Source organism: Camelus bactrianus, chromosome 18 (genome assembly GCF_048773025.1).
Source record: "Camelus bactrianus isolate YW-2024 breed Bactrian camel chromosome 18, ASM4877302v1, whole genome shotgun sequence".
Classification (NCBI taxonomy): domain Eukaryota; kingdom Metazoa; phylum Chordata; class Mammalia; order Artiodactyla; family Camelidae; genus Camelus; species Camelus bactrianus.
Window position 1 is genome coordinate 37800062 of NC_133556.1, and position 72089 is coordinate 37872150.

General features: G+C 42.0%; 1 long non-coding RNA gene across 1 annotated transcript; it reads left to right on the forward strand.

Moving 5' to 3' along the window:
* The first annotated feature begins 27621 nt into the window (after positions 1–27621).
* LOC141573854 (uncharacterized) lies at positions 27622–57446 on the forward strand. Its single transcript, XR_012500182.1, has 4 exons — positions 27622–27767; positions 49229–49414; positions 51890–52114; positions 57314–57446. It is a non-coding gene; the product is annotated as an uncharacterized LOC141573854 (long non-coding RNA).
* The last annotated feature ends 14643 nt before the right edge of the window (positions 57447–72089 follow it).

Sequence of the window (72089 nt, forward strand, 5' to 3'; positions counted from 1 at the left end):
TTCCAGTAAGGGTGAGTAGCATAAGCAAACCCCCCCCCCGGTTCACAGTGGAAGGTGCCGTTTTGTGCAAAACTGACCAAAGGTTGGAAACCAGTCTTCAGCGGTGCTGGCAAATGAAGAGACTTCTGGATTGCGTGGGGCACTTGCTGTGACTTCCAGGTGACCTGCTGGCTGGGGACTGTTAGGCGGGCACTAGGTTTGCAGGGAGACCCGGGCATAATCCCTGCCTCTGAGGCTGCTATTCTGATTAGTCCCCTGGGCACCTGCAGTCCTAATGGGGCAGCCCGGGATGTGGCCTGGGACACCTGCCATGCTGAGGGCGAGAAGAGGACTTCCCTGAGGGGGTGTCCCTGCAGAGAGTGGAAACGTCCTCCTGCAGGTGAGGAAGAGCCTCTGAGCAGGGGGAAGGATGCACAGGCAAGACCAGCCTGAGCACGGAGGGTTTGTGAAGCCAGAAGTCATACAGTGGCCCGAGCAGCCTTGTTCCTGAGAGACTGGAGGTAAAAGATGCTGAAAAGGCAGGCTAGGTTCAGACCCTGTGGTGGGTTATGAGTGACAGGAAAGGACTGGTCAGGCAGGCATGAGAGAACCCTTGGGCGTCCCAGCTGGGGCGTCACGCCGGAGGGAGGAGCAGAGTTATAGACCTTGCCACTTATTAGCTGTGTGACTTTGAGCAAGATCACCCCAGTTCTCTCTATATATATCTTCATCTGTAAAGTGACACAGTGACAAGCTCGTGTCATCAGAAGGCTTAGTTTAGCTCTGATCCTCTGTGTCCAGTCCTGTCAGTGCTGCCCTTTGAGGTTCTGTAGCAGCTGCTCTTACCCTGAGATGGGAGGGCGTAGAGGGACATTGTAGCACCCAAGGGCAGGATGGGTTTGCTTTAAAAGCAGACATGTTGCCGCCTGCAGCTGCAGACCTGCAGGCAGCTTGGTTGATGGTCGTGGAGAGAACTTTGGAGGCCTTAGCGTCGTCTTAAGACTTGTTTTCACTTAGGGACCGGATTTGCCTTTGCAGATTAATGTTGAATATTTGGGCTTCTGGCAAAGCTGTTTTCAGAGATGGGTATATACATAACATATCATATAAAATAAAATGATTTTCTTAACGTGTGGGATTTTGCAGCTGTTGGGAACAGCTCTGTTGCCCTGGTCTCCACGGAGGACACTAAGGGTCAGCAGAGCGTGCGGGAGGGCAGGCAACCCACAGTGCTTTTGCCGGCTGTTCTCCCCAGTAGGGCAGTCTGCTGAGTTGACTCTTCTCTGAGTTTGGTTACCAGATGAGCAGACAGCAAAGTAATGAGTTCTGGTGGGACTGTATAATGACAGGAAGAAAGAGGAACCAGTAGTTTTTCAGGACTAGAACACGCTTTTGGTTCCTTATCCAGTGTATTCCATTACAGAAGTGATGAGTTGTGTCTATTCTGGGACTTGATTGAAATAAACGTTCAGCCTAAAATTAAGTGTTGTGTTTCATTTGGCGGGAGGACTCGAGCCGGGATGACAGCTTCTCAGATCACTCTGAGGAACTGCTGCCAAGAGGTATGGGAAGAGCTAGGATATACAGGAGCTTTACAACAAAGACCAGGTAGTTGGAACAATAAAAGATTGCTTGTTATCTAAAGAAAGCCAGGTATCTCAAGTTCAAGTATTTAGTGGTTTTCTATGTATGGGAGGAAGCAAACATTTGGACTCACTGAATTCATACTTTAACAAGCACCTAGATATCTAGGGCAAGTATCCTGTCCTTTCTTATTCTGAGTCTGCTCAGAGGGCACCAATATGAGTGGCTGAGACACTGGGTTTCAGGCATGTCCTCGCTGGGGTGTGGCAGCAGCTGCTGATGGCTTGGCTTCAGGATTCTTTGTTTACTGACGTGGTTGCAGTATTTTCTTTCACATTGTACTACTTTCATTCACAGTGCTCCCCCTTGGTCCTAAATTCGACCAATATTTTGAGAGAGGATTCATGACCAATTTTGTCCCACGGTGCTAGGACGGCTCATTCCTACTTCAGGTGAAGTATCTTCTGAGCTGCCATTCAAGGTGTTAGTTTTTTATCAGACCCTATTGATACTAAAAGTTCTCTGGATTGCCTGTCTTACTAGTCTATTATGATCCAGGAATTGTTTACCATTCGTTGCTCATTACCATAAATAGAATCACACTATTACAATTATTTTATACAGGGATATAAATTTTATCTATTCCTTCAAGATGTTTAGCCATCATCAAACTTGTAGGCCTAGATACACATTGGGAAATGTAACAGACAACAATTTTATTATATAGACAGGATATAAGTAATTCAGATAGTAATGTTTATAAAGTCATGAGTAAGAATTTAATAGTCGAGAAGTTATATTTTTGGGTTAAAATTTTGCTTGTGTTTCTGATTGAGTTTGAGTGATCTTATGAGAAATTTCATATTTATGGTCAGGGTCAGAGCAGGTATTAATTGGCCAGGTGAAGTCTCCCACCTTGTAAGATCAACAGTGGCCTAAACAGAACTATTATTTCTTTTTAGAATAACGTTTCTGAGGGCTATCTAGTTAGAGCCTTGGAGTAGGGAAACCCACCAAGGTAACACAGAAGTACTAGACATAGGTAATTTAGCATAAACTTCACAGTTGGAGTAGTTCATAATCAAAGGTAGGAGAAATTATCAAAGTAATTGGCATACAGGCCTGGTTCGGTGACTTGGGTCTGCAGTCTTCTTCAGATGTTGTCTTCTTCTCATCCTGACCTGGTAGATTTTTCTCCATTTGGGCATTGTTTTAAGGTGAGCAGTGCTGTATAGGCCAGTGCACTGCAGGGGCTGTTTCTGATAAGAAATGAATCTGAAAGTCCGTTTCCTTCAGCTTTGGTGTGTATGGTCTTGTTAAGAGTACCTGATAAAGGGTCCTTCCATTCAGGTTGGAGACAGTTGTTTAAGTCATGCCTGTTCCAGTATTTATAATACCCTGGCTGCTGGTCATGGGTCATTGGAACTTTACCAAGGATAGATTACTGAGCCTCAGAAACAAACCTAGAGTATTCTTTTCATAATTCAATTAAACTTTACAGCAATGTGACATAACAGCAAGGAATGATCTGGGAAATGTCTAAGTAAATATAGACCTCAATCAACAAAACTAGAAATTAATATCCACTAAAATACAATATTTTTTCTCTCTAAAGTTACCCTCAGTTTTCTCAAATATAGTCAAATCAAGATTAATTTATTTACAAGCTAAGTCTGATTATTTGATTATATAGGCTTTTTTTAAATTGGCTGTGTTGGAACTTTTAATTAGGAGTCTCAGGGTAGAATGTTAATAAGGTTTTCTTAGGCCCGGAATGCCTCGTCAAGGGCTTGTCATGGATTTCTGCGTTACAGATTTAGGTAAATTCTTTTCTCTTTAAAATCCTTAAAATACTTTGAGATTGCTATATCTGTTAGGAGATGATCTTCCTCATTTGTCTGATAGAGCCACTGGGGACCTTAGAGTTTTTAGTCTCTTAAGGGATCAGATAGAGAGAAAAGATAACTGTTCCAAGTCTGCTTACATAGGTATAATTTATCAAATTTCTGTGAATCATAACTAGCTTAAGGAGAAGAGTTTCTTTATGTCTGGGAAACAGGTTAAAAGCCAGTAGTATTTCAGACAAAATCAAAAATTATAACCATATTCACCAGTTTACTCAGTCCCATGTAGCTAATTCTTTTACTCAGAGTTTTCATTAGACCTTTAAAATTTCTTACTCAGTTTAGTTCAGTGCTATAATTTGAAATTTATTTGAAATCAATAAATCTCCTTGAAGAGAAAGCAATTTGCAAAATCATCAGAAGGAAACAATTAACTGTATATAAATGACAAGTGATTTAAAAGCATGGTTAAACAACGTTACACTATAATCGATAAAGAAAGCTGGTCACTATAACTAGAATTATGACTGGTAACATTTCAGATATACCAGAATTTTAGGGAATCCATATAATTTCTAGAATATCTATATTAATAATATTTTCTCATACAATATAACCTAGGGAGATCTATTATTCATTTGACAATACCATGTTATTTAACATGCCAAATGAAACTTACTACTTTAAAATCTCTCTTTGGGATGTTTCAGGGGCCCTCTGTAGCATCCCAAACTTAACTGGAGATTAAAAGAACTTTAATTAGAAATTGATATTTGGGGAGCTTGTTAAATGTTTTCAGAACACTTGGTCAGATAAACATATAGATCACTGTAAAGTAGTTCTTTTTCATTAACAAGAAAATACGTTAAAGGTAAAAGCAGAACAGTTCAGTTATGTGGTATAAGAAGCTTTACAATTTGTTACTGAATGTGGATTAACATTTTTAGAAAATTTTGTCATCTTAACAGAGAGAAAACCAAATCTAGTCTTGTACCAGATTACTTCTAAGATTCATTTACTTTGCCGAAGTTGATTCTAAACTTAGACAATTCTGACAACGTACAAAACACTTTCCTCAGGGTTCCTCTTTCACAAGCGTTCCACAGCTTTCTATACTCATATTAGTGTGTCCTTTATTTTCTCTTCCATTCAGAAGTAACCAGCTTCAGAAGAAAGTCACTATTTTTTATTAACAAAATATAATTACATTCATATATCTTCCTTTACACATTTATCTTACTTTCCTAGGATACTGAGATTATACCCTTAATAATAGAGATTATTTCAGGGTAGCACCAACCATTTATTAATATTTCTAAACACCTTTATTTTCTCTGTAAGGGTAAGTTAAATGTTAAATAATTCATATTTCAATCTTATTTTATCTGAAAGTGTCGTAGCTATTTAATAAAATCCTGTCATTTAACTTAATTTAGCACAACTCTAGAATTTAAAGATATCAAACATTTAGAGATTATCTTAACCATGCATTTTAAAAATATATTTTAAAAATTTATCCAATGCTCTCATCTCATTTGCATTTAATTTACTTAAAATTTTACTACACCACATTACTATTGTTTTTTCTTGACAATTCTGCAACAGATATAACAGGATCTTATTTGACTTTCATTAAAACTAGGTACAGTAAAGGTATTGTACTTAATATTGATGACTTTAAAGATGTCTATATTAATTAGAACATTCTTAAACTAAACAATATCAAATATTATCTTAATATTGAATATTTTCCAGTTCACGTGACGCTGAAAGTCAATTTGGTCAGTTTTTATTTTAAAAATACTTAATTTGTAAGCTCTTACTTTTTTTATGTCAATTAAGCAGAGATCTTTGACTTTGATTTTTTTTTTTCAGCTGTAGAAATATCTCACATCTATAATGTGTACGCAGGCTTCTAAACAGACAAAAGCTAGAGATCTCATAGGTTCACTTTAAAACTTACTTATAAGATAGGTATAATAATAGCTGGAGTAAGCTGAATTTGCTTGCTCAAATCACTAAGGCTTACTATTTATGAAACCGACATTTAAGATTTCTTGACAAATGCTGAAGGACGAGTCAGAGTTATGAGTTCTAAAATGCCAAAAATTTCTTGGCCTTAAGTATTATCTCGTTGAGCTAATTAGGCTCAGTCCTAGGTCACTGTTTGCTGTATTTATATTTCTGATCTGCAAGACAAAGACAGAGGCTTCCAGTTCCCCAGAGAACTGCTCTGTCACGCAGGTCCAATTGTATCTCCTTAATTGGCTTTTTTGTATCAGTGAGAAGAGCTGTAAACAAAGAATTCCATGTTTTAAAACTTTAAGATTTACTTTAGCATGTCTTCCAAAGCTTGCATAAGGTATTTAGTGAGGTCTCTTTTCCTTGAGTTATAAGTTAAACCCAGGGTAAACCTCTTACTTTATTGTCTATTAGCCACTGAATATTAGTTTTTAATTTTACGTTATATTGGAAGGCTCACAAAACTCTATTGGTTTCCTTTACTTTGTTCAATCAATATTTTCTAAGGGACAGATATGTGCCCAGCCTTATAATACCAAGAAGGGGAAGCGTTTTTCCATTGAAATATATCTATCCCACAATATAATTAAGCAAAAGTTTTATATAAAGCCCATTTAATATACCAATTTTACAAACTTTTATCTCAATTTTATTAAATCTTGTACCTTTAATTTTTATATTTATTAGGTTTAATCAGTAATTCCTATTTCTAGAAGGAGTGTCAGAAGCTTTTTTTTTTTTTTTTTTGTGCATTGTATCTAATTATATAGAAAAGTCTCTGGGATTCCCAAGTTTCAGCCAAAGAGCTTAGGCCCTTCTCAATTTTCAATTTGATTAATAGTTCTGTTGTCCCAATCATTGATCAAGTATTTCAGTCTATAAATATGTATTTTTTTAACTCTATAAATACATATATTTTAAACTGTGCTAAAGTTTGAACTTGTTTGAACTTTAATGTTGGGGGGCAGTAGGTGATCTCTTTGGCCCTTTTTTTTTAATTTACATAGTGTAGTATCAAAACCTTGTATCTAAATCCAAAAATGTCCATTTTATTTATCTCATTCAAAATAACCATATCAAAATATTTATCCATTTGGGATAAGCCCCTTATCTTTTTTTTTTTTTTTTGACATTTTTACAATCCTTTTTCCAGTTATTCAGCCTAATTAACATTAATTATTCTAAGTATTTATTAACATCTCTAAAACCATTGATTGGGAAGGAAAAACACAAATGTAGGTTTTCAAACCAGTTTTTGTTTTTTTAACAAATTTCTTAGGTTAAACATTAGATATATTTTTCTACCTTTAAACTTGATTTTAATAGGTACCAATAAAACGGGTGTTTATAATGAGAGCTCTTTCAACTTTCACCAATTTAAAAGTTTTCCCAAATTAAAGGATCCATCATATGGCCATCAATTTATATATATATTTTAAACCAATAAGATGAAGAGGCTTTTCCACATGAGAGTGGGGGTGTTGCTTAAATAAAATTCAAAAGTTTACTTTCCAAAAGCTAAAAGCCTTTGTGGTCCAGGCTGATGCAACAACGGTTAAGATGGCAAAATATCTGAAAATTGGTACAATCAAAGGATTTTTGAGAATCCCAATTTATTTGCGTGGCCACAATATGTACACAATACTTGTACCTTTTGTATGACAGAGTCCAAGGTGTCGTTTAAAAAAAAAGAAACACATATATACATACATACACACACATAAAACACCCAGAGAAAGATAAAACATTTACATTTCAAGGACACAGGAAGAGAAATCCAAGTTCCCCCTAAATGGGATTTTGTTCTTATAAGTTCAGAATTCCAAAAAATATTTTATCAGGCCTGGTTAGTTACTTTCAGGGTGAGTTTTTTTTTCTAATTCCTAATTAATGTTGTAAGTTTTGTATGTATATAAACCTGGCTAGTGTATTAGTTGGAGGCTGGCAATCTGTCATTTCTTTTTCTTTTCTGTTCTGTGTTTTTATTTTTTTTAAAATTTTTTTTTGAAAGTTCTATTTCCCATTGTAAGGTCGGGTTCTCAGAATAAAATTGCTGGTAAGATTTCCCAGAGGGACAACATTATGGCATGAAGTCTTTGCCTCTACCATTCCTGAAAGTTTCTCCATCACCCAAGAAAGCTGTTACCAGCCAGGAGAAGGGTCCCATTTTTGGAGTTGAAAGGTTCCTCATAAGAGTTTTACTTTTATTCCGAAAAATTCAATGGAGGTAACCAAATCGAGGACAACATTAGACCAGCATCTTACCTAACCACTTAGTCCTGAACCCAGTGTCTTTCAACTGGGACCCACTCAGGACGTTTTCACTGGGTATTTCCCTGGTATGTTTCCACCAGCCCCACTTCAGCCGTATCCTCAAGGTGTGTATTTCCTGTTATCTTTCAACCAGGCCCCACCCAGTATGTCTCCACTGGGTGAGTTATTCCCCCCCAGTATCTTTCAACTGGAGGGCCAGGTACCTGGATACACCGCCAAATAAAACTCAGGATCATCAACCAATATGGGAGATCCGAGAACCAGGAGAGACTCACCCAAATTCATCTGGAATCCCCAAGGAGGCAGATGGGCACAAAGTGCCAATGCTGGTACCAAGGCTCCGGTAACTTGGAGAGTTCAGCTGGAGAGAAATCTGCTCTGGGTCCCTTCCTGGTGTCCAAAACTTTTGACTGAAATACATGTGCAGCCTAAAAGTTAAGAGTTATGTTTATTTGGCGGGAGGACCCGAGCCGGGATGACAGCCTCTCAGATCGCTCGGAGGGACTGTTCCCAAGAGGTTGAGGAGGAGCTAGGATATATAGGAGCTTTACAACAAAGACAAGGTTGTTGGAACAATAAAAGATTGCTTGTAATCTAAAGAAAGTCAGGCATCTCAAGTTCAAGAATTTAGTGCTTTTCCATGTATGGGAGGAAGCAAACATTTTGACTCATTGAATTCATTCTTTAGACAAGCACCTAGCTATCAAGGGCAAGTATCCTGTCCTTTCTTATTCTGTGTCTGCTCAGAGGGCACCGTTGTGAGTGGCTGTAGAGGCTGGGCTGCAGGCCTGTCCTCGCTGGGGTGTGTTGGCAGCCACTGATGACTTGGTTTCAGCATTCTTTGTTTACTGACATGGTTGCAGTATTTTCATTCACACTGTAGTATTTTCGGTCACAGAATGATTATGGATAATCTGCAAACTTGGAAAGCAACCGAGATGGAATTACTTCAGGTACCTTCTAATTTAATAAGCCGTGTGCAAACATAAACATGGAGTAAGCATACAAAAGGATTTGGTGGTGTAGGGAAGGTGTTCTGCACATTACAGGAGAAGGCAGAATTCCTTTTCTTTGTGGGCAGGGACGTAAGCCCACCTTTCTTTTCTGTAGTGGTTTCTGAGAACAGTTTATGGTAATTAATGAACATTGAGAAACGGTGGCAAACATTGCATTCAAGAGCTGGCCGGCTGCAAACTTTTGTACTGGACAGGTGGATTTCATAGGCAAGTGGTCAAGTGGATGGGAGAGAGATGGAGCCCAGGCCTGGGCCCAGATTCAGGTTTAAATCGCCATTTCCTCACCATGGGGCCTTGGACTAGAATGTAACCTCACCTAACCTGTTGGTGAATCTGTGAAATGGGCATGATAATATTGGTTTCTACTTGGGATTGTTGTAAGTTGTAAAGAGTATTATAGCACACGTGAAGCACTTAACACACTGGCACTTAGCAGTGCTCACTGTGTGTGGACGTCCCGCTTCGCGTGTGTCAGAGCCGTAAAGGCAGCACTTGTCTGTTGAGGATGCACTGGTAGCCCCTTGAATAGGTTGTGAATTTGGTTATTTCCTTTTATCTTGGTAAATCTGTGCGCCATGGGCAGTTATTTTTATGGACAGATGAGGAATCTCAGGGTAAAGAAGAATGTGTAATTTGCCCAAAGTCAGACCATAATTTTGGGTGCAGGGGCCTCAGTTCAGCATGGGCCCCAGGGCCTTTTGCCCTCTCCTTTCAGCACCTGAGCCAGATGTGTGCTCGGCTGTCTCCCAGCCCAGAATATCCAGCAGGGAGCAAGACATACCTGGCCCTGTGCTGCTTGAGCAAAACTCCGGGGTGGAGGCAGTTACAAAAAGGATAAACATAAAAACAGATGACTGCAAACTGTGATCAGCTCTGAGAAGGAAAGGAACAGGCCTCGCCGTGCAGCGCTGGGAGCTTACCCGTCGGGGCTGCTCTGGGGGCGTTCATCTCAGCTAAACAAGCTCTGCTGCTGCACCAAGGCAGGAAGGCAGGGCACGTGTGACCAGGTTGACTGGGCCTCGTTAGTCATACTCATTCCCCATTAAGCGGCAGCTGTCATGGGCACTTACCTAGTAAACAGATGTTGGCCATAATCATCACGCACTTTGCTTGGTAGTTTTATTGGCCCCACCTTTGAGATGAGGTCATTGAAGCTGGGGAGTTTGCTGCATGCCCGTGATCACCTTGGAAATACCCCCACTGGTCTTTCAACCTAGACTGGCGTGGCTGTCATGCCCCAGCCCTGTGAATGGCATCGTGTAGCTTCTCCCAAGTGGCCCAAATGACTGATATTGATTTTCTTAATTCGTAGGAAATGGTATGTGACAGTAGTAGAAAAAGGTAGTAAGAAATTGTTTGGAAAACTAGAAAAAATTCAATTCTTCCCAAGCTGGGGGAGCGTAAGCTCTGTCACACACTCCACTCACTGCCTGTCACCTCCTCCCTGCCGACTCCGTGTTCAGAAGCCACTCTGAGCCTTTGAAGAACATTTTGCCTCATGACACTGTTGACTAGGACCTGCGACCTCTCTGTCCCTGGTTAACTCTCTCTTCAAAGCCATTTAAATTTTATGCAGGCTCCTCCGCTCAGATGTAAGAATAGCCTCTTTAAACTTCTTGATGCAGCGCCTTAATGTGGATCTTGTGAAGGAAACCTAGTCAAAACCTGGGATGTATGCACACAGTGACCGTAAACTCAGCACTTTGTGAAGTTCAGAATCAGAGGGGTGGGAGACTCAGGAAAGGCTTTTTAAGGTAGAAAGGGGAAAGTGAAAGGACGCAGGCTGTGTAAGACTGAAACATCTCGGTCCCAGCCAGCAAGGCACCTGCGTTCATTATGGTGGGTTGGGAGTGCAGAGTTGTCACTAATAAAGAAGTGTTGGGATGGGAGGGAGGACAGTTAAGTACTTTACTGGGGAGGGAAATAGTGGGCTGAACATTTCCTGGTTGAACAAGAGGACTGTGACATGATGTGCTTGTATTTTGGAGAGAAGGGTTTTGTGGGGACAGGCCTAGGAGAATGCTCTGTGGCTGGGGAGTCAGCACAACAAAGAAACACAGAGAAACGGGCAGACCCCAGGGCCCCTGCTGGGGGAGAGGCTGCCCGCCAATTCGAGTCCTTGGTGCTGCTTCTGTCCCTTAGCCGGGGCCTTAGAGCTCCCTTCACAACCCAGTCCTGTTGATACAAGAAAAAATAAGTGGCGCATGAGAAGGGCTGTGTGCCAGGCTTTGGTTGAGCCCCTTGGATGTGCCCTGCCAGATGTGGGTACTTGGCTTCATGCAGGAAAGTATTCAAGCGCAAGCCACTGTTGAGTAAGGTAGACTTATTCAGAGAGATTCATTGAAAGGCAAGAGAAATTCCACGATGTGTGGGGGTTTGATGCACAGATTAAAAGTAGGTACACACTCCACAGAGTGTGGGCCTACTCTGAAGCGGGAGAGAGAGGTGTGACCCCTAGGTGGTGCTGTGTTGCTTGTATTCATGGGCTTGGTGGTTTGATATGCTAATAAGTAGAAGGACCAGCCTAAGGGCAAGGGGCTGGAATTCACAGGGATTTGGCCATTTCCCACACTTTGACCTTTTTTGGCTAGCCTTGGGACTGCCATGGTGCCTGGAGGCGTGTTATTCACCATGTTACTATTACAATGGGTGTATAATGAAGCTCAAGATCTGCTAGAACTTAAATCTCTTCATCCTGAGCCTCAAGGCCTATTGGGGGTTGAATCCTTCACCATTTTGATGTTAATTGCTGTGGCCTTCCTTGAATGGCTGTGCTCTGCCCCCTTCCATCCTGTCTCACGGTGATGACACAGAGAGAACAAAGGCCCGGCCCTGGCTGTGCTCCTGCATTTAACAGGGGGAGGGGTCGGGTGGGCTGAGGATGACTCTGGGTGGTGTGAAGGATGTTTCAGATTTTCCCACGTGGGACATGAGGACCTGCCAGCTGCCACCTCAGAATTATCTCGTGGGCATTATTGCTTGTGTCACTCATTTGTTTCTATTTTTCTTTCTTTTTTTAACTATTTAATCTAAATTTAATATCAGGTTTTTTTAGGAAACAAATTTCTCTTTTTCTTTTCTTTGGGGCTCTTTTTTTGGGGGGGTGTAGGTAATTAGGTGTATTTATCTGTTAGTGGAGTCCCTGGGGCTTGAACCCAGACCCCGTGTATGCTATACACACGCTCTAACACTGAGCTCTACCACCCGCCCCTTCATCTTTTTCTTTTTGCTTTAGCTGCCAAAAATCTTACAGCTGAATTTCTAGTCGGCCTTTAACACTTACCCTGACTTCATGGCATCCATTTTTATGACTTTACCTCCCCCTGGTTTCATTTAAGTATTGAATCTCCAATTTCTCTTCACTCTCAGTTTTGTCTTTTTGTTTTTATGGTTGTTAAGATGTGTTTAAAAAATTGTTTAAATTCTCTTTTAGCAGGAGGCTGAAAGTAAATAAATATGTAAATAAACATCACACTTAAATGCTTTTATACATTCTAAGCTGTTTAGTAGTTACTTAAAAACTGGACTGATATTAAAGTTATAACATTTTTACATTATTTTTTAATTTTTTCTAAATGTATAGCTGATTTACAATATGATATGTTTCAGGTGTACAATAGTTGCTCCATTTATAGTTATTGTAAAACATTGACTGTATTACCTATGTTGTAAGATACATCCCTCTAGCGTGTTTACGTTACATGTAGCAGTTTGTATAAGAAAGTTGGGTAGCACAGAGTCTGGGGTGTGGCTGTGTCTGACACAGGTTCCAGGTCACCTTGCCTGTCAGACCCCAGGCCCTCACACCTGTCTGCAGGGCAGCGAGTGGAGGCAGCTCTCATCAGCGCTGGTACCAACCTCTGAGTGGCAGTGACAGCAGTTACTGTCTGTGGACGTGCAAAGTGTTGTTCCAGGAGATTTACATGCATTTCTTCATTTATTATTTAAAGCCCTCCTGTGAGGAATCGTTTTAAGTTTTTAATGAATAATACACTTTATTTTTAATTTGATAGACTTCAAACTTCCAGAAAATTTACAGGAGTAGTACAATGAACACTTAGATACACTTCACCTAAAAGGGCAGTATTTGTCCTTTTGTGTCTGGCTTATTTCAGCATACTTTTTTAAGGTTCATCCATGTTGTAGCCTGAAACAGTAATTTATTCTTTTGGTTTAATAATATCTCTTTTCTTTTTTTTTTTTTTTTTTTTGTTTTTGGTCTATTTAAAAATAGTTTCATTGAAGTCTAGTCAGTTTATAAGGTTGCATCAGTTTCTTGTTTACACCACAACACTTCAGTTATATAGGAATATACATGTATTCATTTTCATATTCTTTTTCAACATAAGTTACTATAAGATATTAAACATATTTCCCTGTACTATACAGTATAAACTTGCTGTTTATTCTATACATAATCAGTATCTGCAAACCCTGAACTCGCAAGTTATCCCTTCCCACACCGTCTCACCTCTGGTAACCATAGTTTGGTTTCTATGTCTCTGTGGTTCTGTTCTGTAGATAAGTTTATCTTTTTGTTTGTTGGTTGTTTTATTTTTTTTTTAGATTCCACATGTGAGCGATCTCATATGGTATTTTTCTTTCTCTTTCTGGCTTACTTCTCTTAGATTGACATTCTCCAGGTCCATTCATGTTACTGCAAATGACATTATTTTATTATTTTTTATGCCTGAGTAGTAGTCTATGGTATAAATATACTGCAACCTCCTTATCCAGTCTTCTGTCAGTGGACATTTAGCTTGTTTCCATGTCTTGGCTATTGTAAATAGTGCTGCTGTGAACATTTGGGGGAAGGTGTCTTTTTGAATTAGGGTTACTTCTGGATATATGCCCAGGAGTGGGATTGCTGGGTCATAGGGGAAGTCAATTTTTTGTCTTTTGGTGAATCTCCATACTGTTTTCCACAATGGCTCCACCAAACTGCATTCCCAGCACAGTGTAGGAGCGTTCCATTTTCTCCACAGCCTCCCCAGCATTTATTGTTTGTGAACTTCTGAATGATGGCTATTCTGACTGCTGTGAGGTGATACTTGATTGTAGTTTTGATTTGCATTTCTCTGACAATGATATTGAGCATTTTTTCATGTGCCTATTGGCCATTTGTATGTCTTCATTGGAGAAAAGTTTCTTTAGCACTTCTGCCCATTTTTGGATTGAATTGTTTATTTTTCTTTCTTATCAAGTGTAAAAGCTGTTTATATATTCTGGGAATTAACCCCTTGACAGTCTCATTTATTGTAAATATTTTCTCCCATTCCATAGGTTGTCTTTTTGTTTTGCTTACTATTTCCTTTGCTGTGCAAAAGCTTGTAAGTTTAATTAGACCCCACTTGTATATTTTTGCTTGTATTTCTATTGCTTGAGTAGACTGCTCTAGGAGAACATTGCTGAGATGCATGTCAGATGTTTTGCCTACGTTTTCTTCTAAGAGGTTTGTAGTCTCTTGTATACATGTTTAAGTCTTTAAGCCATTTTGAATTTATTTTTGTGTGTGCTGTGAGGGAGTAGTCTAACTTCATTGATTTACATGTAGCTGTCCAGTTTTCTCTATACCATTTTCTGAAGAGGCTGTCTTTACTCCATTGTATGTTCTCACCTCCTTTGTCAAAGATTCAATGACCAAAAGTTTTTGGGACTATTCTTGATAATTTTTTTAACCATTCATTGATGGATGGATATTGTTTGTAACTTTTGGCTACTCTGAATGATACTGCTATGAATATTGATGTGCAAATTTTTGTGAGAATATGTTTTCATTCTGTTGGCTGTACATTTGGCCCGCCATATCTGTAGTTTCCACTTCATGGATCCAGATGGCTGGTTGTAAAGGGACTCGAACATCCTTGGATTATGGAATCCAGGGTGGTGGGTTCCTGAAACCAATCCCCCGAGGATGCTGAGGGATGACCCTATATGTAGGAGTAGAATTGCTGAGCCATATGATAACACTAAACTTTTAGGAAACACCAGGCTTTTCCAAAGAAGCTGCACAATTGCCCCTTTCCAATGGCTGCATATTGAGGGTTCCCATTCTTCTGCCTCCTGACCGACACTTGTTATTGTCCATGTTTTGATTATAACCATCCTAGTGGGTGTAAAATGAGATCTCATTTTGATTTTGATTTGACTAGTGATGCTGAGCATCTTTTCATATGCTTATTGGCCATTTGTGTATCTATTTAATTCCTTGGTAAATTTAAAAATTGTGTCGATTTTCCTTGTATTGGTCAGTTGTAAGCATTTGTTTTATATCCTGGATACTAGTCTCTTATTAGATATATGCTTTGCAAGTTTTTTCTACTATTCTGCAGATTGTCTTTCCACTTTATTTTTTTAAACATTAAGACAATTTCTTTATAGGGGAGGTAATTAGATTTATTCATTTATTTTATTAATTTATTTATTTTTTGCCAGGCATGCACTCTATCACTTGAGCTACCTCCTTCCCCTTTCATTTCACTTTCTTGATGATGTCTTTTGTAACAATTGGTTTTAAATTTGATGAAGTCCAGTTTATCTGGTTTTTTTTTTTTTTATCACTTCTGCTCTTGGTATTGTATCTAGGAAACCATAATCTATGCTAGGACCACAAAGATTTATACTATGTCTTCTTTTAGAAAGTTTATAGGTTTAGATTTTACGTTTCTGTCTTTGATCCATTTTCAATTAATGTTTATTTGTTATATACAATAGGAGGTTTCAGATTCTAAATTCATTCTTTTGCCTGCAGATACCCAGCTTTCCCTGCACCATTTGTTGAATAGACTATTCTTTCAATGGAGTGTTGTTGGCACCCTTGTTGAAAACTGACTGTAAATGTAAGTTTCCCCCCTGGAATTTTTACTGTGTCTCATAGATTTATGTATCCAAACTTATGACAGTACCATAATGACTTGAGTACTATAGATTTGTAGTAAACTTTAAAGTGAGCCCTCCAACTTTGCTCTTCTTTTTCAAGATTGTTTTGGCTGACCTGGGTCCCTTGCACTTCCATATGAATTTTGGGATCAGTTTTTCAATTTTTGAAAAGAAGTCAGCTGGAATTTTGATAGCGATTCCACTGAATTTGTAGATCACTTTGGGGAGTCTTAACATTTTTAACAATATTGTCTACTATTCCATGAATATGGGATGTCTTCCGTATATGTAGATCTTCTAAAATTTTTTCAGTGATACTTCAAATTGTTTAATGTACAAATCTTGTAAATTTTTGTTAAATGTATCTCCCATTTTATTTTTAATGCTGTTGTAAATGGAAAGGCTGAGCTTCTTAAGGGTGGGACTATATATCAATTTGTTTATTTCTAGGATTCCTACACATCAAATACACTAGGTTTATATTTGCTACATAAATCTATCCACAACTCTTCCCTCCCCTGTGTTATAAGAAACCAAGACCCAGGTTAATCTACCTCAACACCTATGTGGAAGTGAGAAATGAGACCCTTGGGTGGGGCTTTGTGCAGATGATACTGAGAGCTTATGTAGGATGGCTTCATCTTAATTTCTTTTAAACAATCCTTTCAGTGTATATAGTCAGATACATTAAGAACATGCCCTTTTGATGTACAGAGGAGCTAAGACTATCATTTTCAAGTGATTTCTAGTGAGAATGTTGTACTTGAAATCTAATTTGTATCTATCTTTGAATATTTATGTTTCAGGAGCTTTGACTAAAGAACACCTGTCTTTATTCAATAACAACAACTAAATGCTCAAACAACATGTAAGAGTTTGAGCTGTAACTGGAGGCAGCGCTTACCTCTCCCAATACACATGTGCTGATCTGCCCAAAGGGGTTCGTCCAACTATTTGTCATTAGTCTGTTGGACAAAGCCATAAAACATTGATTTAAGGTTGCTGGAATGCAACATATTCTTATTAATACTAAGTAAGCCCATATTGAGTGCTTACTGTATGTTGGGAATTGTCCGTCAGACTCACATGAATTTTATTTCTCTTAAAACTTCACATATTTCCTTGTTATTCCCACTTTTCAGATAAGGAGACTGAGGATTAAGTCTTCTCTCTTTTTGGGGGAGCTCATTATCAATGACTGGAAGTTGTAAGAAAAAAGATATTGATTCATCCTGAGAAAACATTTTTCTGAGAGTCAGCATTGAAGAGGGTGACCACTGAAGAGGGTGATCATTGTTCGAGTGAGACGAGCCCCGTTTGGTACGGAGTCAGCATCCCAGTCCTGGACACGGCACTGTGATGTGTGGTGGGTGAGGCGGCACGGCCGCGCAGGGAACGAGGATGCCGGGCCGTTGGGCTGTGCTCAGGCCTGGTGAGGCTTTCTCTGAAGAGCAGTGGACCGTCATTGACAGATTTTAAGTAGGGGAGTGGGGGGCTCTCGTAGATCACTTTTGTGTTTGTAGAATGCTTGCAAACATTCAGTAGGCTCGGCAGAAAGTGATGTGACGAATCAGAGTAGGGTGGCTGCGAGGTGTAGCAGTGTTCAGTTTTCAAGTGGTTTTCAGTCCCAGGTTTGTGGCTCAGTAGCCGTGTCACTTTGGATGACGCACTCAAGGAAGTGAAACAATTTATCTAATCAATTAAACAGTGATGTACCGACTTCCCAAGACTGCTGTGGCGATCCAGTGAGATTACGTGTGTACAGTGTGCAGCGTGGTCCCCAGCACAGAGTCAGTGCTGAGTGAGTGCCATTGAGTACCTGGTAGGACAGGTGTGGGTGGTGTGATTCGTTGACTGAGGAAATCTGGGCCCTGAACGAAGGGTCCAGTCACATCTCTGAGTGATGGGCCTGAGCTGGGGTAGGGAGGGAGACCTTGTCCCCCGACCAGGGGCCCTGGGCAGGACTGCTATTGGAGGAGAACCGTGAAGTCAGCTCTTTGCAGGTGGAGTTTGAGGTGCCCTTGAGACATCTAAGTGCAATGTCACGAGCTCAAAGAGGAGGTCTGGGCCCGGGCTGTGCATTTTCCTATAATCTCAATCCCTGAGGATGCCGAGGTTTTATCACTGAACGTGAAGACATACTTTACAGGACAAGTGAATAGTAGTATCATCTCTGTCATCAAAGCTCACGTCTCTTTATTCATCACTCACTTTGTTAATTGGGTAATTACAGAGCTCAATTTACCACCCTCACTTGGGTTCAGGCTCCACAGTAAAGAGCTGGTGAGCATCCCTCTTTTCCAGAAGAAGACACATTTAGCTGGTAGCCTTCTGTACCTCGCCAGACTTAGAATTTTAGTTTGTTGTATTAATTCTATTTTCTGTTGGCCATCTCCTGACAGGAGAGACGTTTTACCTCATGATCATGTTTCAATTAGCTGTTACTGAGAATTGCTGATCTGATCCATAGTGTATGTATTATATTAATTTTGTACAGTATTTATCATTTTTCTGTCTTTGTCCTTTAATTTTGTATGCCCCTTCAATGTTCTATCCTATTTGGGGCGTTATTTTTTTTAATTAAAAAATGTCTGTTAGCAGTTAGGAAAACAAAAACAAAGAAAAATGCACATGATACCTAAATTTAGAAAATATCTAGTGTGTTTTCTGTCTCGGCAATGGAGTGTTCTAGAATCTCGTGAAAACCTTCATTACACAAGTTCCTTGAAATGCTGATTAAGAAATAAAACCTTCCTTCCTCATCTTTCAAGCTACAAAGCTAATTGTCAAGAAAGTGAGGGGAAATCCTCAGAAGCCAAGACAAACCAGAAAGCAGGGATTCTGGGAGATAAGCGAGCCTTAGAAGCCCTGGGGTGCCTGTTGGCTCCTGAACTGAGTTTTAGTTGCCCTGACAGGAGGGCAGGAGGTGAGCCCGAGTCCTCTCACACTTGGAGTTGGATGGCTGATCATATGTAAGGCCAAGCCCATCCCGAGAAGCCTGGTTTACTAAAGGTTGAACTAGGAAAAAAAATCCTCAAGGCAAGAAAGTAAGGAATGTCAATATTTTTGGAAGAGGGGGAAAATAACAAATCCAAAGTAAGGATATAGTTTAAAGCTGTTCTGGCATGAGAGTGACCACAAACTCCTGGCAGAAAAGCACAGCTATTCCTGGAATGAGAAGTTGTGTTTTGAATGGATCAGTGAATAGCCATTCCGAAAAAGGCCTCCAGAGTATTGTGGATCAAGATACTGGACCACAAACACCTCTCTTCCAAAGGTCATTTAAATAACCAGAAATGTTTTAAAGGAAAGAAGCCACAATCATATTTCTATTTATTGACATTACTATATGCTAGGAATTCAGAGGTAACTATATGAAGGAAACTTAGCATAGAAGCTGTGGATGTGCCTGCACGCGGGACATTTCACAGAAGTGGCAGGACTTGTCTGCAAACAGAAATTCCTGCCAAGGGACTCTGCCCGTTCCCAGGGGAAACATTGCTTGCAGACAAGAATGTTTATTAGTTCCTCAAAAGGAACAGGCCTGGGAACAGGAGAGTCTGAGTGTAATTAAGATAAGGAAGCCTTAGATGTAGTGCACATGTGTCAACCTAAAAAATGTTTACTCTCTGTGCTTGGCAAGAGTTACTCCTTTGTGTAGATGGTATAAAAAATAAAGGAACCCGAATCTCGGGAGACATTTTGCACCACAGCAGCTCTGTGATTCATTTCGTCGGCAACAACTATGGAGTTGTCTCCTATTTTATGGACCTTACTTTCTCTTTGGGGAGACAAACTGACATAGTCGGGGAGCTTGGTAGAGGGAGGTGTTAGTCTGTTGCAATTAGCCAGGAGAGGAGATTAAGAAAGCAGTGAAGGGTGGGTGAACTTTTTAGCTGAGGACAGACAGTCTTGTTCAGTTGGCTTTTAATTGCAGGCTTAATGAGTAGTCACTGGAGGGAATAGATCTTACGGAGGATGGACATAGCTCAGGCCTCTTTAGAATGGACAAGTGAACCTGGAGAAAGACACTCAAATCTGTGCAGACATTGAAGTTCACTTGAACGTGCTGTATCCCTGAGCCAAATATCGGACAAGTAGAAAGCACTTCTTGAGGAGAGAGGAGTGGTTTTTAAGGTTCTCCAAGAATGAATCCCAGGGAACCGAGATGGCCAGTTGTCAAACTGTGACTTTGCAATTTGGACGGTATATCCACCAAGGTTATTGGCATTTTATGGGTTTCCATTACTCGTTAATACATGTCAGGTGATGAGGACGTGGACACACGTGTTTGACACCTTGTCGAGGTGACTTTTGGTTCCTGCCTAGAAGCACGGGCACAGCTGCGGCTGCGTCATACATCTTGCCGCCCATCCCGCTCCCCGGCTCCGTGATCACTGCAGAGTCGTCGCTTGTTAACCTGTCCATCTCCTCTGTGACATCATAACCCATGAAAAGACTGGAGCGTATTAACTTGACTTTCTTAAAGTCAAAGGAACAGATCTAATATGGAGTCAGATTTGTTCTTTCCTATTTCAGTAGTGCCATGGAGAAGGAAGTTTGGGCAGCTTTTTGTAGGGTCCTGGAGGATTTCTCTCTCAGCGTCTGGGTGCCTCTATTGAAAACCCTTCATAGCTGTCTGGCGTGCTGTAAAACCACTCCACCTGTTTTGCCCTGAAGATGTGTTCAGTTTATAACTCATCTCTACTCTTTGGAAAACAACTCAATAAAAACTCAGTTGGTTTTCCACCAGCCATGGGCAGGGGTGAGGGATAGCATGTTACTATTTTATAAAATAATAATAATAATAATAAAATTAATAATAATAATAATTAACAACAACAACAACAATAATAATAATAATAAAATTAATAATAATAAAAGAAGTTTTAAAACAGCACTGGGGACATAGGAGAGAGTCAATAAATGCTTCCTGGCTGAAATCAAAAGTGATGGTTCAGTGATTCCATGGCTGCTGTATTTGCTGAGCTTGTTACTCTTTTGCTCCATTACACTTTTTTTAAACTGAAAAAGAAATACATGCATATGGTTAAAAACAATTCAAACAGCACAAAAATACACAAGTGAAAGAAGTTTTCCCTCATCCTCTGTTCTTCCAGCCCTCCCTGGAGATGCCACTGTTTACTATCCTTTGTGTGCTTTTCCAGATACCCTATGCATATTCCCACCTATGTGTGTAAATTCCTTTAAAATTTTAGTTATTTTTAACTTAAAGGGATTTAAAACCTCAAGTGGCTTCTGCCTCCGTAATAGAAAAGAACAAATCTGACTCCATATTAGATCTGTTCCTTTGACTTTAACACTTTGCTCTGTCTCCTAGGCTTCATCTTGCTTGTAAAACAATGTTGCCTAGAGCCTGAAATATGCAGAAGAGTCTATTCTGAAGGCTCTGTCCTTTAAGGATATTTAACACTTTTCCATTCATAAAATGATAACAAGTTACAGAATAGAAAATAACTTTTGTTTTGTTGGAGGTTTACAGAGATTTAACCCAGGCAGATAGCTGCAAGAACAAAGGATTCTAACAACAAGGAATTCCTACACCAAGAAGTTTGCAACAACCAAGCACATAGGAAACGAGCCTGAATACTGACTTGGGGAGATGGTTTTCCAGGACATTATTTTGCCATCTAGCTCTACAGAAACTTGCTTTTCCATGCCCCAGCAGTGGGTCTCCCAACTTATTGGCCTGTCCTTCACTGAGGAGAATGAATTTGGACTCGGTAACACTCCTATCTACCTAGCAAGCTGGGCACTGGAACTGAGGACAGCTCTCCCACACCCAGGAACCTACTGTGAGCCCTTGATTGTTCCACTTGGGTTAGGTGTGTTTTACCCAGGAGGGATGGGACTATGCACCAACAATTAGGCAGTCTGCTCTGTCTGGGGCTCTGATCTTGTATCTCCCGCTCCCCACAAGGCCAACACCTGGGTTAGTGGAGCTAAGGCAGAGATCGTGCTTGCCTATTTCCCAGCCTGTAAAAGGGGAATATGTACACTTCCCAAGGTAGTTCTGAGAGACAACGCCTGCGGGTGCTTGGTTCCCAGAGCAAAAGAAAACCCAGCTCCGCGTGGGGACAACGGGTGTGATCCCCATAGGGGTTCTGCAGAGGCATCGGCTGGAGGGCTGGACCAGGGAGGTAAAACTTGAGCTGCGGGCCTTGAAGGGTTACAGAATGGTACAGAGGCAGGACTGCCGCCTCCTTCGGGGTGCCCCAGAAGTAAAGCTTTTTCTCTCCATCTCCGCTACTCCCCTCCCCTCTCCAGATCCCTACCTACTCTCTGCTCCTCCTGTCCATCTGTCTCCCTCCACTTTTCCCCTCCTCTCCTCCTCCCCCATCTTCACCCTCCCTCGATGCCCCAGCCTCTATCACAGAACCAAGAGAGGATCTCTGGCCCTCCTGCACATGCGCAGTTGGTGCCAGCTGGACCGCGGGTTGAAAGCTCCAGCTCCGAGCTGGGAATCGGCCACAAAGTCTTCTCAGCTCTGTCGCTCGGTAGGCCTTTGGCTCCTGCCCAAGGCCGGGGCCTCTGGCTGTGGAAATGCAAGGTGGGGGGGTCCCGGGAAAGGGCTCAGGCGGCTGCGGGAGGGCGGTCCTCATGTCAAAGCCCGCGAGGGAGCGAGTCAGCGTGTGTTCAGCTGAATTGCTCGGGCCAGACCCCTCTGCCCGCGCCACCTACCCCGGCGCCCCGGCCACAGCTGTCCAGGGCCAGGTGTGCACTTGCCGCTTCTCGCCCCAGCCAGGCTCCCCTCAGTCCACGGCTGGCGACCCCTTCCCCTCTCCCGCCCGCGAGTTCTATCCTCCCGGGCTTCCTCTCCTTGGCCGCTGGCTCGTCCCTGCCCCTGGGAGGACTGTGTCCCGGATGGGCGGGTTCTGCGGACCCAATCGGGGGGCGGGCGGCTGGGGCTGGGGCTGGCCTCCGAGCAGGGCTGCAGCCCGCGTCCCCCCCCACCCCGCTTTCCCTGCACTGTGACCCCGGGGCTGCCCTCCTCTCCCTTTCCAGCTCCATGAGGACAAGCTCAGCGGCATGCGCACTGCTCCCCGTGCTTAGAGCCTCCGGCTGTAAAGCCCAGTTTCTCCTGGTGGAGTCTGGAAAAGTGAGCGCCAGTGCTGAGGGAGTTTCCGTCTCCCCCCTCAGTGTTTCTGCCCCAGGTAAGTACCTTGAACAATTTCAGGTGTTATGATGGCGGTGCTTGTTGATGTCACGTGTTTTTATAGTGCCAGGAATTACAGTGTTGAAAGCATGGCTTGGCTCAGTTAAAAATGAGCTGAAGGCATGAGGCTGTGTCATGCTCCTTCCTTCCCTTTCCCAGGGTGAAACGTGTGACAGTCGATTTTAAAAACATAGTTACAGTCCCTAACTAGCCCAGCCCAGCTAGTGTGTGTTAACAGGAACAGCACCACCAGAGGCGTTGGAGACCCAGGGACATTGCAGTCCTAAAAATCTCCTGGCACAGTTTAGTTTGTTTTGGTTTTTTGTTTTTCTTAAATTGTGGGATAGACTAGTTGTATGGAGGGAAAAATAATTGTCAAGGAATATTTTTTCATATAACAGCTTTATTGTGATATTGTTCACACACTGTGAAGTCCACCCATTTAAATGGTACAATTCAGCAGCTTTTAGCATATTCACAGTGGTGCAACCATTATTATTCCAGAACGTTTTCATCACTTCAGAAAGAACAGTGGAAATGAATGACCTATCCACCCCTCCCCAGTGGTGGTTCTAAAGAAGTTTCTTGGCTGTTCCTGACCATAAATTAACTTGTTACATTCCATGAAATATCTGGTAGTAATTCTAATCAGAATTGCATTGAATCTGTCTATCAAAACAGGAAGAATATATGTCTTTATGGCATAAACTTCTTCTACCCATGAATATATCTGGGACCCTATCTTTTCAACTCTCCATAGCCTGGCCCATGGGAAGTCCTCACTAATTGTTGGGCTTGTGAATGATGAGATTCTATACATCATTAGTTGCCACTGTAGCCTTTCACAGAAGAGAAAAGTAACCTCAGTGAAGCCAAGTGACTCTCTGATGGTCAGAAAGAGTGACAGTCAGTGCTGGAGTGATCCAGAGGACTTGGTGCTTGTAACCAGAATTCTCCACCACCTACAGCTAAGGCGATAAGAGTGTTCTATTATTTTATCTTAATGGCGTTGATTTTATTTATACTTATTTTTTAAAATTATTTTTATTGAAGTGTAGTCAATTTACAATGTTAGTTTCAGGTGTACAGCAGAGATTCAGTTATAAACATATGCAAATGTATATACATATGTTTTAGATTGTTTTTAGCACAACTCATTACAAGAAATTGAATATAGTTCCCTGTGCTATATAGTAGGTCTTGTCATTTATTTTATATTTATTAATGTGTATCTGTTAATCCCCCCTTTCCTGCCTGCTAACCAGTTTGCTTTCTATGTCCATGAGTAGCATTTCTAGCAGCATCGTTTTTCCTATTAACATACGCTGGTTGACTGCTTTCAGCTTCAGTAATTCCATCTTATCTGTGGGCACTTTTCTTCTGGTGGGGCTTTATGTGGTTTGCAAACATGATAATAGAGATTTGTACTTGGGAGAACTCCAGGCCTCATGTAGTCCCTGGAACAGAGTGCCCACTGAGTTGATGCTTGAACTGGGAAAAAAGCAGAGTAAATGTTGGAATTTGCACAATGGTTGAGACTTCCAGGTTCCTATAACCTGTTTAGCCCACCTTAATATTGGCTGCACCCATACTGGGTAATTTGGTGGAACTTCATGTTATGGTGGTGTAGAGACAGGGCCTTGTATGCTTCTTCTCTTTCCTTTTTCTAACACTCATTCTCCTGGGCCTCCCAGATCCTCCCCCAGCAGTGCCCAGGGCTGGCTTGATGCTGCGCTGAAGCAATAATTGTTAATAAGGCCCTTTCCTCATCTCTTCTGAACTTCCGTTTCTTTCTCTGCACAATGAGGGCTTAGACTAGATAAGTGCTTTTCAGTTTCTTTTAAAGCCATGTTTCCTTTGAGAAACAGAAAATGCAAATCTCTCCTGCCATCCCAACCCTTTAGATTTTGATATGTCCTCCAGGGAGTGACATAGCTCTTTGTGAAAAATTGAAGTTATTGTGATTCCAGGTGGCACAGAAAAGACTCTTCAGAAATTTATTGCAGGGAAAGGGCAGGAAAGGGGCAGCATGTCACACTTTCTAGTGTGAGCACTGGAACAGGGGCTTGGGTTTAAATACGGTGTCTGACGTGGCCTCTCTCTAATCTTGTACAATATGATAAACTTCTCTACCTCAGTTTCTTAATGTGTCAAGTTGGGGTGATAATATTTTAATGCTTTTGTGAAACATTATACACATAAGCCATCTGTGTCTAGGTAGAAACAAGACCTGCTAGGGAGTCAGGGATTTCTTTAAAAAAAAATCTTGTCCATAGCACTCTGTCGGTGTGGATTTTGAATTACCTGGAGGGCGAGGGTTGAGTCTAAAGTCCATCGTGGGACAGGTGGCCCATAGTTCTCTGTGCCCCAGATTGCCCCCTCCTCCCCAGTCCTCTTCCTCAGTCCAGGATGAAGTTCCCTAGTAGATTTACACAGAGGTCTTGTGGAAATGACTTTTCATTTTATTGTTTCACCAAGGAGGGCTGCCATCATGATCTCTGTGGTCAGGTTTTGGTGACCTGAAGGCTATGCAATTGGGGGTTTCTATTAAATAAAAAAATATTACAAATTGAAAATTAGAACAAGGGTGGTGACAGGGGCTCTTGGAAGTGGGGACCATTAGCTTTGTTAGCTTCAGGTGCAGTGGCCTTTGGCCACGAGGACCCATCCTCGTGCTCTGAAGTTGGAGGGATTAGTGGGTTCAGTGGGAATGTTAACTGAGTGTATCTCATGGGCTAGGCATTGTCGTACTTGTACTGTGTGTTCCTTATTTGAGACAATGAGCTCATTTAACCTCAATAGCCTCTTTAAAATATTAGACTTTTTATTTTGAGATGTAATGTATGTTCCCCTGTCCTTGTAGGAGATAATATGCGGAGGGCCTATGGACCCTTTGCCCAATTTTCCTTAATGGTTCCATCTTGCAAAGTTGGGGTACAATTCATTACTGACTCACTAACCCTTTGAGGTTTGTGTTATTGCCCTCATTTCTATCTATGATTAAACTGGGGCTTAGAGAAGCACACAGGCCTGCCCAGGTCACCCACATGTTTAGTGTGTAGTCGGGTGTAACGTGGGCTTGGGATTTCCAGGAAGTACCATTATGATGGTCTGTGGCAGGGAGCAGCATTCACTTTGCTTGTTTATTCATTCATTGAACAAACATTTATTGAGTAACCTCTGTGGGTCAGATGCTTTCACAGGCTTATCTGATTCTTCAGCAGTACTGAGAATCAAGTATTGTTTTGTTTTTTTTAATCTGAGAAAATTAACCCTGAGAGTTTATAACACCCCTCAAAGGAAATATAGCTCATAAAGGAGGGATAGTAAATTTCTACAGTCCCACCTCTTTATGCAGGTGGTACCCTAGGCATTTTACATTTGCAAACTTCCGTAATCCAGATATATTCTTGTAAGGCAAGGATTTTTTTTTTAATTGAAGTATAGTCGTTTACAATGTTGTGTCAATTGCAAGGTGTTTTTTGAATTTTGAATTAAAAAATATTTTTTGAGAAGGGTAATTAGGTTTATTCATTTGTTTCATTTTTTAAAATGAGGTACTGGGGATTGAACCCAGGACCTCGTACATGCTTTGTATGTGCTCTACCACTGAACTGTACCCTCTTCCCCAAGGCAAGTTTTCTTATCCATTATTCTGCAGTTTAGGAGTTCAAATAAATTGGTGTTGAAATCCAGATCTTTTGATCCTACTGCGATTCTTTTCTTTATAATCTGCTGAAGGGGGTGGGGAAAGCAGTTCCTTTGTTCATTTCTTTATTCAGCAGTGTTGAGCACTGACTTTGCATCAGGGTATTGCTAGGTGCTTGGAAACAGTAAACAAGAGATGACCCTTCTGTGCAGGGGCAGGAAGCCTAGACCAAAAGCTGTGTAACGTGATCCGAGCTATGGTAACCATGTACAGACTCTGAGGAAAAAACTGTACCCGCGGCTTTGCTTGTCCTTCCCTTGCCTTCTGTCTGGTACACACCAGGTCACCGCAACCCAGAGGCGCCCGCAGCCCACTGCACAATATTTACCTCGATCTTCTCTCCCTTCTCTGCAGGGCCTGCAACATGAGCATCCCTGACTATGTGCAGTGTGCTGAGGAATACGAGACTCTCCCCGTGGTCTTCCAACCCGTGGGGATCATTTCAGAGGAGAATTTCTTTTGCATCTATAAACGAATCTCCTTGGTGAGCCAGATCAGCCCGTGCGGCTCCCAGTGGGCACTCTGTATCCACTACAGGCACCACTATGCGTTCGAGAATGCGTGGAGTGACTTCCAGACCCACCGCACGGTTGTGGGCCTTGTCACCATTACCGACTGCCTCTCGGCCAAGGCCTTCGAGAAGCTCCATGTGCAGAGGAGCTGTATGGCACCACGCTTAATGACTCTCAGCTTTTTGTCTTTGTGCTGCATGGGGAGGTAGCCGAGCAGCCGCGCACCGACGTGGCCTTCAAACTACGAGGCCTGCAGGGTGGTGGAGAAGAAGATCGAGGACTTCACTGAGTCACTCTTCATCTTGCTAAAGTCCAAGTGGCTGGATGGGACCCCAACAAGTCTGGGGAAAGGATCCCCCTCCTCTGCACCTTGTTTGAGAAGGAGGACTTCATGGGACTGGACACAGACAGCAGGTAAGTCTACCTGGAGGCCCGGCCACCCTGGCTGTGTGCCGGGTTCCTTCCCTACATCCAGGAAGGGATCAGCAAGGAAGAGGGCTGTCTTGTAGCCAAGGGCCGAGGGAGGTGCAGCCCGACGGTTTACAGACATTTAAAAGTGAATCTGCCTTTGTTTCAGAGAGATCCTTTTAGGGTCAGTGTGGAGACTTCCTCCCGCTTTTCAGCCAAGACCCCTGGTGGGACCTCTGGAGTTGCTGTCCAATAGAGTAGCCACAGCCACTGATGCTATGAGCGCTGGGGAAGAGGCTGGTCTGAGCTGAGATGTGCTGTAGGTCAAATGCACATCAGACGCTGAGACTTGTCTAGTAAAAAGTATGTAAACTATCTTGTTATTTTCATATATTGTTTACATGTCAAAATGATAGTATTTTACATACAGCAGATTAAGTAAGATCTGTTCTTAAAATCAGTTTCTAGTATCTGTTTTTTGTTTGTTTGATTGGTTCTTTGTTTACTGTTTTAAATGTGGCACTGGGAAGCTTTCTTTACATGGCTCTCATTTCAAATTTGTTAGGCAGCGTGTCCTGGGACAGTCTCATCCCTTTGCTTATAGATGAGATGCTGAATCCCGAGAGGCCGAACGAGTCGCTGGTTGAGCTGGGTCTGGAGCCGGTGTCTCCTGCCTCCCAGGCCCAGCACCTGCTGGGTTCAGGCCCTCTCTTCCTCCCCGACAGCCAGCATGCCAAGTTAGGACATCAGAAACACCTCCAGGGAATTCCGGATGAACTCCTTATGCAGGGAAAGGCGTATCACGGAGTATGAGACTAAGCAGGGAAAGATTCATCCTCACTTTGTCCCTGTGATTAAGTCAACGGACCCACTTTTGCCTTGGAAGTGCAGACGAGCTCTCCTGGGTTTACTACCCCCCACATTCTGCTCTGTTTCCCCGTGTATCTATCATGCTTTCCCTCGGTCAGAAGAGGTGAGATGCCTTTGCCCAGAAGTAGTCCCCCTTTGCTGGGGAGATTGAGGGAAGCTGTGCCCCCACGGCCTACGACCTCGGGCCTTGAGTCTGGAGGGCACTCATGGCGGTACCACAGGTGACGGTCGGAGGACATGGTACGTGCTGCCGGGTTCGCTGTGGAGGCGGTGCTCTGTGATTCTTGAACTTACCTAAGATCAAATCCTACTTTCTGGTTGTTGGTAAGTTGGAGGAGAAAATGCCAGAGAATTGATAAAAAGAAAGTCCAGACCAGCTCTGTGAGTGAGAGGCACAGGGGGCCCGAGTCCCACTTGCATGTGGTGCCTGGCGGGCTCTGGATAAATTTTCTGTTCCTCCCGGACATACCTCTATGACTTTAGTAAGGGGTGAGACATGTAGTAGCCATGATCTGTATTTGTCCTCGCAGGGCCCTGTGATCTACACGCCCGCACCCCCTTCTGCTCCTTGGGGATGAGGTGGCAGGTTTAGGTGTTTGGGCACTGCTATGGGCACAGCTGCCAGCATAGGGCTACACCGAGGCTGGCTCCGTTCACCTCACATGTCACCTCCTGCTGAGCCCCCAGGCGTTAGTCAAGGTAGCTGCATCAGTGCAACGTAAGCAGGGACCATGTTCTCCCCCTGGACAGACTGGTGGGTGAGCAGTGGAAGCCTGGAGTCCTGCCCAAGCCCCATGGCTAGTGCCTCCTCTTTGTCATAGGAGGCACTGGTGACATTTTTGCTCAGCAACTGTTTGGTTCTGAGTCTGCAGACCCACCAGAGAATGCCAGCTTGTTTTTGCCTTTTGAAGTCTGCCCTTGGGATTTGGCGGAGTAGCTGGATGTGTGCTTAGCCCATAGTGTTGACACTGTCACCATTGTTTACCCAGAAACTCGTATACCACGCATGGCTCTCGGCATCAAAATACAGCAGCCAATTCAACTCCCTCCTGGTGGATCTGTCTGTTTTGTTACCATAAGGGCTTAGCCAGCATCTGAACGTCAGTGAGATAACGCGGCCAGTGAGCTCGGGTCAAGCACGTTCTCCTCCAGTCACTTTTACTCCATTGTTGCTTTTACTATTCCACAGTCATTAATTTTTAAAACAATGCTTTGGTTCAGGAGCAGAGACTAATTCTCTCCTGCTACTCTCGTTGGGAGTGAGTAAAACTGTCCAGCCTGTAATGCGACCACATTTTGTGGCTTAAAATCTGCCTAGATGCATGTATGTGGAGTTTTGGTTAGGGGCACTGACCACGTTGGGGTCCCCAAGCAGCGTCGCTCCCCTCAGGCCCCTGCCTTCCCTGGAGCAGGAGGTGAGGGTGGGTCTCACCGTCCCCGCATCCCTGGCCTCACACACTCACGTAAATTCTTGTACATGCTGTCAAAGTCATTCTTGTTTTTGTGTGTTTCTAATTTTCGCTTGTTCCTCTTTTCCTTTTTCTTTATTCCTTTTTCTCTTGTACCACGCAGTTGCGTCTGAAAAGGTGGCTGTGCATATCCTGCATTGGAAATAGCTAGATCGCCCTCCGTGCTGTCTCCATTGCTTTAAGGAGCAGAAACTTTTCAGCTGCCTTGTTCCATGCATTATCCTAGTCATCTTGTTATTTTCTAATTTTTTTGAATATTTGATTTGTTAGCACATCACCCACTGGTGTTTGATACCTGTTAAAATCTTTGCTTTGAGGAACCTGTTTGGTCCTCCTTATATTTGGTGACAAATGCACCCTTATTCAATTAGTTTGATTGTTTTGAAAAAGTGAGCTGCGAATTGATTTAGGCAGCTGTTGAGGAATTCATTTCATGGAGTATTTAATCTTGTCAAGTCAAAGTCTGCAGCATCTTGCTCGATTCCTGCTTTTACACAAACGTGCTCAGCACGCGGTTCCTGGCTGTCTCTGCGTGACGTGCGTGACGGCGCTCCCTGACCGGCGGTCACTGGTGAGGAAGCGGCAGGCTCGGGGGTGAGCAGCTGCAGGGGACATTGTTGGTGTAATCAGTCACCGTTTGGTTATTTTTTTTTTTTTTTTGCATTCAACTTCCCCGTGCCATTTACTATATTTTGCCTTCATAAAGGGGCAGAAGTGGGTCTAAAATCCATGCCACTCTTTTGTTCCCTTTACGAGGCTGGTTTTTCTGAGTATCAGGACAACATGGCCTTCTAAGTAGCTGGCTCACATGGATCTGGTGGACACAGGGACTGTTAAAGGGACCGTAGCTTCCTCTCTGCTCCAGCCAGTGGGCATTCAGAGCCGGGTCTGTGGTTTGCCTCAGCAGCCATGCAGGCCTCCCTGCACCGGCCTTTACTTTTAACCCATGTTGGCATTAAAGAGCTGACTCCATGTTTGTTGCAGCTGACGTCCCCCACTGACGGCCGTGTCGTTAGTTTGCGGTAGTGAGTCTCCAACCCCCAGTCAGCCATGAAGGAAGATGCTTTGGCCAATCTAAGACCTTGGATTCTCACCCCCACCCTTGTTCATCTCACCCAGTGGAAGGTTTTGGCCACCACCATCATGCTGATCATGAGGCCTTGTTTCTCCTTTCATGCTCTAGTCCAAATGTAGACACTTCATCCTTCACTGACTTGGTCTCGCTTGAGATAGGCCAGACATTCTGAAAGAGTCCATCACATTCTCGGGGGGGAACAGAACAGAAGTTAATCTCGCAATTAGAAGGAGTCTAGGCTGTCCGGGTTGGCAAATGTAGGCTGGGATCTGTGATTGGCGGGCTGTGCCCTGGACACAGGCCTTTCCCGTGGCTCCCGAGGGCCCAGGGGTCAGAGTGAGGACAGCCTTGCTTGGGCTCCTCCATCCTCATCTGCTCAGTGGCAAGTGTGTCTGCTAATAGGAGCTCCACCAGACCTCGGGACCTTCAAAGCTCAGATCACGGGAGAACTTTGAGTCCCTTCTCCAGGGCCTCCTTTGTGAGAATCCAGTGCCTTCTGAGGTGACCGGCGGCAGGAGATGCCTCCCCCTCCAGGGAGCACCGTTCGGAGGACTGTGACTCAGTGCACCTTGCTGTGAGCTTGTGGGGATCCGGCCGTGGTCCCTGCAGAACCAGACTTGAGATGGGCTTAGCGATGGAAATGACAGGACTAATATTCCAGGCCAGGGCTGGAGGGAGGGAACAGGGGAAATTGAATGTGACCTCAAACACCTAGGTGAGTGCTGGGTCTGTTACTAAAATGGGGAGCATGGGAGGTACCTTCCAGAAATTGAATTCCAGAGTAAATGGTGGACATGAGGCATTTTTAAGATGACATTTTTCGTCCAAGTTTGGACTTCATAGAGGCACTCGGGTCTATGAGCCTGGGGCTGAGTTGAAGGAGCCGGACTAGAGATACACGTTGGGAGTCGTCATTCTTAGCTGGTGTTCACAGCCGTGCATGTGAATTAGATCATCTTGAGAGCTGCAGACTGAGGCTGAGGCGGGGCAGGGCTGTGCCTGGGTTGGAGGAAAGCCCAGACCATGCAGCGTTGGTGTGTCAGTCAGCGGCGTTTGGGATTTTCAGGGCAATCTCATTTATCCTTAAGGGGCCGGGGGGTGAGCAGGGCCAGCCAGGAAGAAATCTGAAGGGAGGGTCGTGGCCATGTGTGTGTCTTGGGAAGATGCAGAGTCTGCAGGGTCCGGGAGGGTAGACTCCTCAGAAGCTGGAGTTGGATTGGGGCGTGGGTTGAAGGTAGTCACACTAACATATCAGGGAGGGAAGTAGGCCTAGGGAGTCCCCGCTCTTCCTGACTCGCTTTCCAATGAACAGAAGGCAGACAGAGGATCTGAGGTGAGAAGGGATGGGCGCTGGGAGAGGAGCCAACCTGGAGAATGGTGCTTGAAAAATTGTGGAATAGTCTCCCTGCAAAATAGAGGTTAAAAAAATCCAGACTCTTAAGAACATTGATAGTGACTGGGGAGGAGGCAGTTGTTTTTCTGGCCTCCTAAGGGTAAGGCATGTATCCAGGGATACACAGAATATTCGGGCAGTCTATTCCGGGCATTTGGTACCGGGTAAAAAGCACAAGTTTAAAGGGGGACAAGGGCAGCAGAGGGAAACTAGACAGGCCCCGTGTCAGGTACCAGTCGGCCACCCTACTTGCGTGTTGCATTCACATCCATGCTTCCCAGGTGGGCGGTGGCAGCCCCCTTTTGCGGATTGGCAAGCCTTCTCAGAGGGGTTAAGTTATTGGTCCGTTTAGAGGGTAGTATGCTGTAACAGGATTCAAGCAGGGCCTTGTCAGACTTCAAGTGTGTGTTTTCTCTACTAATTCCGGTACCTCCCTGTTGTATGTGAAATGGTGAAGTGGGTCAGTTTTGGGGCCTTTCAGAAAAAGTACGATTTAAATGCCTCAGGACTGATTCACAAAGCTCAGTGTTCTTTGATGGTTCGGAAGCACCGCAGTGCTTTTCGCTCCACAGAGGTAAGGTCTTACTCCTTTGACGATGAAGTGGTTGCAAATGATGTACAGGTGCAAAACCAGACTTAGCAGCTTCTGAAGGGACACTCTCCAGTTCTCCCTTGATAGTCTTTCTTCTACGGGATGTAGCTGTGCTGCAGCATAGGCCTGAGCTCTCCGTATGGATTGTGGGTTTGATATCCAAATTTAGCATAAAACAGTCAGATGAAGAAAATCAATGTTCACAATTTATTTTTGGGTTTCATTAGACAAGATTTACTATCAGGTAATGGCCCATATAGCTAATGCAATTGAGTACAGAACATTGAATTTCTTACTTTTTATTTAGAGTTTTCTTACTGCATAAGTTTGCCTGCTTTGGAACATCAGCTCCTCCACAATGGCGCTTGTCAGTTTGTTGGTGTGATTGCATTTACACAGTGAATGTAATCTGGGCTTCTTCAGCCCAAACTCTCCAGTGCAGAATCACGGGCTGTATCCATCTCTTAGTCATGCAAATACTTCTAAAATTATATGATGCCAGAAAAGAAAGAAAAGAGAGAGAGATTGCCTTTATCAAAATTCCTTTCAATTCTGACTGCAAACTGTTGTTGAGCTGCTCTGGTTTCCTTTGGATATGAATATATACATTTCTTTGCATGTAACCTGGGTTTTGGACTAGAACACCAAGCCCTTGCTTTCCGCAAGCCACAAAAATAGTAGCCAAATTGCACATGTGTGAAATATTTTATTCTTTTTCTGAGAAAGAATCCTTGAATTTGGGACTTCAGCTGTGATTTTTGCTTTCTGCTTCTCCCACCCCTCTTGTAATATCTCACTCCTTCCCAAGTGGCCCCCAATAGGTCGTGGTCCCAAAGGAGCAAGCAAACACCCAGTTGGTCCCCATGCAGTGCTGTTATAGAGGGAGCCCTGCCAAGACATAAATGATATTATCAGAGAGGGCTTCCTGGAAGAAATGGGCTCTACATTCAGTTGTGAAGACAGAGTAAGGGTCAGCCAGTAGAAAGCATGAAGACTGTGGCTCATGTGGCAGAGCAGCCTTGGTAGAGGCCTGGAGGCTTGTGCATTGGGGACTCGTGGAGAGTGCCATGTGTGGTCCAGGGTTGTGGGTGCCCCTGCTGGGGAGGACACTGGAGAGGGCCTGGGGTGGAGGGCTTTCGAAGAGCTTGGGTTTTACTAGAACTGACACAGGAGGCAGTGAAGGGTGTCAGCAAGAAGTGACCCTCAGGAAAGGTACTTCTGGTTTTGCTTCTGATATTCTACAGTAAGAAAGGTCTGGACGGACGAGAGCAGGTCTGGCTGTCCCTTTGAGACCCACCCCATCATTCATTTATTCATAACTCGCACACTTCTGAGTGTCTAGGGGAGAGAAGTTGGACCCACATTAGTAAGCAAAATATTCCTTGGGAGCTTAGCAGTGTCAGAAGTTGACTTAGCCTAGAATGTTCTAGGAACAGAAGAACAAATTGCGGAGGTTGGAGGGAGGGAAGGCTTCCTTGAGAAACAGTCAAAATGAGCCTGGAGGAAAGTGGGAAGTAGGAGCAGATCAGGGGGCCCTTGAGGTCACTGGGGACCTGGCTACTGAGGTGAGGATGGGCGAGCAGTTTCGGGGGTGGGGCTAGAACTCTACCAGGGAGCCGCTGAAGGGTTTGAAGTGGGGTGATGTAATCAAATTTATGCTTTGGGAAGGCTGCCTTGGCTCCGTGTGTGTGTGTGTGTTTGTGTGTGTGTGTGTGTGTGTGTGTGTGTGTGTATAGCGGGGAAGAGGGGGAGGGTGCCACCAACTGGGGAGTGACATTAGAAGACCATTCACAGGCTGGGAGGCCACAAGTGGGAGAGGGGCGTCGGGGCTGCTTGGGGACGGCAGGGGCAGTGTGGATGCCGGATTTCCTTATGGGGAGGGCTTGTTAGCTGGGCCGCCCTTGCGGCGCCTTTTGGCTTGAAGAAAACAGATGGGGGCCGCCAGGTGGACTTTCCTCTTCTCTTCTTCCCTGCCTTGTGTGATGATCTTAGCTCAGCCAACATTTGGAAGAGAAGAGCTAAGTTCCAGGGTAGCCCAGGTCTTTGTTGAGCTCGTCCGAGTGAGATCTGATAGGATTTATGTTTGTCTTCAGATCTACATGTTCACTTAGCTAGAAACGTCCTGTCTTTTGAATTTCCATAGGGGTTTTTACTCTTGATAAAGATTGCTTTCTTGGTGAGAGGAAATTTAATAGAGCTGTTGTCTTTCTCAAAAAAATCATATCTTTTAAGAACTTTAATATTCAAAAAACAGGAATATTTAAAAATGATAAAGTAAGGCTTTGGTGTAGTTTCTTTGGTTTCCTAGTTAATGTGGACTTAGAGCCTTTGCATTACTTAATAGCACATCCTTGTCAGTATTTAAAGGGCTGTTAGTGAGTGCACCAGGCCCCACCTCTCAAAACATCATTAAGGTTTGCTCTGAAATAGGTCATAAAAGTTTTGTTTGCAGAAGCCAAACACTTGGTTTATAATAAGAAGCATAGCTCCATTTATAAAATAATAATAGGTTCAAAATTAAGAAAGTGGAAGATAATTGAGTTTTTTAAAAGCTGAAACATAATCTTTCTTGTGCTAATGTTGAACTGGAAATTTCGAAAATAAAAATCCTACTGTAATATCATCTACGTGGAATACATATATGCTTTCCCGTTTGAAAAATAAGTGCGCAGTGGTTTCTGAAGTCAGGAGCATTCCAGCTCAGATACTGGCATTGATGGTTGCTGGTTTTCAATGGCAGATCCTAAATTTGCCTTCTTAGTCTTTTTTTTTTTTTTGTAGTGAGAGGGTTGAGTAGTGCTTTGCCAGCATGATTTTGGGGCAATTTGTGGGCAGATGTTGTGCACCAGCAGTGAGATATTTCCATGCATTTTATTTTCTGGACATCACCAAGGCACATGTGGGGTTTGTGCCTGCAGGCTGGGATGCTGCAGGACTACCTGGTCCATCACAGTTTTGTCCTGGAGCTGCTCCGGTCAGTGAATTATTTTCTGTGGCTTCGAGGTAAGGTGGTCTGATGCACATGATCAGATGTGTAGTTAAAGTGCTATTACATGAAATAAGAGAAACCTAGAAACATGAGGGAGGAGAATTGGCTGAGCTGATTTCGGTGGGGAGTCTTCTTAGGTGACTCCCTCCCCGTGATTCCTGCCAATATCCTCCCCAGCCCTGCACGGTAGTCCTGCCGAAGCAAGCATGCACTTTGCTCAGAAACGGACTGAATTTCCTTGTGCCTCTGTTTGTTGGCTTTTTTTTTTAAAGCACATCTTGCCCTTTGCTTAAATGCCATCCCTGCTAGTCACCTCTTACACTCATTCTTCTGGATGTCGTCCATATATAGCTGCTGAATGGATGAACTGAATGTAGTATCTCCATGTAGTGGAACATTATTCATACGTAAGGGTGAATAAAAAGGAAAAAAAAATAAAGGGGAAGATGAAAAAGGACACCTGTTCTGGGAAGTCCACCCTGACTGCTCAACCCACCCTTTTCCCTTTGAATCCCCACCCCTTATGCTCCACTCTACTCTTTCTGATAGTACTTACCACCTTCTAATAAACTTTAACGTTTCCAAAAAAAAAAAAAGAGAGAGATGCTGATACCTCTTCAACATGGAAAAGCCTTGATAATAGCATGTTAAGTGAAAGGAACCAGACATAAACGGCCACATATTGTTGACTTCAGTGATCTGAAATGCGCAGAATAGGCAAATGCAGAGGCAGAGAGCAGGTGATGGTTGCAAGGGGCTGGGTGGAGGGGGATTAGGGAATGACTGATAGTGACAGGGGGTTTCTTCTGGGATGATGGAGTGTTCTGGAAATAGATGGTGGTGAGGGCTGCACAACCGTGAGTGTGCAGAAGACTGCTGAGCGCTGTCTCTGGGAGTGCCTGTGGTTGGGGGCGGCTTTATTTTGTTCTCATCCGTGAAGAGTCATCTTGTGCTGAGGCCATTCTACTCCTGTGAGTGGTGAGGTTCAGAGACTTTGCAGAGTCATGTTTCTTTTCTCCCCCTTGCTGAGTGTAGGCAAAAAAGGTTTAAGCCTGAGAAAGTGCTCCATCTGCAGAAATGTCTTTCAGTTTGGCATGGTGTAAAAATCTTGAGAGCTTGTTAATCGTTGACGACAGTCTGTGAGGGGAAACAGCCCTTGAAGCCTGGGTGCGACCTGGAAGAGCCGCGCTTCCCTCCCTGACTTGGGTGGGGATTTCACCGCCGTTCAGGCAGTGAAGGGCCCAGACCCGAGAGCGGAGTTGACAATCGTGAATATTTACTTGTATTCGCTGCTTCATCTTGGATATTAATTTCAAGCTGATTCAGTTTGTGGCGGCAGCCTCATCCTACATCAGGAATTTGTAGTATCTGCTCTTTGAAGTGGAGACTAGACAGACTTTATTATTAAACAGTCTCCCTTGAATTGATATCTCAGATTCCTTTGTAAAAAGTAAAACAGCAGAAATACACACGTCCTTTAATGCCAGTCTGACCTGGATCGGTTTTAGTCTCTGTGCCTTAGTGGCCTTAACTGCGGGTGGGGAAGATGATAACAGTGCTTCCCTCAGAGGGCCTGGTGAGGGGGGAGTGAGAAGCACAAATTGAGGACTTACACGAGATGCTCGTGAATGTCCGAAATTAGTGCTCTTAGCCTGGTGAGGCCTCAGGAGCAGAGATGTCAGAACAGAGCATTCCTAGCCGGAGCTCGATCCGTGTTGGCAGCTGTTATGATCACTATCACCACTGTGGGTTATCAGGTAGGTTTAAGACTTGGTAATATGAATTCTTGAATAATGTTAAAAGACTAGACATCTCAGATCCAGTTTACATAGTTTTCAAGATTTCCTCTGAGAAATGGATGTTTTATTCCCCATCAGAAGTCTGAGTTGAGTCTCTAAAAAAATTCTGTATTCCTCCATCTTTTTGCTTTAATTCTCCATTTCTTAAAAAAAAAGTTTTTAAATGGAGTTACTGGGGACTGAACTTAGGGCCGCATACATGCTAAGCACATACTCTCCCAAATGAGGTATAATCTCCCCCATAATTCTTTCTAAACTTTACTTTCTTAGTATTCAGAAGTTAGAGGCCTCTAATTCTTTTTCTGGAGACTTGACCATGAACCTGTAAATCTATTATTAATGGACAAATCTTGGTTTATTAAAAAAATCAATAAAATATTCTGCAATCCATCCAAAAGAAAATGCTCATTGATTTAAATGTTTCTCCTTTATGGTGATTTCTACTTTCTTGTCTAGCTTAATTTATTAACAGCCATCCTCATCATCATAATGACCATACTCGCTCTGAGTGGACACCTGCCTAAGGCTAAAATGCATTCCTCATGTTTTACTTCATAGAAGGTGTTTGAGGGTAAGTATCAGTGTCTCATTTTTTGCAGCTGAGGGATTGAGAGATGGAGCAGCTTGTCCCAAATTACACACAGCTGGCAGTGGCTAGCTCAGTGCTGGAAACCTGGTTGCACAGGATGCATTTTTAATTGCTCCTATAATCAGCCTCCCATTGAGTGGTTTCCCGAACTCCTGTGACTCCATAAATGGCCAATTTTAGTGATCTCAGCCTGATGAGGACTTCAAAGGAGAGACACCAGTGAGAATGTGAGACAGAGTGGGATAAATTAAAATTGTACATTTTTACAAAAGTTTTATTCTCAGGTAATGACTTAAAAGTTAATTTTTTTTTAATTTTAGTGCTCTGTGAGCACTAAAAACAAAACATTAAAAATGATTATAGTGCAAAAGAGAAGTGGGCTTTGAAAGTCCAACCATTGCTAGTGATGTTACTTGCTTTTCTCTAGTGGCCCTTATTGACAGAAATACTTAGAAAGACTGAATTGGTTTTATGTAGTCTTAGTATGGAAGAAAAGATTGTCAGTGAATATTGTAAGTAAAATCATTACTCTTTTCTTTTCTGATGATGAATAGGGAAGTTGTTTTTATGGCTTAAGTACATTTCCTCATTTGTGAAATTTGAGTAATATCGTTTTCCTTGTCTGTGAGAGTTAGACGCCTTGTACACAAAGCACGCAAGAGGTGCTTAATAGAAATGTGCTGTCACAATGACAGATATTTTAGAAGGATCAACTCTGAATACTAAAGGGGGTGGCTTACTTCTGATGCATATTCAATATGTATATATATGATATATATGAATATGGCTTAAAGTAACAAGGATTCATTTATTTTTTTTAGTGCACTATGAAGTTTTAATGAAATCTTTATCATTCTATTGAGACAGGGACTAGTTAAATTGCCTTAAGCAGACGACCTTGAAGATTATTTACACAGAATGTGTATTGTTACAACTCAGAATTCATGTTGCCGTGTAACATCCACTCAGACATTTAAATTCGTGGATTCTGACCAGATCCACTAAGTTTAGAAAAATCAACATTTATCATTTTCAGAGAATAATCTTCTCTCTTTTGTGATTAAAGAAAATTTTGATCTTTTTTCCTGCACTCTTAACAGGTTTAAAATATCAAAACATTGATTTGACATTTAACTTTTTTAATAGAATAAATCTCATGCTGTTTTAATATGTAAATAAATGTTTTTGTATTTCAACAAACTTTTACGATTTCCTGGCTCTTTGAGAAGTATTTTGCAAGATACTTAGATTACCTACTGTTGGAAAAATACAGACGTTACTTTTATGAATATAGGCCTAGTAAAGATCTGTTGGTTTTTGCTACAGTGCAAGACATGAGGCCTAGGAGAGCTTTACTGCCGATTGCCAGGAGGACAGGTCCCAGGTCTCAGTCTCCCCTCCTGTAAACTGAAGAGGCTGGACTGGTTTCTTTCCTCCTCTAAGATGAGTTTCCATAAGCCTATGTCTTTTGTTTATATTCAGGAGTATTAGCAATATCAGATTAAATATTGAATACCCTTCCCTTACCCCAAAACAAAGTGCAGTATGTGCTAGAGAAGCTTTTAGTTATCTGATTCTCGTTTCTGATCCTACAGGCAATTTTGTGTTGCATGTTTCCCGGGAACCTGGAAGGTCTTTTTAGCCATAGGTGGCGCTGTTGCAACTTCTTACCATCTTAATTTTCCTGTTTGTTAAAGAAAGCTTAAACAACGTTATTTTATTTTGATTTCTTTGCTTAATGCTTCAGAATAGCACAGTCTCCATTATGTCTGTCTACCTGGAAAAATTATTCTGCTTATATCTTAGTTTTATTCTGTCATCTCGCTGTGAACATCTCAGACTTGCTGTGCAAACAATGGCAAAGTCGGCTTTTCTTCCAGTGCTAGAAACCAGTGAGCCGGGAATTTATAAAACAGCTAGAAGTGGCCTCTGGAGCACCTTAAAGCTGAAAAGTGTACTTGGTTCCCTGAGTATTGACCCCGCCGCTGTGTGTTAATTGGTGGTAGGAGATTTGGTACATATACGAAGGGGTGTAGTTTTTTGACTTTGGTTTGCGTGCACGTGCTGCCACTGAGACACGTGAGCCTAAGTCAGTTCGTTCTGAGATTTCCCTCGTCTGTGAGATGGGGATGCTCATATCTGCTTTGTAGAATTGTGAGAATTAGAAATTATGTAAAGTGTTTACCACAGTGGGTATGTCAAGAGGGCTCATAAACTTTAGCTACTGTTTTGTGAGAAGCCATCATTTGATAGTCTGGCAATTACTAAGAAACAGGAAAATAAGGAAAGCTGATTTTATGATGAAAGATATTTAAGGAGGTTCCATAGTTCCTATACCCATAATTTAGCATCAGCAAAGTCAGAACTGTTACACAATCGCCCTGAACCAACGTTAAGCCACAGAATTTTTTGTTACTTCAAATATGTTGGGGCTTAAGGGGATCCAATACTTATATGCATGTTGTCTCCAGCAGCCAACTGAGAGATGACAGAAAAGAGTAAGCAGGCGATATATGTCTTCTTTGTTACTGATGAAGCCACGTTCTCCATGAACTTCAGGGCTGTGGGAAAATGCGTGTCATTATACTGTGTCCCAGAAGTAGAGACTCACCCTGTCCCAGGTAACTCTGGGCCACAGCGAGCCTTCCCTTGAGAGGACCTGCCCCACCATACACAGGGCTGTCCTGCCATGGAGCTGAGCATCCCGAGTGCTTCCCAAGTGTGGCCAGAACTGGAAGGAAAGGAACGGTTTCACATACCCTGCTTGTCTCTCTGGACTCACACCTCCCCCTGTTAGTGTGACGAGGGCTAGCTGTGAGCCATGGGTCTGTGGTGTGGAGAAGCACTCTCCGTGGCCAAGAGGAGTGAGGAGGAGGCATCCCCTCCCTTAATTTAAACAGGTGGTGGTATGGAACAGAAGGGTGCTCCCCAAGAGTTTATAAAAGGAGAAATAAGGATTTTCTTTGGGACTTAGTCTAGCCAGGAAACACAGAAGATGATTAGAAAGGAGACTTGTAAATCACTTTAATATTAAGTTGACATTTGTTGAGCACCAATAATGTGCTACATTCTTTTCTGAGAGTTTTACAGAAATGAATCCTTCAATCTTCTCAACAATGGAGTAAGGAATGTTTGATTTTTATCCCAGTTTTACAGTGTGGAAACTGAGGCACACAGAGGGTAAGTTGGCCAAGGTCACAGAGCTAGTAAGTGGCAGAGCTGGTATTTAAACTCTTACTGTCTGGTTTTGAGGCTCCCACGGATGGGCTTTGGGTGTTTAGAGGTATCTGCATCCCTGGATCTCTGTACATCTGTGCATCACTTAGCCCAGAAAGGACAGAGAAAGTAGATTCACACAGTTGCTCACAGTCGTGTCTCGGCCAATGTCCACAAAGAGTGCACCGTGATTAGCGTTGTTTTCCAGGCAGTAGATCTGTTGGTATAACAGAAATTTAGTCCATTGAGTTAATCTAGAAATCCTTACTGCTCTGCTTCTGTCCATGTTTGCCATGTTACTGCCTGCCCATGGTTAGGCCGTGGAGGAGAAACTGTACTCATGGTTGAACTCTGATATTTCAGTCTGGTTCATAGTTTCACATATTCTGCTATATTAATAAGTTAAGTTTCTGGTTTTCTTGCATCAGTGTCTCGTGAGTTTGGTTAATGTGAAACCAGTCCATGGCAGCCCAGGGGTGCTGACGGTATAATTTCTGAGCATGTTTTGGCACTTCTACACATGCAGTCCTGACTGGAGGATGTTCGCCTTCCTCACTGATTTCTCCCAAGAGCAGGGTCCTATCCCATCCCTGGATGTGACGCTGGGAGCTCTCTGAGTAGGCCAGTCAGTGGCCAAGTCCACCAATCAGAAAATGATGAAGTACCCGGAAGTGGGTTTAATAGAAGAAAAGGGCTTCCAGGTAGTCCGATGGGCTGTTCGAGTCCTTTTGGTGAAAAGCTGTTCACTGTCTGCGGTTGAGCTGATTCTTTGCTGTTGAAAAGTCTGGATTAGATGAAGGGATTTTAAAAAGCAGAAAGGAGTGATTTCAGGTGGTACGTCCACACCGGTGAGAAGTGATGGATGACCGCCTGTGTGAGGCATAGACAGAGTCTTACAAACTTCATAAAACAGCTTTAAAAGCTCTGCCATCTGAGTGCACTTCATAAGGGGTCCAGACCATCACTGGTAACGCTGAGAGGGCAAATAACTGATGATGCCATAAAGGACATGGAGGCATCAAAAAGGTCTCAGTCATGTTCCCTTTTTAAAGAATGTGGCACAGTGTAATATATTTGAGCTGGTTTTTCACTGAACAATTTTTCGTGTTTTCTGGGTCTCCCAGCTCCCGAAGTTTCCACGCAGCTGCATGTCCCCTCGCTGCAGCTCTGTCAGCACTTGTCCTGGGCTGACGTGGTGTCACGGGGAGCAGGACGGTCAGTGTCCCCGGCTCCTCCGAGCTCCGTCTCTTCATCCCCAGTGCTGGGCTTCTCATCCGTGTCTACTTAGAAGGGTTGCTGAGAACCACACGTGATGGTTGTCAGGGGTGATTTGTGGTTGTCCCTGTGTTTGACATATAGTCAGTATTTGATAGAAACTCATGTTTTTTATTATAGTTCTGGCTTCTACATTGCAGTGGTTTTTAGTCTGCATTTTTTTATAACTTTTTTCTTATTTTTAAATAAGCACTTATTTTGGGGGGGGTGAATTACTGGGGATTGAAGCCAGCACATTGTGCATGCTAAGCAGGTGCTCTACAACTGAGTAATACCCACCCTCCTTGTCTGCACTTAAAAATAAATATTGCAATACACAAAATAGCTCTTAAACACCATCATGGGACCTATTTTCTGTATAGACAATTGAATACATATGCTATTTCAATAAGAATAAATGTTGGGACATACCTTTCTGAATCTGTTTACTTGTTTAAAAATGATCATAGCTAGTGATAAACACGAGTATTGGATCCAGCACTTCTTAGGATCTGCTTTGACATCATGGGAAATTACATTCTACAGAGAAGGCAAATTGGGTCTCATTGATATTTGGATGATTTAGCAGATGATCAAGTCTTTCAAAATTGACAGTTTTGTATTTTAAACTAACTGCAAAGTTATCTTCTAGAAGTTGGAATTCCTAAGCTTGTGAAGTGCTCAGTAATTCAGTGTGTATTTGTTTGTGTCTGTGTGAACGGGTTTGTGTGTGATTTCAGGAAGGTAGAAATAAGTTCCATGTAGCCCTCTGATACCTTCCTCCTCCAGTTCAAGATGTAGGCATATATATACACAAGTAAATTGATATTCTTTAGTCATTTGATATATTGGTGGGAATACGAGGTTCTCACACTTGTTTCAGAAGGGTTGGGGGGCATCAGGTTTGAAAACAGGAGGGGAAAGAGGCAGGGTGGCCCTTCATACTTTGTGCAGGATTTGAGAAACAGTAGCTTTTTTTTCTCTTTTATTCTAAAGCAAACTGGCGCTGAAATGTAACATACTATGACTCAGAATTGCTTTTTTGATAAGATACAAGTGCCTCAGAGTTTTCAAGGCAACATGAATGATGAAATCCGTTTTAGGAGTTATCATTAAAGTAGTGTTAATTTTCAAGTAAAAGGCTATAGCCTGTTCTTTCTTCGAAGGGTAAAAGACGTTCTCATTGATCCAAGTGCATGATCAATGTGCTTAGTTTCTTTGGGGTTTTTTTCTCTTTTTTTATGTGCTTGTTTCATTGTGGTTTGAATGAATGTTTAAAATTTCTGAATTTTGTTCTTTAGAACATGCTGATTTATCAGAACTGTTAAAAACCTGATTGACCTTTCATCGTTGTTTGGAGGGGCACCCTTTTGATATCTGTTGTCTGTTAAAGAGGGAAATTCTTCCTCTAGCCTGCAGATCATTAAGTGAATGGTTTGCAATGTGCCTTTAAAATTCTTTGAATGCTTTGAGCATGCTTGTCTAGTGAATTTTGAATTGACTCATAGTAATGACTTTGCTTTGATTCTGTGGCTTTTGCTCCTCTCCGCAAGAATTTGAATTCTCTGTTGCATTTTGTATACGTGTTCTTAACAGGGGAAGAAATTTTACATTTTTTACAAAGGTGGGTTTTCCTATCCCCTCTGAATGCCTTCTATAATTGATACAACAAAAATCTGTTATTGCAGTGCTTAAATTATTTCATAAACTAATTTTTGGCTTAATCAGAAGCAATGAGAAAGAGTGATAATAAAAAATATGAAAACCTTCCTTCCTTTGAAGAATAGAAATCAGGTGTCAGGCTCACGCATGTTTTGTGCTTGACACACTTACTTTCATGTCACTGTGTATCATGATTCGGAGATGGAGTTGCTTCAGGTTTTATAGATTTTTGTTTTAACATTTTTGTTGAATTCTTTCTCCAGGCTGATGTTTCCTGTTGGGTTTGTGGAAAGTGTAGAAGGGAAACAAATTCTTTGTTTTAATTTCAGGAGGCCTGAGTTGCTGATGAGAAAAGAGTTGAGGGTGGGCTGAGGAACAGAGTGACACTCCCTCTCCTCCAGGCTGAAATTGATGAACAATAAAATCAATTAAGTGTATCGGTATTTGACCAATTGAAGTTAGCCAGCTCAAACTGGCAAGTTATGCGCAATGGAAAGTACTGAATTCACCTGCAGAATTAGGTACTTTGCCAATTAGAAGCAGCTTAGAGCAATCAGAAAAATTAGTTCATAGGATGAGGTATAAAGAATGTAATATCTTCTATTTCTGAAACTATTCTTTGTTAAGTTGTGTAGAGCTAAAATTAAGTTTCAAGTGCCAGGAGTTAAGAGTCTGGGTGGTTCTGTGGGATCGTTATTCAGGGATGTGTCTAGATCCTGCTAGAGTGTGTGAAGCTGACAGGAAAAGACCCAGAGCTAGGATTTGTTATCCGAGGGTGTCCTCCATAATGGTTCCATAATGGTTACATGTGGGAGCCCAAGATTAGGTTAACAAATTGTAACAGAACCCAGCCGCCTGTCAATGTTCAGAAGAAAAATGTGTGTTTAGTAACTGCTTTGCAAGCAGGAGCCTGTGCATCCTCACTCCTGTCTCCTTGCCTTAAAAAGCAGAGGCAATGCTTTGCTTGCATAGTTGATGCTTTAGATAGCACTCTGCTCATTTCAAAGCAAGGACCCAGGCCCTCCGCTATAAAAGCTGGGCTTGTGTGCTTTTAGATAGTCTATTATCCCCAAAACAAGGACCTGGCTGGTCTCGTGGTCTGCTTTGTAATTCACATATCTAAAGAATGTATCTTATTCCCCTCACCCCATGACTTCCCTAAAGATACACTAAGCCTTTGTACTCATTGTGGATTCTACAATCTCTGTCTCCTCCAGTCTTTCCTCAAGTTCCTGCTTACTATCACACAACTGTTAATGACTTTTTCCTTTTGTTAAACACAGTAAATATAGGAGCATTTGAGAGCATCGTGGAGTTGGCTCCCTACACCTTCTCTTTTTCTGGACTTTTCCCACAGAGTCTTGAAAAAACATTCCGTGTCGGTACGACTTCTGCCAGCCATAACCCACAGTTCCAGGTGAGAATGATGCAGGCTTTATCTCTCCTACCCAAGGGAGAGAGAGAAGAGAATTGAGATCTGCTCCCTTGTGGTCCCTTCCTTCCCCAGGGCCACTCCAGTTCACCTGCAGCCTTCTGGCCTCTGCTGTCAGGGCCTCTGTCCCAGGACTGACTGCAGCCATTTTTTGCCTTGCCAACATTTCCTGTGCCTTTAAGAAGTTGGTCTCTTCTCTGCAATTCAATCCTGGCAGATGTGATGGTAGTCAGCGTGCTGGTGGGCAGTCACCTGGGGACTCCCAGGAGCCATGCTGATTCTCCTGAGTCTCTCATTCGGGGTTACAGAACTGTCGAGCACCGGAGGAAGCCCATTCACGTGAGGGCAGTGCAGCATTGCATCACTTTCATTTTATTTTTGAAATTTCAGTGGAGAAATTATTTGTAGCAAACTGTTCCAGTTTTTTGGCTGACTGCTTTCCTCACCACCATTTCCTTGTCGGATGTGGTGCTTGTTTTAAGAACCAGGTTTCTTCTCTGGTTATTTCTAGCAGGTGGGCTTGCAGAATCCTTGATCTGCATTTGAAGCAGAATGCTTCATCTTGATGTCAAACTGATTTTCTTCATTCTGAATATTTCGTATACACTCAGCAACTGTTTCAAGTGAACTGCTCTTGTCCAATTTCGGTTAACTCACATTTGCTGATCTCCTGCTTTCATGCTGAGGGCAGTTTCTTCTTCCTGTAATAAAAGTTAGCAATTTGCATCTACTATGGGAAGGTACTGGCCCGAGGTGCTTTTATTCTTAACAGTTTTAATACAATTCACCCATTAAAATTTACACCGGTTTTTACTCTATGCCAAGAATTGTGCATCCCAGTCAATCTTAGAATATTTTCATCCTCCTAACAGGAAACCCTGTATGTATAAGCACTCATTCCCATCTTCCCCATCCTCCCCCAGCCCCAGGGAGCCACTCTTCTCACTCTGTGGATTTGCCTGTGCTGGACATTTCATGTAAATCGAGTCAATTCATGTAAATGGAACCGTCTATTGTGACTGACTTCTTTCACACTGAGTAACGTTTTCAATGTTTGTCCACGTTGTTGCCTGGGTCAGTACTCCATGCTTTGCTATTGCTGAATAATATTCCACTGTATGGCTGGGCCCCTCTGTTTACCCATTCATCAGGTGATAGGCATTTTGTTTGTTTCTTCTTTTTGGCTGTGATGAATAATGGCACCGTGATCATTCCTGTAGGAGTTTTTATGTGGACGTTTGTTTTCAGTTCTCTTACGTGTGTGCACACAGAGCAGAATTGCTGGGTCATTCAGAAACCAACTGTTCAACTCTCTGAAGTCCTGCCAGGCTGTTTTCCAAAGTAGCCACGCAGCGTTACATCTCACCAGCAAGGGCTGCTATCTCTGATTCCTGTGTGTCCTCATTAGTTCTTGTTATTCTTTTTTTTAAATATAACCTAATGTAGTGAGTGTGAAGCGGTTTCTCCTAGTGGTTTTGACATGATTTCCCTTACAGCTAATGATTTTGAACATCGTTTCATTGTGCTTATTGGCCATTTGTATATTTTCCTTGAAAAATACTATTTCGGATCCTTTATTCATTTTTTTAATTTAGTTGTCTTTTTTGTTGAATTGTAGGAGCTCTTTTTTATTTGGAGATACAAATTCCTAATCAGATAAATTATTTGAAAATATTTTCTCCTGAGTGTTGTTTTTTCACTTTCTGGATGGTGTCCTTTGAAGCGAAGTTTTAAATTTGATGAACTCAAATTTATCTCTGTTTTCTTTTTTCCTTGTTCTTTTGGGGCAATATTTAAAATCTGAGGTATTTGATTTAAAATTTACATATAAAATATCTTAATTCTTAGGACCTTCCTAGGAGACGGGTGCTGTTGTTGTCCCCAGTCTATGGATAGGAGGCTGAGATGCAGAAAATTTCACTGACTTATGAGTGTCAAAGCTACCCAGTTCTGTGGGAGTTCAAAGCCTCATGATTGTCCCCAGCATCTATGCTGCTCACCACCATGCTCCACTACTGCCTGGAATCATTAATGAAAAAGTCTTTCCTTTTTTGGTTTCTTGTTTGTTTGTTTTCTCATTGGGAACCTCATTTCCTCATTTTCCTTTCGGATATCAGTGTAGGTTTATTTTAGGTCTCATGTAGGCAGAAGCATTGCTATCAGTTAACTTCTTTATTACTCACTCTCCGATGATCATTGTTGCTATTTGACCTAATCAAGTCATGATTAAGTCTTTCCTGCTCATGACACTGAAAAGAGTCATGACTTACAGAATGCTCAGAGAAGAAAATAATTGATTGATTTTATTTTGCTACCCAATCAAACCAATCAAATAATAACCCCGGTGTTGACACAGTCGGTAAGCCCTCCAGAATAGGGTCACTGTCTTCCTTGTGTTTCGTTTGTTTGGTCACAGTGTCTGGATAGTGACTTGCTGTCTAGCAGTTTTGTGAGGATACGGTGTTCATGAATCATTGTAAGGACAGAATTTTGACAACAGACTGTATTGGTCATTTCACGAGGGAAAAGATAATATAGAAATACTGCTCAGATCTATTTTAAAATTAAGTTTGCAATGTTGAGAAGAGTTCAAGAAACCATACAAAGATCTTTTTCACTTATTTTAGATCTATCTTAGGCACATTATGATTACATAGCAGAGTAACTTATCAACTAGTTTTGACAAGAGGGGTGTATTATTGATTATTTGTTTTAGTTGAAATATTCTACCTGGGAAAAAGTAATCAGTGCCCATAAATGAACAAATATGTTTGTATTTCTATGTAACATGGGAGCAGACTTCATATGTTTCTATATAATATATATGACTGTGTGTTTTAATCTGTCTGTCAGTGTATTTATAGTTTTTCAGCAATGTTCTAACTTTAGAATTCTTCTAAGAAAATCACCCCCGATTCTAGCGCAGTTTGTACTGTGTATCCTGTCTTATGCATGGGATTCCACTGTCTTCTCAGTGAGGAATTTCCTCCCCTACTGAGGTAGTAGCAGAGTTAAAGGAACTATGATTTCTAGGCCTTTGCTCTCCATGTGTTTGCATTTGGCTGTCAATCGCGATTTTCCCTTTCTTGAATTTTCATTGTTCAATTAGAATTTTTGAAAATAAGTGTTAATATGTTGTATTTGTCTCCCTAGAAACTTGATGTGTTTGTGCTTTTCAGTTTTCAATTTCTTAAAAATGTAAATGCACTCTTGTTTTTAAGTAGTCCTTTTTCACTAGATATTTGTTTACCTCTTTATAGTTAAAATACATTTTTTCCAATGAATGAATCAGTGTGCATGTTTTAAAAGATACCTTACTTTTTATTTTCCTTATTATAACAATTATATTCATTCTAGAGAATTTAGAAAATAAGGATAAACACAGTAATAACTTAAAAATGGCCTCTAATCTCACCTAGAGATACAGTTGTAAAGTTTCAAATTGAGAATTACAAGTCCTCTCATGTTGTTCTTCTTTTTCAAGATCGTTTTGGTTACTGAGACCCTCGAATTCCCATATGAATTATAACAGCAGCTAATCAGTTTTTGCAGAGGAGCCCACTGGGATTGTGATCGAGACCACGTAGAATATACGGATCACTCTGGGGAGCACTGCCATTCCAAGAGCACTGTCTTCTGATCCAGGAATGTACGTGGCGTGTCTGTCCAGGTATTTAGGTCTTCTTTAATTTTTTTCAGCAATGCTTTGAGTTTACAGAATAATATTTTACTTTTTTTCTTTGCCTTTATACTGAGGACAAGTGTGCAAGGTACCGGAATCAGAAGTGTATTTTAGCCTCGCCCCTTGCTGCCAACATGGTCGCTGCGCTCTTGCTTTGCCTTGTGTACAATCTTGCACAAAATTGGACCTCAGTAACTCTCTCTTGAATGAATGATTATATGATTGAAGGATGATACTTGAGAGTCCTTGTGATGATTTTTCCCTCCAGCCTTTCCCCAATTCTTAACTATGCCCTTTCTCTTCCTAAACTCCAGCCTGGTTTTCAGCCTGCCTGTGACATTGATTTTCCCTTTCTGTAGACTATTCCTTTCACTGGTTCACGATAATGTTACAGGTGGGCTATGGAAACTTGCGAGATGTCAAGAAAGAGCAAATCCATTGCATGCTAGTATTTTTACAGTGTGGTATTTTTTATCGTTTGAAATTAAATCAGGCTGACCCTCTGAGCCCTCCCGTGAGCTCTTTTCACTTTCCTACATCTGATACTGCTCTGGTTGCTACATGTGCCCTTCCCCCAGCCTTGGTTTTTGGGTTAAGTCATCATCAGTGGAGCCATCTCTTTAAAAGATGAAGAGAACATTGTCTCCTTCTCCCTGGTTGGGGACTTGGATGAGATGAGATACCAGATAAAGAATGGAGTTCCACCTCATTCTGACCCCCACTCTTTCCATTCCGTTCTCCAGAGGAAAAGAGTACAATTCAACAGTATAAAGATTGATTGTGAGCTAATGAGATAGACAAGACAATCAATCATTTATTAAATATACTTTTATGCCAGAAACAAATGTATTATACACACAAAAATCACACAAAGCATGATAATATCGTGCTTACAGACGTGTGTCTGAGTTCGAGTCCTGCTCTGGAGTGACCAGTCCTGTGAGATGGAGAACTGGTAGGTCGGCTTAGGCTCTCCAGGACTGGTTTTCTGTCCTGCAGAGATGGGGCTCGCTAGGCTTCCCTCCCCCGTAGAGGTGCTGTGGGGTGTAACTGTCACGCGTGCACAACTGCTCGTTCCTCGTAAGTGCAGGATAGCATAGATTTTGCGGTGATGGCTTTATGACCACCCCGTGTAGACTCTCAGTGCTCCAAAGGGATGCCTTGTGGTTTGGAGATGGGATTCTCATTTCTGTAAATACCCAAGGATTGTGGTATTGGGCCCTGCTGATTTGAATCTATTCTTTAGAAAGTACATATTGTAGATATATTTTTCAAGCATGTGTGCTTTTTTTCTTTTATTATTTATAGTTCTACCCTCTCATCTCTTGGTGTGACTTTTCATGGAATCCAGGAAACAGTCCTAAGCTTCCTGCCTCTTCACTCTTCTCTGTGGTGGTTTTCTTCCCTGACTAGAAGAGGGTTTTGCACAGGAACTTTTATTTGTTCCCCTTATCCTGGAGTCTCTTTTTCGGTCTGCCCATCTCTCACCTGTTCATCTGTCCATTTATCTACCCACTCATTCTTCTGACTTGTTCCAAAAAGCATTTCAGGCAGCTTACAGAAGAACAGATACCAAATAAACAGGTTAGAAAATGGGGCCAAGTTCAAACTGTGAGGCTAGGAGGCGAGCCTGTGTGAGGGTTGCAGCCGTGAGACACACGCCTCTGCCCTGTGACTTATAAGATCGACAGCAAGAGTGTACATGATGCTTCCAGCAGACACAGGGTAACAGGGTTTGTGGGAGATGCTCATTGGCTGTGAAATAAATAAGTGGCTCAGGAGAAGCCCAACCTTTCCAGCTACAAAGGCTTAGGAGAATATTTTGAGTGTCTTCCAAAATCAGGGTATTGCATTGTTTCTTTTGTCAGAGTTCTACGTATAGTTGTTTACATTCTATACCTGGAAATTTCTCCAGAACTTCTTACCAAATGAGTGCCATTGCTCGGGAATGGGGTGGTTCTGCTCATTGACAAGGGTTGGCCAGAAACCGAAAATGACAGCTTCAAAGGAGCCTGGGATATGTCAGTTATGTTTTGTCAGTGCTGTAGATTTCAGGAAATGCTTTCACACTTTCTCTCCATCTGAGGCGGCAGCGTGCTCTCTTAGCAGCATCAGGAGCTCAGAGCCACGGGATGTTCGGGGCTGACTGCACTGCCGTCAAGACAGCCAAGCTAGTCACTGCAGGCGTGGTCCTTTCAAATAGTGCATTTCATGTTCAATAGTAGAAGGTTTCAACAGGGAGTTAATTAACTGAGTTAATTAACATTTAATAAATATGAAGCTTTGATGAAAAGACTGTTATAGGCAGAATATAAGTTGTGAACTGTTTGAAAACGGTTTCATTACAGAAATTTCAGTAGGGAAGATAAACAGTTTATCTTATTTATGCCTCTCTTTTAAAGTAAAAAAGAAACAAGGCAGAAAAGGCAGAGGATGATTTCTGTTCTTCCTCTCGGCTTGCAGGTGCCCTCACATCCAGTGGCATCCATCCAGACACCAACACTGACACTGGCCATGCTCAGAACTGCCTCAGCCCTGAAGACACAAGTGACAAATAGAAGGGGGCCGCGCCCTGTTACAGCAGGTGCTCTCACTTTGTGGGTCCTTATGTAACTGCACGGTGTTAATCAGGATCGCCCGTTCTACATTGTGTGGCGCTGCTGCGGTGTCTCCTAGTTATTTGTTTCTGTAAGTACTCGTGTATTATTCTCCAATGTGTGGTACTACACATCTAAAAATGCTTTTTTCAGATGAAAAATAATGTATATTTAATATAATAAGTCTGAAAAAAGGGACAAAAGAGGCTATCCAGGTCCCACTACTCAGAAATAATAATGAACACTTTAACATCTACTTTCTGTTCTTTTCATCAGTGTGTATCAGCTCTGTCATAAAAACCAGTGAGCACTCTGTGCCTGTTTTCTGTGTGGAGACCTCCATTTTCCATTCGGCTTATTACATGTTTTTCTATAATATTCTATCTCTCCTGGCATGATTTTTAATGACCAGTATAGCATTATGTCTTGTGGAGGCATCGTCCATTTTACTTCGGGCTTAAATAAACTTTTAAATTCCAAGTGTACTTAACTGAAATACTGAAAAGAGAACTGTGGTGGTACCGAAAGAGCCCTACCTCCCTTCCCCTAATTTCCTGAGTGTAAAAGCTGTTGCCAATGTGGTGTATATATTTCATGACCTTTGTGCCTATGACATATATATATACCCATACATACATACATACATACATACATATGAGAAATCTATGTATATGTGTGTATATATGCTTTTTTGAAAAATAAGGCCATACTATATGTTTTCTGCAGCTCGCTTTATTCACTCAGGGGTATATCATAGACGTCCTCCCACTCCAGACTCACCCGGTCCTTTCAGATAGACTGGAGGGGTCTCCTGATGTGCAGGTGTGTTCTCTTGTGCAAGGACACCTTTGGTGGGAGAGTGCTGTGGACAAGGCCCTGGGCCACGGGGAAACGCTGGCCCCCTCAGTGCCCACAGCTCACCGTGATTTACCGCATCATTGTCTTGATGGTGGACACTTAAGTTTTCTCCATTTTCCACTGTCAGAAAGGATGTTTGACTGGCATCTTTCTTTAACAGACATTCCTGTGATCTTGTATGAGCATGCCTTTAGTTAAGTCTTCTGGAAATTTAGTCCCTGGATGTGACATTTACATTCATCACAGGCTACTTTCAAGTGACTAGAAATTCCTTCTCCAGTGTGGAATGAAAAATGTAGAATTACTTATGTAACCAATTCTCTATCGCTGGATATGATTTCACTTCAGCTTTTCTTCCCACCAGTGTAAACAGTACATCTATTTGAACTGATTTTTTTTCTAAACGAAACGATTCCTAGAAGTGGGGTTGAATCAGTGTGTACACACGTTTTTCAGAGTTTACATATCCATTGACATGTCATCCTCCAAAAAGGTCGCTCACAGTTTTTTCTCCCACAGATGGACACTAGCTAAAATATGTTTTAAAAATATTTACCAATAAGATGAGCAAAAGTGCTTTTTCATTGTTTTAGTTTGCATTTGATGACCAGTGAGGTATTGAGCATTTTTCACTGATTAGCCATCTGACTTTTGAAAAGTGAATGATCCCTTTTGTCCTTTGCACAAATTTAAGTGAGGAAGCTTCTTTTTGCTTTGTGACAGCTCTTTGTATGTTATGAACATTAATCCCTTGTCTTCATCAACATCTATCACAGAGTTTTTCCTTGTCATTTCTTTCGGCTCATTTTGTTCAGTAGGTTTATTTTTGTTGTAGCTCAAAATATTCTTAAGATAGTAAATGTCTTCCTTTTGGGTTTTATATTTGTTATTATTCTTAGAAATACTTTCTTATAATGGTATATATCTCTTATGTAGGTTTATTTAATGTCTAAGATGGAGATGATAATAGTACTTGTTATAGTGAGAAGTTGAATTAATGTGAGCAAAGAGTTGTATTTGCTGTTATTAGTATTTTAATATTTACATCACTATCTGTAATTTTTTTTGTGGTCATTATGACAGGAATAGAATTTGTTCTTTCCAGGTGATTCTCTGATTGTCCCAGGACAATTATTGAATTCATAATTTGCTCTTTGATTTGAAACGCCACATGCACAAAATACTTATGTACACTAGAGTCTCTTTTTGAGCTCATGCTATATTTCTGTCAATCTTACTTCCTTACTCCAGCGCCATATCTTACATATTGTAAAAATTAATTATTATCTGACAGTGTGATTTTTTTGTTCTTTTCTTCCATTCCAAACTTTCTTGGCTATTATTATGACTTTATTATTCCTGAAGAATTCTAAAATATTTTGTTCAAGTTAAAAAAAAATTCAGATAAGAGTATTCATGGGATTTTTAATAAGTTTTGAATTATTTTTAGGAGAACTTCCATATTTACAAAACTGTTTTCCTCCATGCAATATGTTGATGTCTCTACATTCACACCTCTTATTTACCCCTCAGTACAGTCCTGTAGTTTTCTCCATGTACAACATGGGCATTAATTTTGAGTTTATTCCAGATTATTTTTGATGTTTTTGTTAATTTTATAAGTGAGAATTTTTTGCTATTATATTTTTAACTGTTTAAACTGACACCTAGGAAGGCAGATTCGGTTTGTAAATACTCACTTTGTAACAAATCATTTAAAATTGTAAGTATTAAGTAATTGTTCCAGGATCCTTTCTTTTGTGCTTTTAAAAATTTGTTTAAAATATTATCAAAATGGTCATAGCTAAGAAGTATAGGTTTGGAGAAAGATGGAGAGAGGTAGTGTGGCTCATGTACAAACTCTGAGCACTTTAATGGCTGCCTTTAGGCTGGAGAAGCCCCAGAAGAGCCCAGGTTAGACCAGGGGTGGCTTTGTATGCACTTGAAAGCCAGCTTTCCTACCTGTATGGTGAAGCCTGGTGGGCGTGGCAGGTAGATGATCAAGGTCTGATCGAGGTCATTGGCTGCACAGAGAGCTGTGTCTTTGAGAACTGGAGTCCATCGCCATGGGAAATGCTTGGCGCCAGGAACACTGCAGGGGAGCTGGGGAGTCTGTGTGTTAAGGATTTTCCAGTCCTGGGAGTGGGAAGATCAGACTCTGCATTCAGATCTGAGTTTGAATTCATCCTCTCTTATTTACTGGTCCTCTGACTTTTGTCAAGTTATCTACCCTCTTTGAACTCCTATTTTCTTATCTCTCAAAATAGGAGAATTATGGCCTGCTGCTAGAGTGTTTGATCAGGATAAATGATTTGTTTCTATAAGATGCCACTTACAGTCACAAGCTCAGTGAGAAATGGGCTGTCACCTCTTCATCTGCAACTCAGTGCTCTACAGGACATCCGGGCAAAGCCAGTCCGTAATTTGTTTGTGATGCAAGTAGGAACAAAATTAATGTCTTGTCTTTCCCTTGCAGTATTCTTACTCCTTTGCTTCATTTACTTCTTTCCTCCTTTCCTTTTCCCTCCTCCAACAAATAATCCTGAGACTCTCTCAGAACACTAGATTCAAATTACTTTAAAGGGTGTCTCATACTCATGAAATGACAGTAACTTAAAAAAAATCTGTACAGATCCCAGAAGTCATTGTATTTGATTTACACACACTCACGCACACCCACCCACACACACAATCAGCCTACCTACCACTTGCTGAGGGAGAAGGACCAATTTTTCTGAGTTTTCATTCACTGAGCGTGAGAGCAAAGTCTCTTACACAGACTTTCACCTTGCTTAGTGCATGGTGTTTTTAATTGGATTTCTGCTTTGTGGCCATAGAACTATTCTTATAGAAGAGAGGATGTGGAGGCATAGACATTCTGCTGACATATTGGTGTCAACATATTTGAGTTGGAAAGGACTTAGGACAGCATAGATTCGTAACTTTTTATGAGTGAGAATCCATGATGGTGTAACTTGGACAAGAACCTGGGTCTTCTGTCTTCGTGTCCACGTGGATGAAGAGGCAACAGGGTGGGAGATGGCAGGGATCCTTCTTGCTTGAGTTCCAGGGTCTTGCTAGTTTTCATTGCTCAGCTGCCTTTAGTTTAGGTCCGTGTGGCCTCTCATGGGAAGGTCACTCTGTCCTGAAAGACTGAGATTCTAATCAGCAAAAAGCCCTGGACCCACTCATATTTCCCAGAGTTTTTCTGCTGTCCTGCTGACAGTTTATATAAATGATACCTAAGAAAGTACTGGATATAAAATCCTTATTGTTATCATTTGCCCTCAAGTTCCATAGGAATGGAGTGCTGTCTCAGGCTGTCTAAGGCTAGATCTGAACAAAGATAGGGTGATAGGCTGTGCTGCTGGACCCTCCCCAGTCGAAAGGGATTTCCACCTTAGTTTTTAGAATCAGACAGATGAGTTCAAATCTTGCCTTTACCAGTTATTAGCTTTGTGAACTTGGGGAAGAAACTGTACTTGTTTGTGTCCAATTTTCTTTATCTGTAAATAAGTTCAGTATTTACTTTAGGGTTTTTGTTTTAGAATTGAATGAGCTAATTTCCTCATTTATACCTAAAATACTGATCGCGTGGTTCTATGCTGGTGCCTTGGTAGAAGATTACTATGGGACTCAGCAGTGAGAATGCAGGTGGGGGACCCCTGGATCATAGAGCTTATATTCCAGGATATGCTTGTAAAAGACTGGATGTGCAGTGGATTTTTAGTAAATGTCCATTCCTTTCCTTATCCACATTGATTGTGTATATATCTTTGTACAATATATGAACAATTTTTTATTGCAATTTAAATATCTTTGTAGTATTTAAATTATGTAGCTATAACAAAATACATGAAATAAAATGATTTGTCTTTTATTTTCTTTTCAATATGCAAAACAAAATAAAATAGAAAAGAAAAAAAGGTTTTGAAGGAGTAGAAATAATTTTATTTCTATGGAATCAATTCCCTATGTTAGGTTTTTTAGTTGTGTTGTTAAACAGCATATAAAATTGATAGGTAGTGACTTCAGTGTTGATAGGTAGGTGAGTGTAGTTTCTTTTTGTGGTTGTCTTTGATGAATTATTTGAACTAGATCATAAATGATGTGCATGTTACATATTGGAAACGAGGAAAGAGTGGAGACATACTACCTCCAATGCAGTCATCTTGTTACCAAGTCGAAACTCGTACTGCTTGCTGTATGACAGGCCAATAAATCGGGAGATTGAGGTGTTGGAGCAAGGAATAGTGACTTTATTTGAAAAGCTGGCAGACCCAGAAGATGGCTGAATGACATGCTGGAGAACCGTCTCCCCCAAGTCAGAAATCAGTCCGCTTTTATACTAAAAAGGGGCAGGGATGTGGTTGGTTGTTGCAAACTTCTTGCGGTACAAATTCTTTCTCCTTGGAATTCTTTGTTCTTGCAGCTGTCCACGTGGGTCAAATCATGGTGCCCCTCTAAAACCTCCAAAAAAACCCAAAGTTGGTTTTCTATTTTGCAACTTGCCATCTCAACATAAGTGCAGAAGAGTTAACATCATGAAAGATCAGAGCCCGGAGAATAGGCTCTCCTGGATATTTCAGGCTAAAGGCAACTTTCTTTTACCAAAGGTACAGAGATTCCAAGTCTGAGCCTAGAAAACAGCAAAGGTTTAAAGCCAAAGGAACAGATCTAACATGCAGCCAAATTTATTCTTTTCTATTACAATTTCTTTTTCCACCACATAAATAATTTTAGTAAGAAACATGAGCAATTTTTTTACTTTTGCTTCTTAGTAACGGATAAGTGGGCCAAATACATTTATGAGAGCAGGGATGCTGTGCGGGCATTGGGGTCACAGCAAACTCTTGTTGGGGGTGGTCAACTCTGCAACATGTCTGATGCCCCGTGGGTGTTGGTGAGGGACCCCATAACCAGGGGCTCTCTTCAGGAACCAGCATATGGGCATTGACCTCTGGAGACCTCTTTTTCAGCTGCCGGAAATTTTTTCACATACTGTGACTGAAAAACCACTTCAGCTGGTGATAATTAGGGAATAAAGGAAGAGGAAAAGGGCTTGGATTAGATTAGAAGAGAAGGACAGAATATCAGGGATCCTGGGGGCTTGGCAGTGGGTCCTTGGGAGAGAAGGGAGCAGAGGTGGGGAGGGGCACGGCTCTGGAACCAGCTCCTGCACTTTTCCCAGGGCCCAAGTCACACAGCTTTTAATTGGCCCAGGATGCTCTCCTGTCTGGATGTCACCCTGGGCAGAACCTTGAGAATCGAAGGTAAGGGGTGGGCAGCACTCACCTAGGGGATCACTGAGGACTTCGTTCAAGTCCACGGTGCCTTTTATGGTCATGTGTCTTCACTTGCCCTTTATCTTAGGATCTGAGAAGCAGGAGCAAGGAACGCAGGGAGAGATCCAGGAAGACATCTGACTGTGTTAAGAGACGACAGTCACAGCCACACGGGGAGCGAGGACACTTGCAGCAAAGTAAAACGACTTCACAACTATTGCATCAGAGCTGCCGGTGTGAGAGAGCCTAAGCCTGTCTCAGAGTGCAGGGGACAAGTGGAAAGGAATGGTAAATTTCCACTGACAGTTGAAATTTTGTTAAATAGCCTGCTACTGTTGCTTGTATCACTTGAATGAATGCAGGCATATTTCTATGGGCATTTTTATGTTCACTCAAACCCACCAGCCACTCTTGCCCCCATCGGGGATGGGCTTTCTCAAGCACAGTGCACCTCCTGCTTGGGTGGGCCACGCTGCGGTTCCTCGCCTGGGGCCGGGCTGCTGCAGGGCACTGAGTCCCCGAGGCACGGCCTGCGAGACACGACAGGAACACCTCTGCTCTTGACTGAGGGCCTCCGTTTCCCCCTGCAGTGTTAGAATGCTGGTGACTGAGTTAGAAGCATGCTTCGAAGCTGTCCATGTAATTGCCATCCAGAAGCGGAGCCTGAGAGCTTCCGAATTTCTCCAGAATGCGGTTTACATTCACCTTCGATAGGTGAGTGTATGTCCTTTTACAAGTGGAGGAATTACTGCAGTTTTCCTGGAACTTACTCACCACTAGTCCATCTGATTTTTCTGTGCTAGGATTCAATATGGCATGCTGAAAATTCTGGAGTCAGCTCTTGAAACCCTGATGAAGAGGATTACTTTATTTCTTTATATGATAGTATTTTACTTTCAAAATTCAGTTTTCGGTTCTTTCAAAAATTTTTTGGGGGGTTGGAGAAAAAACTTTGCTCTTACCATCTTTGTGACCTGTTGCTATATGCCTCTCACCTGTCTTCTGTCACTTGTGAGGCGGTTCCATTCGTGACCCTGTCCGGGTTGTTCATGGTATAAAATATAAAGTCTGTAAAAGTACAGTCCCTTTTACTCCGAAGACATTCCACAAATACTACTTAAATCTGGGTGTGGTTTTAAGAAGACAGAATCATTAGAACATGTACTTGCAGGTTGCTAGTGCAAAATCCCCAAATCAATAGTCTAGCTCAACATCTAAAATCTTTCTAATCTACCTTGGATTTGTATGTATAAGTGAAGCAGTTTGCTAAGAACTCAAGACCAGGGTTAGAATACAGGCTGGTGTAGCTCAGCAGGTCCTCCCATGCTGATGCTCTGCCAGAGGGTGGGGCCAAGGGGAGAGGGCGTGTCCTGCCCTCCCTGAGCTGACAGTTTGATGGCAAAGACCTTCATCAGGTGAAGAACTTGACTTTCTTCTAAGAACAGTGGGTTTGAAATCAGTCCTAAAAGCGTAGGAGTGACACAATCCCATTTGTCTCAAGTAGGGGAGAGTGGCTTTGGGGCCACTTGGGAGACTCGTGAGTCCAGGTGGGCAGTGTTGGTGGCTTCCACTTGACCGGTGGGACGGTCAGTGGGTAAAAGCGAACAGATTGAAGGCATGTTTAGATGGTAAAAAGGAAAGGATGAATGCTGTCTGTGAAGGTAGGATGGAGGAAGGAACAGGTTTCTGGGTGGATTAATGAGGTAAATGATGGTCCTGCTGTGCTCTGAGGAGGGAAATCTGTAGAGGGATATCTGGGGGATAACTGATGAGTACAGCAGTGGGTAAAGTGAAAGGCTGTTAGATATGTGGTTTGGGAGCTCAGGTGAGAGCCAGTAGTGAGTAGGGGGAGGGGAGAGAGTCTTTCAAATCAGTTTGTCTTGTGAACATACAAATAAGAATGAGTAATGACACACTTAAAACCTCTATATTCTGTATTTAAAGCCCAGTAACGTTTTGCTATATTGACTGCAGGGGTTCTTAATTTTTTTTTAATAGAAATAAAATAAATAGAAACAAAATAGTGGAGATAATGAACATCTTAGAGTTGATGTGTGTCCTTGAATGTATTTTCATACCTCATCTGTTTATAACCATAATCTACAAAAAGATCGCTTGCTTAGCATAAGAGTTAAAGAGAGGGACGTGACACACAGTGTTGGGGCTTGAAGCTGATCTTCTCGGCCAAATTAAGTCACCTCTCTGTGCCTTAGTTGCATCTTCTGTGACTTCCCCAGGGCCCCTCATCACAGCTGATTTCCTAGACTAGATGTTGGGAGGGAGGCTGCTGAAAGGAATAAGAAGTGGCAACTTCCAAGGATATTGAAGAGAGAGACAAAAACAGATTAAAGCCGATAAACTGAGTAAAAATACCCTCAAAAGAGAAAGAAACCCGCAGTGTTTTGAGCCATTTAGTGTAAGGGAAACAAAATCAGGTAGACCCAAAGCTCTTGAGCATGTGAGTATTGTGGGTGGGAGGGTGTCATCAGAAAAGGGTTGAGAAAAGGACTTTTCATTTCCCTAGACGTTTCCAGTAAGAATGGGGAGCTGAAGAGAAAACCCGCTGCTTCACAGTGGAAGCTGCTGTTTTGTGCAAAACTGACACAGTTTGGAGACCAGTTATCAGCGGTGCTGGCAAATGAAGAGACTTCGGGATTGGGTGGGGCACTTGCTGCGACTTCCAGGTGACCTCCTGGCTGGGGGCTGTGAGGCGGGCAGTAGGTTTGCAGGGTGACCCGGGCATAATCCCTGGCTCTGAGGTTGCTGGTCTGACTAGCAAACCTGGGCACCCGCAGTCCTAATGGGGCAGCTCGGGATGTGGCCTGGGACACCTGCTGAGCTGAGGGTGAGAAGAGGGCTTCCCTGAGGGGGTGTCATGCGGAGAGTGGGAACGTGTTCCTGCAGGGGAGGAAGAGCCTCTGAGCAGGGTGCTGGATGCACAGGCAAGACCAGCCTGAGCACGGAGGCTTCTGGGAGCCAGAAGTCATACAATGGCCCGAACCGCCTTGTTCCTGCGAGACTGCAGGGAATAGATGCTGAAAAATTAGGTTAGGGTCAGACCCTGTGGTGTTATATGAGTGCCAGTAAAGACTGGTCAGGCAGGCACGAGAGAACCCTGTGGGTGTCCCAGCTGGGGCGTCACACTGGAGGGAGGAGCAGAGTTATAGACTTTGCCACTTATTAGCTGTGTGACTTTGAGCAAGATCACCCAGACTCTCTCTATATATATCTTTATCTGTAAAGTGACAGAGTGACAAGCTCGTGTCATCAGAAGGCTTAGTTTAGCTCTGATCCTCTTTGTCCAGTCCTGTCAGTGCTGCCCTGTGAGGTTCTGCAGCGGCTGCTCTTACCCTGAGAAGGGAGGGCGTAGAGGGACATTGTAGTGCCCGAAGGCAGGATGGGTTTGTTTAAAAGAAGACATGTTGCCGGCTGCAGCTGCAGACCTGCAGGCAGCTTGGTTGATGGTCGTGGAGAGAACTTTGGAGTCCTTAGCGTCGTCTTAAATCTTGTTTTCCCTTGCGGACCGGATTTGCCTTTGCAGATTGATGCTGAAGACTTGGGCTTCTAGCAAAGCTGTTTTCAGAGATGGGTATATACGTAAAATATCATATAAAATAAAATGATTTATTTAACTTGTGGGACTTCGCAGCTGTTGGGAACAGCTCTGTTGTCCTGGTTGTCACGGAGGACACTAAGGGTCAGCAGAGCGTGCGGGAGTGCAGGTAGCCTGCAGTGTTGCTGCGGGGTGTTCTCCCGAGTAGAGCACTCTGCTGAGTTGACTCTTCTCTGAGTTTGGTTGCCAGATGAGCAGACAGCAAATTAATGAGTTCTGGTGGGATTGTATAATGACAGGAAGAAAGAGGAAACCGTAGATTTTCCAGACTAAAACAAACTTTTGTTTCCTGATCCAGTGTGTTCCATTACAGAATTGATGAGTTGTGTCTATTCTGGGACTTCATTGAAATAAAAGTTCAGTTTAAATGTTAAGAGTTATGTTTTATTTGGCTGGAGGACTCGAGCAGGGATGGGAACCTCTCAGATCACTCTGAGGGACTGCTCCCAAGAGGTAGGGGAGGAGCTAGGATATATAGAAGTTTTACAAGAAAGACCAGGTAGTTGGAACAATAAAATATTGCTTGTTATCTAAAGAAAACCAGATATCTCAAGATCAAGTATTTAGTGCTTTTCTATGTATGGGAGGAAGCAAACATTTGTGTCATTGAATTCATCCCTTTGGCAAGTACCTAGCTATCTAGGGCCAGTATCCTGTCCTTTCTTACTCTGAGTCCGCTCAGAGGGCACCACTGTGAGTGGCTGAGAGGCTGGGCTGCAGGCATGCACTCGCTGGGGGTGGCAGCAGCCGCTGATGACTTGGTTTCAGCATTCTTTGTTTACTGACATGGTTGCAGTGTTTTCATTCACAGTGCTCCCCCTTGGTCCTAAATTCTGCCAATATTTTGAGAGACATTTCATGACCAATTTTGTCCCATGGTGCTAGGATGGCTCAATCCTAGTTCAGGTGAAGAATCTTCTGAGTTGCCATTCAAGGTGTTAGTTTTTTATCAGGCCCTGTTGATACTAAAAATTCTCTGGATCACCTGTCTTACTTGTTTGTTATGATCCAGGAAGTGTTTTCCCTTCATTGCTCATTACCATACATAGAATCACACTATTACAATTACTTTATTCAGGGTTATAAATTTTATCTATTTCTTCAAGATGTTTAGCCATCATCAATTTTGTAGGCCTAGTTACACTTTGGGAAATGTAACAGACAATTTTATAAAATAGACAGGATATAAGTAATACAGCTAGTAACGTTAATAAAGTCACGATTAAGAATTTAATAGTCGGGAAGTTGTATTTTGGGGTTAAAATTTTGCTTGTGTTTCTGATTGAGTTTGAGTGATCTTATGAGAAAGTTCATATTTATGGTCAGTCTCAGAGCAGGTATTAATTGGTCAGGTGAGGTCTCCCACCTTGTAAGATCAACAGAGGCCTAAACAGAACTATAATTTCTTTTTAGAATAACGTTTCTGAGGGCTGTCTAGTTAGAGCCTTGGAGTAGGTAAACCCACCAAGGTAACACAGAAGAACTAGACATAGGTAATTTACCATAAACTTAATTGGAGTAGTTCATAATCAAAGGTAGGAGAAATTATCACAGTAATTTTTATGCAGGCCTGGTACGGTGTCTTGGGTCAGCTGTCTACCTCAGATATCGTCTTCTTCTCATCCTGGCCTGGTAGCTTTTTCTCCATTTGGCCATTGTTTTAAGGTGAGCAGTGCTCTATAGGCCAGTGCATTGCAGGGGCTATTTCTGATAGGAAATGAACCCGAAAGTCCGTTTCCTTCAGCTTTAGTGTGTATGGTCTATTTAAGAGTACCTGATAAAGGGTCCTTCCATTCAGGTTGGAGACAGTTCTTTAAGTCATGCCTGTTTCAGTTTGTTTAATCCCCTGGCTGCAGGTCATGGGGCATTGGAACTTTACCCAAGGATAGATTAGTGAGCTTCAGAAACAAAGCTAGAGTATCCTATTAATAATTCAGTTAAACTGTACAGCAATGTGACATAACAGCAAGGAACGATTGGGAAGTGTGTTAGTAAATATGGACGTCAATTAACAAAACTAGAATTTAATATCCACTAAAATATAATCATTTTTCTCTCTAAAGTTACCCTCATTTTTCTCAAATAAAGTCATGTCAAGATTAATTTGTTTACATGTTGTCTGATTATTTGATCATATAGACTTTTTTAAATTGGCTGTGTTGGAACTTTTAATTAGGAATCTCAGGGTAGAATGTTAATAAGGTTTGCTAAGGCCAGGAAAGCCCCGTCAAGGGCTTGTCATGGATTTCTGCCTTACAGATTTAGGTAAATTCTTTTCTCTTTAAAATCCTTAAAATACCTTGAGACTCCAATAGGTGTTAGGAGATGATCTTCCTCATTTGTCTGATAGAGCCACTGGGGACCTAAGAGTTTTTAGTCTATTGAGGGATCAGATAGAGAGAAAAGATAACTGTTCCAAGTCTGATTACATAGGTATAATTTATCAAATTGCTGTGAATCATAGCTAGCTTAAAGAGAAGAGATTCTTTATGTCTGGGAAACAGGTTAAAAGCCAGTAGTATTTTAAACAAAATCAAAAATTATAACCATATTCACCAGTTTACTCAGTCCCATGTAACTAATTCTTTTAATCACAGTTTTCATTGGAAATTTAAAATTTCTTACCCAGTTTAGTTCACTGCTATAGTTTGAAATTTATTAGAAATCAGTAAATCTCCTTGAAGAGCAAGCATTTTGCAAAACCATCAGAAGACAACCATTAATTGTCTATAAATGACAAAAGATGTAAAATCATGGTTAAACACCGTTACACTATAATCGATAAAGAAACCTGGTCACTATACCCAGAATTATCACTGGTAACATTTCAGATATACCAGAATTTTAGGGAGTCCATATAATTTCTACAATATCTATATTAATAATATTTTCTCATACAATATAACCTTAGAAGATTTATTATTCATTTGACAATACCGTGTTATTTAACATGCCAAATGAAATTTACTAGATTAAAATATCTCTTTGGGATGTTTCAGGGGCCCTCTGTAGCATCCCAAACTTAACTGGAGATTAAAAGAACTTTAATTAGAAATTGATATTTGGGGAGCTTGTTTAAAGATTTCAGAACACTTGGTCAGATAAACATATAGATCACTGTAACATAGTACTAATTCATTAACAAGAAAATGCGTCAAAGGTAATGGCAGAACAGATCAGTTAAGTGGTATAAGAAGTTTTACAATCTGTTACTGAAGGTGGATTAACTTTTTAAGAAAATTTTTTCCTCTTAACAGCGAGAAAACCAAATCTAGCCTTGTACCTGCTTACTTCTAAGACTCATTTACTTTGCCCAAGTTGATTCTAAACTTAGCCAATTCCGACCACGTATGAAACTCTTTCCTCAGGGTTCCTCTTCCACAAGCCTTCCATAGCTTTCTATACTCATATTAGTGTGTCCCTTATTTTCTCTTCCATTCAGAAGTAACCAGCTTCAGGAGAAATTCACTATTTTTCATTAACAAAATATAATTCCATTCTTATATCTTCTTTTACACATTTATCTTACTTTCCTAGGATACTGAGATCATTCCCTTAATAATAGAGACTATTTCAGGGTGGCATCATCCATTTATTAGTATTTCTAAACACCTTTATTTTCTCTGTAAGAGGAAGTTACATGTTAAGTAATTCATATTTCAATCTTATTTTATCTGAAAATGGCATAGCTATTTAATAAAATCCTATCATTTGACTTAATTTAGCACAACTCTAGAATTTAAAGATACCAAACATTTAGAGATTATCTTACGCATACATTTTAAAAATATATTTTAAAAATTTACCCAAAGCTCTCATCTCATTTGCATTTAATTTACTTAAAATTTTACCACACCACATTACTGTTTTTTTCTTGACAAATCTGCAACAGATATAACAGGATCTTATTTGACTTTCATTAAACCTAGGTACAGTAAAAGCATTATACTTAATAATGATGAATTTAAAGATGTCTATGTTAATTAGAACATTCTTAAACTAAACAATATCAAATATTATCTTAATATTGAATATTTTCAAGTTCACGTGACGCTGAGTCAATTTGTTCAGTTTTTATTTTAAAAATACTTAGTTTTCAAGCTCTTATTTTTTACGTCAATTAAGCAGATCTCTTTGACTTTGATTTTTTTTTAGCTGTAGAAATATCTCACATCAATAATGTGTACACAGTCTTATAAACATACAAAAGCTAGAGATCTCATAGCTTCACTTTAAAACTTACTTATAAGATAGGTATAATAATAGTTGGAGTAAAGTTAATTTGCTTGCTCAAATCACTAAGGTTTGCTATTTATGAAACAGACATTTAAGATTTCTTGACAAAGTCTGAAGGACACGTCAGAGTTCTGAGTTTTAAAATGCCAAAAATTTCTTGGCCTTAAGTTTTATTTCGTTGAGCTAATTAGGCTCAGTCCTAGGTCACTGTTGGCTGTATTTACATTTCTGATCTGCAAGACTGAGACACAATCTTCCAATTCCCCAGAGAACTGCTCTGTCACCCAGACCCAATTTTCTCTCCTTAATTGGCATTTTTTTATCAGTGAGAAGAGCTGTAAACAAAGAATTCCGTGTTTTAAAACCTTAAGGTTTAATTTATCATGTTTTCCAAAGCTTGCATAAGGCATTTAGTAAGGTCTCTTTTCCTTGAGTTATAAGTTAAACCCAGGGTAAACCTCTTATTATATTTTTTTATTAGCCACTGAATATTAGTTTTTAGTTTTACGTTATACTGGACGGCTCATGTAACTCTGTTTGTTTCTTTTACTTTGTTCAATTAATATTTTCTGAGGGACAGATTTGTGCCCAGACTTATAACACCAAGAAGGGGAAGCGTTTTTCCATTGAAACAGATCTGTCCCACAACATAATTAAGCAAAAGTTTTATATAAAGACCATTTAAATATACCAATTTTACAAACTTTTATCTCAATTTTATTAAATCTTATACCTTTAATTTTTATATTTATGTTTTAATCAATAATTCTTATTTCTAGAAGGAGTGCCAGAAGCCTTTTTTTTTTTTTTTTGTGCATTGTATCTAATTTTATAGAAAAGTCTCTAGGATGCCCGAGGTTCAGCCAAAGAGCTTAGACACTTCTCAGTTTTTAATTTGATTAATTGGTCTGTTGTCCCAATCATTGATCAAGTATTTCAGTCTATATATACATATATTTTAAACTGCGGCAAATAAAACGGACTTGTTTGAACTTTAATGTTGGGGGGCAGTAGGTGATCTCTTTGGCCCTTTTTTTTTTACTTTATGTAGTGTAGTATCAAAACCTTGTACCTAAATCCAAAAATGTCCATTTTATTTATCTCATTCAAAATAAACGTATAAAAATATTTATCCACTTGGGATAAGCCCCGTATCTTTTTTTTTTCGACCTTTTAACAATCCTTTTTCCAGTTATTCAACCTAATTAACATTAATTATTCTAAGTTTTTATTAGCATCCCTAGAACCATTTATCAGAAAGGAAAAACACAAATGTAGCTTTTCAAACCAGTTTTATTTTTTTCACTAAGTTCTTAGCTTAACCATTAGATATATTTTTTACCTTTAAAATTGATTTTAATAGATACCAATAAAACAGCTGTTTATAATGAGATCTCTTTCAACTTTCACCAATTTAAAAGTTTTTCCAAATTAAAGGATCCATCATATGGCCATCAATTTATATATATACATATAATAATGTATATATTATTATTATATAATATATATATATAATATATATATAGTGATTTTAAACCAATAAGATGAAGAGGCTCTTCCACATGAGAGTGGGGGTGTTGCCTAAATAAAATTCAAAGGTTTACTCTTCAAAAGCTAAAGGCCTTTGTGGTCCAGGCTGATGAAACAAAGTTTAAGATGGCAAAATATCTGACAATTGGTACAAAGAATTGCTTAGAATCCCAATTTATTTGCGTGGCCACCATATGTACACAATACTTGAACCTTTTGTATGGCAGAGTCCAAGGTTTCCTTTAAAAAAAAAAGTAAACTTATATATACATACATACACACACTTAAAACACCCAGAGAAAGATAAAACGTTTACATTTCAAGGACACAGGAAGAGAAATCCAAGTTCCCCCTAACGGGGATTGTGCTTTTATAAGTTCAGAATTCCAAAAAATGTTTTTATCAGCCCTGGTTAATTACTTTCATAGTGAGGTTTTTTTTTTTTTTTCTAATTCCCAATTAATGCTGTAAGTTTTGTACGTACATAAACCTGGCTGGGGTAATAGTTGGAGGCTGGCGATCTGTCATTTTTTCTTTTCTTTTCTGTTTTTTATTTTTTTTTGAAAGTTCTATTCCACATTGTAAGTTCGGGTTCTCAGAATAAATTTGCTAGTAAGATTTCCCTCAGGGACAACTCAATGGCATGAAGTCTTTGCCTCTACCACTCCTGCAAGATTCTCTGTCACCAGAGAAAGCTGTTACCAGCCAGGAGGAGTGTCCCATTTTTGGAGTTGAAAGGTTACTCATAAGAGTTTTACTTTTATCCTGAAAAAGTCAATGGAGGTAACCAAATTGAGGAAAACATTAGACCAACCTCTTACCTAACCACTCAGCCCTGAACCCAGTGTCCTTCAACTTGGACACACTCGGGACGTCTCCACTGGGTGAGTATTTTCCTGGTATGTTTCCACCAGCCCCACTTCGGACGTCTCCGCAAGGTGGGTATTTCCCGTTATCTTTCAACCAGGCCCCACCCAGTATGTCTCCACTGGGTGGGTAATACTCCCCCAGTATCTTTTAACTGGAGGGCCAGTTACCTGGAAACACCGCCAAATAAAACTCAGGATCATCAAACAATATGTGATTTCCGAGAACCAAGAGAGACTCACCCAAATTCATCTGGACTCCCCGAGGAGGCAGATGGGCACAAAGGGCCACTTATGGTACCAAGGCTCCAGATACTCGGAGAGTTCAGGTGGAGAAAGTCTGCTCTGGGTCCCTTCATGGTGTCCAAAACTGTTGACTGAAATACATGTGCAGCCTAAAGGTTAAGAGTTATGTTTTATTTGGCGGGACGACTCGAGCCGTGATGACAGCCTCTCAGATCTCTCTGAGGGACTGCTCCCAAGAGGTTGAGGAGGAGCTAGGATATATAGGAGCTTTACAACAAAGACCAGGTTGTTGGAACAGTGAAAGATTGCTTGTTATCTAAAGAAAGCCAGGTATCTCAAGTTCAAGAATTTAGTGCTTTTCTATGTATGGGAGGAAGCAAATATTTTGGACTCCCTGAATTCATTCTTTAAACAAGCACCTAGCTACCTAGGGCCAGTATCCTGTCCTTTCTTATTCTGAATCTGCTCAGAGGGCACCATTGCGAGTTGCTGCAGCTGCTGGGCTGCAGGCCTGTCCTCGCTGGGGGTTGGCAGCAGCCGCTAATGACTTGGTTTCAGCATTCTTTGTTTACTGACATGGTTGCAGTATTTTCATTCACGGACTGATTATGGATAATCTGCAACCTTGGAAAGCAACCGAGATGGAATTACTGCAGGTACCTTCTTCTTTAATAAGCCGTGTGCAAACATAAACATGGAGGAAGCATACATTTGGATTTGGTGGTGTACGGAAGGGTTTCTGCACATTACAGGAGAACGCAATGCAGAATTCCTTAAGTCCACCTTTCTTTTCTGTAGTGGTTTCTGAGAACAGTTTATGGTAATTAACCAACATTGACAAATGGTGGCACACATTGCATTTAAGAGCTGGCCGGCTGCAAACTTGTGTATTGGACAGGTGGAATTCATAGGCAAATGGTCAGGTGGATGGGAGAGAGATGGAGCCTAGGCCTGGGCCCAGATTCTGGTTTAAATCGCCATTTCCTCACCATACGGCCTTGGACTAGAATGCAACCTCTCTTAACCTGTTGGTGAATCTGTGAAATGGGCATGATAATATTCGTTTCTTCCTGGGATTGTTGTAAGTTCTAAAGAGTATTGTAGCACACATGAAGCACTTAACTCACTGGCACTTAGCAGTTTTCACTGTGTGTGGCCGCCCCGCTTCGCGTGTGTCAGAGCCGTAAATGCAGCATGTGTCTGTTGAGGGCTCTCTGGTGGCCCCTTGAATAGGTTGTGAATTTGGTGATTCCCTTTAATCTTGGTAACTCTGTGTGCCATGGGAAGTTATTTTCATTGACAGATGAAGAATCTCAGGGTAAAGAAGACTGTGTAATTTGCCCAAAGTCAGACCATAATTTTGGGTGCAGGGGCCTCTGTTCAGCATGGGACACAGGGCCTTCTGCCCTCTCCGTTCAGCACCAGAGCCAGATGTGTGGTCGGCTGTTTCCCAGCCCAGAATATCGGGCAGGCCTCAAGACACACCTGGCCCTTCACTGCTTGAGCAAAAACTCCGGAGGAGAGGAAGTTACAAAAGGGATAAACATAAAAACAGATGACAGCAAACTGTGATCAGCACTGAGAAGGAAAGGAACACGCCTCGCAATGCTGAGCTGTGAGCTTTCCCGTCAGGGCTGCTCTGGGGGCGTTCATCTCAGCTAAACAAACTCTGCTGCTGCACCAAGGCAGGAAGGCAGGGAGCGTGTGGCCAGGTAGACAGGGCCTTGTTAATCATACTCATTCCCCATTAAGCTGCAGCTGTCACGGGCACTTACCTAGTAAACAGATGTCTTCCATAATCATCACGCACTTTTCTTGGTAGTTTTATTGCCCCACCTTTGAGATGAGGTAATTGAAGCTGGGCAGTTTGCTGCATGCCCGTGATCACCATGGAAATACCCCCACTAGTCTTTCAACCTAGACTGGTGTGGCTGTCATGTCCCAGCCCTGTGAATGGCATCGTGTTGCTTCTCCCAAGTGGCCCAAATGACTGACATTGATATTCTTAATTCGTAGGAAATGGTATGTGACAATAAGAGGAAAAGGTAGTAAGAATTTGTTTGGAAAACTAGAACAAAATCTAATTCTTCCCCAGCTGGGGAAGCGTACCCTGTGTCACTCACCCCACTCACTGCGTGTCACCTCCTCCCTGCCGTCTCCGCATTCAGAAGCCACTCTGAGCCTTTGAAGAACATTTTGCCTCATGACACTGTTGACTAGGACCTGCGACCTCTCTGTCCCTGGTTAACTCTCTCTTCAAAGCCATTTAAATTTTTTGCAGGCTCCTCCGCTCAGATGTAAGAATATCCCCTTTCAACTTCTTGATGAAGCTCCTTAATGAAGATCTCGTGAAGGAAACTTAGTCAAAACCTGGGAGGTATGCACACAGTGACTGCAACCTCAGCACTTTATGAAGTTCAGAATCAGATTTGTGGGTGACTCAGGAAAGGCTTTTTTATGGTAACAAGGGGAAAGTGAAAGGATGCAGGCTGTGTGAGACTGAAACATCTCGGTCCCAGCCAGCAAGGCACCTGCGTTCAGGATGGTGTGTGGGGAGTGCAGAGTTCTCACAAAGAAAGAAGTGTTGGGATGGGAGGGAGGACAGTTAGGTACTTTACTGTGGAGGGAAAAAGTGGGGTAAGCATTTCCTGGTTGAACAAGAGGACTGTGACATCATGTGCTTCTATTTTGGAGAGAAGGGTTTTGTGGGGACAGGCCTAGGGAGAACGCTCTGTGGCTGGGGAGTCAGCACAACAGAGAAACACAGAGAACCGTGCAGACCCCAAGGCCCCTGCTGGGGAAGAGGCTGCCCGCCAATTCGAGCCCTGGGGGCAGCTTCTGTCTCTTAGCTGGGGCCTCAGAGCTCCCTTCACAACCCAGTCCTGTTAATACAAGGAAAAAAACGTGAGGCATGAGAAGGGCTGTGTCCCAGGCTTTGGTTGAGCCCCTGGGATGTGTCCCACCAGATTTTGTTTCTTGGCTTTGTGCAGTAAAGTATTCAAGATCAAGCCAGTGTTGAGGAAAGGTAGATTTATTCACAGAGGCACATTGAAAGGCAAGAGAAAGGCCACGAGGTGTGGGGTTTGGGTGCTCAGATTAAAAGTAGGTACACACTCCACAGAGTGTGGGCTTTCTCTGAAGAGGGAGAGAGAGGGGTGACCGCGAGGTCGCGCTGTGTTGCTCGTTTTCTTGGGCTTGGTGGTTTCATTTGCTAATATATAGAAGGAGCAGCCTAAGGGCAAGGGGCTGGGATTCCCAGGGAGTTGGCTATTTCCCACCCTTTGACCTTTTGTGGCTAGCCTTGGGACTGCCATTGTGCCTTGGGACGTTATTCACCATGTTACTATTACAATGGGTGTATGATGAAGCTCAAGTTCTGCTAGAAGTTAAATCTCTTCATCCTGAGCCTCAAGGCCTACTGGGGGTTGAACC